Source organism: Nannobrachium achirus (genome assembly GCF_963921795.1).
Source record: "Nannobrachium achirus genome assembly, chromosome: 6".
In the NCBI taxonomy this organism is placed as follows: Eukaryota; Metazoa; Chordata; class Actinopteri; order Myctophiformes; family Myctophidae; genus Nannobrachium; species Nannobrachium achirus.
Window position 1 is genome coordinate 30,701,466 of NC_137815.1, and position 72,089 is coordinate 30,773,554.

Genomic DNA, 72,089 nt, shown 5'->3' on the forward strand with positions numbered 1-72,089 from the left:
ACCAAGAGCATCTGGGGTTACGTCTACAACGTCACAGTTAGGGTCAGGAACAGTGGGAGGAACAGTCTTCCGACGGGAAACATCAGAATCAGCCTTACGACTCTGACCAGCTTTTCACAGAAAAAAGAAAAAAAAATCATATTAACATAATAATCATTATTGTCCTTGTCCCCGAAAGGAAAGTTTTCTTCACAAGTGCGTAAAAAAAAAAGACCGATCAGCAGGTCCCCACTATGCACAGAAAACCATCCTAGCGACAGGGGCGGGGTAGTTTAGTGCAGCGATGGCTGAGGAGACAAAACTCCTGCTACACCGAACCTTGTGCCTACTTCAAGGTTCTGTATCTTCACCCCAATGGCATGAGGTGGAAGTAGCGATACAGAGGATGATGAGTGTCATTTGTTATTGAGAGTGCTAAGCGTGTGATGGCCTTATATTGTTCATATCAGACAGTGTGTGTGTGGGAATTCTGAAGCAATACGGGTAATACTGTAAAGTTTGTTTTTGTTAGGCATGGACAGTAAATTAAGAAACATGCTGAGCAATACAACAGAACAGGCTGAATAATGCTTTAGTATATTAATAACATAAGATGGTGGGCAACAGATAGTGAACTTAGGGATTACATGAAGTCTAGAAATTGTTTATGGATAGATGTAATGTAACCCAGGGGGAGCTGGGGACTTTGAACCGGTAAACTTTGGATTCCCCAGCGGCTGCTCAACCTCCTGAGCCTCTGTCATCCCAGCGCACAATGATGAATGATGAATAGGGTGTAACAGCGCTATAACTAACAGTGTTACGTAGCGCCGTTAGGTTTAGTGGTAACGGAGTAACCTAACGAGTTAGTTTTGACATTTGTAGTTTCGTTATAGTTACATTTTCCAAAACAATGGCTTTACTTAGTTACATTTAAGACCTATATTTCCCTGTTCTTTCCGTTGCCACAAAGGGAAAATAATCCACTTGACATATTTGTGCCGTTTCCTGAATGGATAGGCTCCTCTCTGTCAAAGGAGACATGCACAGGTCCCACTCACCACTGACTGTTAAAAAAGGTGACCGACCAGAGATGTGTTGCAGTCTGTGGAGGTCTACAGTTTTATATAGGTTTCCACTTTTGGTGTAGGTTGCATGGCCATCTATTGGCGACAAAGGAGAACTTATCTGTGCTTTTGTATTGTTTACATTAATTTTCAGTCGCGCATGGCAGGGCTTGAGAGACAGAGAAATTGCCTTTTAGTAAGGCTGTGTAAGTATTCACACTATTTTTGGATTTACTGGTGACAGGAGGTTCAACGTCAATGCAAATCACCATGGTGAAGTTCAGCATAGCTCCACCACACTCTGGTAGACTGTTTTATGTTTACCAAACGTCCTTGCAGGTGGGTTTTAATTGTCGGTAATGAAAAAGTAAACTAACAAGTTACTAATTAAATAATCAAGATCTCCAAATGCATTCAATGTAATAACAATACTGACCCTGATTTGGCTGTTTCCTGCTGGATCTGGGCCTTGCATAGATGACGTTTCCATCTCTGTCTTGGTTTACCCACGTCACTGTCGACCGAGGAGCCTTGGCCTTCTTCGCTGGTGGGGGTGACTCCGGAGGAATCAAGTCAGCGATATCTTTTACAAGGTCCTTAATGTCCTTCTGTTCAAGTTGATCAACAAACTCATCCAGATCCGTGAGCGGGTTTTTGTAGTCACTCATGGTGATGAGTAAAAACACAGACAATATAGACAAGACAAACAAATGTAGACACACACACACACACACACACACACACACACACACACACACACACACACACACACACACAGACAGACAGACAGACAGACAGACAGACAGACAGACAGACAGACAGACAGACAGACAGACAGACAGAGAGAGATAGATAGATAGATAATTGATAGATATAGAGAGAGCAGAGAGAGACAATAAACGTGGCTCTTAAAAGTGCCTTTGGGTTCGTTTAATTAGTGTGGACTATAGGGTGGTTTGTTTGGGTAGGTAGGTGGGTTTGTAGAAGGATCTGCAAGAGAAATCACACTATTAGGAATGCAACACCCTATATCTGTGGTTCTCAAACCTTTTTGGCTGCAGAACCCCTTTATTCTGAAGCTAGCCGCAAATTGACTTTCTGTCAAGAAATTCAGTTCGGGTTATTATTTTTGTGTGCTGGAGTTTGGAAGCGCTTGTGGGAAATCACTCAATGGTCCTGTGTACCAGCTGGTTCTAAATGGCACATAGGCTAATGCAGGAGGCAACGGGACATTGCGTTTTGGAAGACAAGCGCTTCCAAAGTTCGACAAAAAAAAAAAAAAAAAAACATGTCTGCTCGGAATTATTCAGTGGATTTTTCTGAAACAAACAGTTTGCAGAGAATAGTTCCATAGAGCAGCAATATTGGTGAGATTGACGTTTTTTTAATACAAACAAATAGCAAAAAAGAAAACGTTTTGATGCATTGAATCCCAATGGGAGGTATTGCAAATTTGCAACCCTAGATTCATCAGATTAAAAAAAAATAAAAGAAATCTAATGTTGCAATTTGCTGCTATTCTGAAGCCAGATACCCCCTTCCCCTGACTACAGCATTTTGCTTATCAAAAGTCTAGTTCAAAAGTCAACATGTAAAAAATAAACCAGCATAAAGGCAAATAAACATGTATTTCTCTTCAATAACAGTTGTACTAATTATTGATGTAATTTGGCTTTACAATTTCGAGATTTGCAGTTTCAAATGTTTTGTCATTACCCACAACAGTAAAACACATATTCCCATTTTCTCCTGTACCCCCTGAAGTACACGTATCCCCAGTTGAGAAACACTGCCCTACATTGTACAACAGTAAACAGCCCTCATCCAGACATGCTAAATCCTACACTGGTTATATTTCACTAAAATAGCAGACATACAAGCTCACAACAAGTTGCATCACAATGCAGTGTGAGCTTTTAGATCGGCTATTTTCGAATAGCCTTTGATAACACAAAATGCTAAGTCTTAAACGTATACAGACACACCAACTTTCTGGTGTTAATTTTAACACCATGGCCCAGTTCTGTCATTTTGTGGTGGTGCAGATTAAAGATTCATAATTTCTATTTTTAGAAAGCTAAATGATAATTAGTAACCAAATGGGCTCTTATGGATATGTAACTCAGACAGTGTAATACAAATGGAACCAAATGAACCCTTATGGGTCAATTTGGTTCCATTTGTACTCTCTCAGAGTAAATTTAACATTGATTTTACAATATAGGCTACAGACCCCGATTTAATGGCAGTTCTATCTCTGAGACCCCAATTTGTATTGTAAAAGCAGTGTTAATTTAACTCTGAGAGTGTACAAATGGAACCAAATGGACCTCTATAGCTATTAAGCAAATAGCAATGGACAACATTGTGTGTGTGTGTGTGTGTGTGTGTGTGTGTGTGTGTGTGTGTCTTAAACAAAGGGTTTACTGAGACCACACTGTCTGGATACTGAGCCAATACAATACTGTAATGTTACTTCTTGTGTTGAGATATATAATAAAGGTTCTGAGTCTGTCTAGTCGAGCTTGTTGTGCTGGTCTGAGAGCTTGTACACACTCCCGAGTCAAAAACCCCAAGGGTCCATTTGGTTCCTAACCTTCATTTATCTGGGGACCCCCTGACACTTCCCCAATGATCCATGGGGGTCCCCGGAGTCTAGGACCGGCCCGGACCCCACTTTGAGAACCAATGATCCAGGCTGCAGGCTGGATTAGCATGTCGGCTAATATTAGCTTTATTTTTCTACGGTAATAAAGTAGTATGCAGAATACAGAATCACAACGTTCTAACACAACCACCGACGTGTTAACAAGAACGCCATGGCCTAGTCTGTCATGTTGTGGTACAGATAACATATGTATTCTATGGTTATTAATAACATACATGCTGCAGAGAACGTAAACAAACCTCTTACCTCAGAGAAGGGAAGCATTCTGCCTCACAATCTGCGCGCGACATGGCAACACACTGCGTCATGGCAGGAAGTACGTCACTCGATGGGAGGCGTAATCATATAATAATAATTAAAATAAAATAGATAACAACAACGTGATGGACCAACTTCGATAACATTCGATACAAATAATGAAACGCATATTATGGAAACTAAATAAATGTATTATGCACTAAACTAAACGTGTTATAGAGGCGGAAAAGGAAACGGAAACGGAAACTGAATATATCTGGCGGATGTGTGGATCAGTGAGTACTTAGGACGACGCAAATACGTTACAATGGGGCATTATTTGTTCATTGATAAGCGCACAGATATAGATCGGTAGATCAATAGTAGATCAATAGATATATAGATATTATATAGAGTACATGTATATAGATAGACAGGCAGATAGATAGATAGATGGATAGATGATAGTTTATTAAATATTTTTAGCAGAGCTTTATAGAAGACCAGTGGTGGAAAAAGTACTCAGATGTTTTACTCAAGTAAAAGTATCAATACTGCACTGTAGATGTACTCCGTTACAAGTAAATGTCCAGCATTCAAAATGCATTTGAGTAAAAGTAGTGAGGTAGAAGTAAAAGTATTGGAAATACTCTGTAAAGTACAAAAATACCTCAAAACTGTACTTTAGTACAGTATTGAGTAAAAGTACTTCGTTACTTTACACCACTGTTATTGACGCTGATGACGTCAGCGCGTACACAAGGAATGCGGAAGCAATTTGAAAGTAAAATATAACTCCTTCAGAGCTCTTTTTCTCATCCTGTTCAAATCAAACAATGACCAGCCTAGTATGGATCTGCTCAGAATATTTTTCAGTGTTATCTGGGTGGCAAGGTGTGTTATATAATGCAATCAATCATGTATTTAAACTCACGTTGTGTATTGCTATTGTGTCAATGGGAACCCACGGACAGCACGTGACCGCCGTCGGTCGTCCCTTTAGTCAAACGGTGACTGGTGGGGAGTCAGAATGTGACTCAGCGCCGTTCTGCCCATACGTCAAAATATGACTGCCAGGCAGTGAGACTGTGTTGGACTCACACATGTGCGTCACGCATCGAATCTTATCGTCTGAGAATGGCCACTGGGGGCGCCGTACTAATGCATTGTCAATGCAAGGTTGTTTGGTTTTTTGTCTCAAGCTCAACCGCAGCCTGTCTTTTGGCCAAGAGACACGGCAACGACAAAACACCAAACAACCTTCCATTGACAATGCATTAGTACGGCGCTCAGTGGCCATTCTCAGACGATAAGGAGAAGATGTTCACGCATATGTCTGTGGCGCGCCTAAAACGTTTGGGAACCACTGCTCTATACTATGTGCATCATGAAGTACACCAAGCATATAGTCTGTGTGCCACCTAGTGTTCTGCCTTTGTAACAACAAGGTCAACTGACATTTCCCTTTGTGCACACACTGGATAGAACAGGTAGGATAGCAGCTCATTAGGGGCCAAGTACACAGTACCTGAGGATTTTTTTTTTAAATTCATGGTGTCTTCACCAACCCAGTTTTAAAGCTCTGTAAAGAAGCTCCTTTTTAAAGTTAACGCCTTAAATGGTGGTATAAGTACTAGTAAGACGCCTCAGGGCGACTTGCGACCTAATAGCCCTTTGGGGCAATTCTTGGCCATCTGGCCAGTGATGTATATCGGACCACTTACCCATATGGAGATCCATGTACTGTATATAGTACATCCATTTTATGCCCATACATGGAGATCCCTGTCTGAACCAGCCGCACAGATATGGGCTGTCTTCCTCCATATCTTCGTCCAACACTTTGGAACCGAAATAGGGAACCATTAGGAACCGGAACCGATAAGCAGAACTGGAACCGGACTCATAAAAATACCCATTTCCTTCTGTTGCTGTTAGTAGTTGTCATTTCCCACTTGATGTCATGTGGGTGTTCAGAATGCTCCAGACCATAATGAATAACTGATAGCTTGCATAATGTCTTCAGGCTGGGACTTAAATCTAAGATGGGATGATGTCGTTTACTTTGTATCCTCCGTACATGACTATATCTCCCACCATGCAACAGCACATCCCATACATCATTTCATCCCATACAAGGCCTTTTCCCTTGGGCCTAACCTGCTTCCAGGAAAATGTATCTGGACTGAATAATTTCCACAGGTCATTGAAGTACTTTATGTTCTTGCCACCAAATATGTACAGCTCCTCGTTGTATAGGCAAAGGCTGAATGACAACAGCGCATTTCTGGAATAAGGTTTCCAGAAGGCGTGCTCAGCCAGCGGTTGGTGGGTGTTATACTCAAAATGATTTTCTTCTTTTGTAGAAGTATTTGATTTATAAATGTCTGAGGAATATTTGTGCCCGGGTAGCTCAGTCGGTAGAGCTCTTGCCATGGGTTCGATTCCGGGCACCGCCAACTCAGCACCGCCAACTCAGCGTATGAGTAGCACGGCTTGGCAAGTCGTGCGGCAAGTACTGGGAGCTGATGGTAGGTGTGGCGCTCCACCTCAGCAGTCCATCTCCCAGGGGTCTAGCGCATTGTAACGGGGACAGACTCCCGCGTGTTACCGTCTGATACCGACAATAAGCCACTCCCCCGACCTACTTGAATAATGAGAGAGAGAGAGAATAATGAGAGAGAGACCTGAGAGGGATCATTTGTGAAAAGCTATATTAGTTTTTAGTTAGTTTACCTTAACTTGAGTATTTCCAATTTTCAATACTTCTACTTCCACATCTCAGAGGCAAATATTATACTTTGACTATATAATATAATTATTTGAAAACGTTAGTTACTACAGTAGTTACTTTGAAGATTTGTAGAATAATTTCAGAATATTTTAATACATTTATATGATACCCTGTGAGTACTTTTACTTTTGGTATTTATTTTATTTTGATGCCAATACTTGTACTGCACTGATTTGATTACCGGACTTACTTAATTACTACAATATGGATAAAGTGGTTAAAATGGTGATGTTATATTAACCACTTTAGCATGGGGACCCCCTGGACCCCTCCCAAGGACCCCTTGGGGTCACCGGACCCCACTTTGAGAACCACTGATAAAACTAAACATTTGCACATTGTTTTTTATGTTCTCATAATGCTAATTGAGAGTAATGTACTAAATAATCAGACATAAATTTTCCATTGTAAATTTTGTCATTTGTGCTGTAAGAATTAAGTCCAAGTAATACTGTAGCAGCTTATTATCATACTGTGGTGATTTGATGTAGCCTCTCTTATGACAATGGGCCTGTCACTTACTATATGTACAGTACATTGCCCAAAGTATGCTCATGAAGTACACCAAGCATAGCCATTGTGCCACCTACTGTTCAGCATTTGTAACAACAACGTTAATTGAATATTTTCTGTTTGAGTATAGTATACTGGATATGGATGATTTTTTTAATATATTTTTTACTTCACTACTTAATTACGTGTTGCACACTATAGTTATTAATTTCTTTAAATTTCCCTCAGACAGAAACCTCCCTCACAAGAGTGCTTATAGAATGCAGAAAACATGTTGTATTTTACCTTTGCAAGAGTGTCATTGTCTCGTCAAGGGCAACTAAAGAGTACCATACAGATCTACTGATATTTCATAATTTATAATGACTGGAGATGCTGGGGATTGAACCGGCATGGGGCAGGTGCTGATGGTAACAGTTTACTATAGCTAAGCTCTATTGATTTGTTATTACAGTTCAATGCTGCCCCCATATGGTTGCCTGTATAGCTACTGGTGTGATGTGCTGGCCTCAAAGAGACAGTGAGTTACAGCTATTCACGTCTCGCCGGTGTGTGCAAAGCATGTGCTCTACCACTGAGCTACATCCCCTGTGTAGGTGCTGTATTAGAAAACATGGTTTATTTTTGCCTGATATTCCGTTTTATCTTTGTAAACACCTGCTCTTAAAGCAGCACCAAACACAGCAAGTGCAAGCTCATCAGAAAATGTAAGGTTGAATCCTGAAAAGCTTTGGATAATCATGACTAGATGGGCCACAGTAAAATAAGTGGTCTCCCTTGTAGCAGACAATTAACCCGCAATTTACCCCCTTCACCACCTCAACACATCCTAAACTAAATCATTTTAAGTTGTGACTCCTAAAACTCCTGAAGATATGATACTAGTTAAACTCACTAACTAACTAAAAGGCAGTGATGTGCCTGAGCTTTTGAGAGCGGTGAATTGTGACGGTACACAACCAGGCCTGAGATCACAACCAGCAATACAACAGAGCCATTTCAATATCATTAAATGGTAAATGGTGCATTTATATAGTGCCTTTGTCTAATAAGGTGCATTACATTCACCCATTCACACACACATTCATACACCGATGGCAGAGGAAACCATACAAGGCACCAACCAGCTCACCAGGAGCAACTAGGTGTTCAGTGTCTTGCCCAAGGACACTTCGACATGTTGACAGGAGAGGAGCCGCGATTTGAGGCTTCCTCCTGAGCTACAACCGCCCTGTAAATGTACATTAACACACATTTTGTAACATTACTTGATGGCTATTCTATTGCAATTGTATAGTATCACTTGTTGAAACCAAAAAAGTGACACGGCAACATCCTAGAAGTCCTTCAAACTTTTAATTTGGACACAAGAATACAACATCCTTTTAAATACAGAGTATTATCAGGTGCTTACAGTATGCCTCAATAGGTACGCGGTTGGGGAGGTTTAAGTGCAATAAGGTTGTATGCAATTATTGTAGTTTAACCTCCCCAACTGCGTGTCAAATAGAAATAGTATAAGAAAGGTGGAAAACACAGCCATATATTTTGACCTGGTCTTTCTCTGAGAGGAAGAGTGTAAAGAGAGAAATCATTTCTCACAGATCCAGACTCTGCGATATGTACAGAATGTATTATACCAATCTGCTTCTCCATGCCAGTAGTATGCACATTTATAGTTTTCAAACTCCTCAGGCTGTTGAGAACCCCAGTACCTAACAGAATAAACAACACATTTAGTCATTTACATCATACCGCAACGTTCATGGAATCATAATTTAAAAACGATATAATACAGTATAAAATGTCTAACTGTGTTGTCAGCGGTGTTCCGTCCACCCACGTCCACTTGCCCTCGGTCCTGTTCAGTCCAATCCATGACATTTCGGAAAAACTGCACAACCCTCCAACGAATTCCTATTCATTTGTACATGATTGGATTAAAGTTACAGTACGTTATATGTAAGTCAGGTTTTCACGGTAACCAGGGAATTGTGGACAATGGACATACGGTCGCACACACGGTCGCACGCACGCACGCACACGCGCACGCACACACACACACACACACACACACACACACACACACACACACACACACACACACACACACACACACACACACACACACACACACACACACACACACACACAGTAGATGTGTAATAGCAGCTGCCTCCAAACTTCCTCCATCCACTGGGACACGACTTGACTGAAACATCAAACAAGAGGTTTACCGATGATATTTCTGAGCTTCGAGCCCATGTCATTATTCCAAATAGCTGAAGTGGTTAATGTATATTTTGTAATGATGATCAAAATCTACAAAGTAAGTAGTAACTTTAGTTTTCAAATAATTGTAGTGGAGTAAAAGTACAATATCTGTACAACTATCCCTATCCCTATCCCTAACCCTCACTCTAACCTATATCGTTTGTTGGACTATTGAGAAGTCGGAATAACAGGACGTCGGAATAATGCATCACTTTGCATCATTTGAATACTGAGTGTTTTCATGTGACTATAGGTCAGGTCTCAACCTGTATAAGGTATATATAGGCTACCAGGGAACTATCAAAATGACGACAAAGGGATTCTACCGGCACAGGAGCAGAGGAGAATGACACTGGAGCAGCTTGGACAGTTAAAGCCTTTTATTTAGGTGCTAGTACAAAAAAATTATGACTGACGTTTCGATCTTTTGATCTTCTTCAGTCATGCCACAAAATGACGCATTGAGGCTCTTATGTGAGACGCAAGTCTCAGTTTTTTTTAAGTAGGCCTACTGTAAGTGCATGAATGTGACCTTTGAGCAGCTGATACTCACATTGCAGGACCATGTCTGTGGTTCTTAATGTCAATAGTAAACACAGCAGCACCAGACACACTGCAGCTGTTATGATGAGGCCTCTCTGAACAACTGGAGGATATCAGTACAGTACAATACAGTTCAGCTTTGATCGCCTTCGATGTTTCATTTCAAACAATACACACTGGTGAATATAATATATATAACATAATATAGTCAAGTGATTTGGTGCAATGGACTCAAAACCTTTTGATCTATAATGTGTACAGCATGTATTTGGCCGGGACCCTTTTATGGGTCCCAGACACATTTTTATGGGCCCCTTAACTCATACAGTGCCAAACGACTTTCAGATCAACTTTCTAAAAAAAAAGTTTTTTTTTTTTGATTTTTTTTTTTTTTTTTTTTGACCCCATTAAATCTAGTAAACATGATTTCAATCGCGATTTTGCATGTTCCACCCCCCATACAACCCCATCTTTCATACAGGGCAGCCATCTTTGCTTACATAATGTAAAACATAATGGCTATTATCTCAAGAATGCCTGAACGGATTTCCAATCTTTTTTTTTTGTTTGAAAGCTGTGAACAGCCTGCACAAACATGGTGCATGATCTGTGCATGGGCGTGCATGATCTGTGCACTATAAATTACATGGAAGTCTATGGAGATTTTCTGGCAATAATGCCACTCGAGGGCATATTTAATTGGCAGTAACTGAGTTAACCCTGCAAGACCCGAATTAATTTCTACTGGCCAAAAAAAAAAAAAACAATCAGATGGTGTTGTAGGAGTCCTAATCACAGGAAAATGTAATTTTAAAAAAATAATAATGTTTTTGTAAGGTTTTATAGCCATAAATAATAAATTATGCTCTAATTTGCATTTTGGGGATATTTTTCCACAATATTAACATATGCATGTGTTCTAGACATTCTAATGATCACGAAAAAAAATATTACAGGCATTTTACTTATGTTTTAGTGAGAAATAGCTTCAGTTAAAAAGTGAGATGTTGTTCGTCCAGACGCTGGAATTTCAACTTCTCTGGGAGGTGTGAATGTCAGTCTCTGTGGGGGGTATTTATATGTAAATATCGTGGCCAGTGGCACTGTAATACTAAACAATAGGATTTAATGGTGATGTTAATGTGAAAAAAGAACAGGAAAACTAATTATAACATTTTTAAAAAAATGATTTAATTTTTTTTGCCAAAAAGCAACGCTGGGCCTTGCAGGGTTAAAATGTTGTTTCCTACATTTTGTTTTTAATTATTATTATTTCAAAACAGGAGGAGTAGGGTGAATTAAAGATGGGGTGCCATGATTTTCACCCCTATAAAACATGATTATCTACTATTATGATTATACTAGGAGGAAGAATTTTTCCAAAAAAGTGTGCAGAAAGAGTTAAAAATGTTTTTATGTGTTGATTCTATGATGTAATAAGTATGGGTGTTTTTGGAACGGCACGTCTGACCCAGCAGGTGCATCCTCCAGCTAAAAACCCAAATAAAAAGAGAATGCATAATTGCTCATAACAACCACACCAGGGGGTCTAATGAAGTACTGTCAACCTCCTAGACACATGAAAACCAGAAAAAGTACAAAACTATGGCACCACCTCTTTAAGGCTCTACAACGTCCTCCCGGTGGGGGCTCCTCACTGGCAGGTGAGCCAATAGGATACAATAGCAGTGACAAATCAATTGGCATAATGACTAGATTGGGAGAACAAAAGGGGTAAAAAGCAAAGAATATGTGTGTACCATTACCTCCTGTAGCCTCCTGTGAGCCTTGGCGTGCCAGACTGTGTGACTCCATATTCACCTCCTGTCTCTCCTCTCGGACTCGTCTTCCGGCCAACCTCAGTGTGTCTGGCTTGACAGAATGCTGAGTTTACATCTAGGCCTATATGAATAACAAAGAAGTGACTACTAGTTAGTAGGCTAACGTAACGCACGTCATCTCCGTTATCATTTCTTTCAGATTCCAAACTTGTACAGTACAGCAAGGGTCTTCAACAGCCCCTGGGGCTCCTCAGAGTTACTACAGGGGGTCCTCCAAATCTTTGTGTGATAGAAACTTTTTTTCCCCCTTCTTTATATTAACCATTTGAACCCAAGCGTCCATATTCTGAGAACTTTAGCCAAAAATAGCAGATTGTGAGCTTGTAGATCGGCTATTTCGGCAAAGAGGTTGGGGGTAGAGGGGAAAAAGAACAACTTAAATACAGAGTGAAAGGTTAAGTTTATTAACTCATACAGTGCCCCGGGCCACAAGTGGCCGCTAGAGTGCCAGAAATATCTCTATAGGCATTAGGCATTCGCTCTAGCTTCCGTCGACACTGCCCCAAGTGCCTTGGGATTTCACTCCAGCCACTGTTATGTATGACGAGAGGAGGAAGTTAGCTTACACTTAGCCATTCACTGCTAACCCCTTTAGAAGCCCGATCTAAAGCTATTTCAGTCGCAAAAAAACGTTCTCTTTGGTCTGGGAACACAATTCAGAGAAAATCCTCTCTAAAGATGTGACTTATTATTGGAGTGGGCGGCGCGATGCGGCCGTTTGCGCGAATACGGCCCGTGGATGGCCGAGTGTCGGCCCCGGGCATGGATGGAAATTTAGACCGGGGCTTCGTTGAGGCCTCCGATTAAATAATTCATTTTATTAAATATCCCGGACTAGTTCGGGATAGGCACCCTGGAATACGTTGCGCCGCCGACAGTATAGATTGAGGTTTTTTTGGGGGGCTCTAAACTTTATTTTAAACCATTTTCAATGGAATAAATCGTCGGACCATCTAGCGTCTCTCGTTGGTAAGCGCTGGACGAGCCAGGACCACCCACGTTGTCCCAAGCAGCTCAGGGTAAGTAAAATAGCAAATAAAATATTGTATTGGATTGAAAATATCCCAAACTTGTTCGGGATAGGCACAAATAGGATTAAGTATTGACGTTTCAAGTTTTAAATATCTGAAAACACAAATTGACTTGGATCCAAAATACACTGATGATTGTGCTGTCAAACAATGAAACTATATTATGGAATCTATCAATCTAAGAAAAGATTGTGGGGGTCCCTGATTCATCTCTCTCTCAACTAAGGGGTGCTTGGCCTCAATGGCCTGAAAACGTTGAAGACCCCTGGCCTGCAGTACAGTGTGCCATTGTGTAACCATTGATCTGCACAGGAAGTTTACGTTTATTTAATCAGTTGGACAGGATGAGACGAGACATCATTTTATTTTGTATTTATTAATTAATGTATTTATTCACAAAAAAAAAGTATAGTTTGGGTCATGGGGGGATCGAATGTCTCCAAGGGAACCACTGACATACATTATCTTTCCAACATTGAAAGTACATGTCAGGAAGAGTCAACACCCGTGTCAAGAGATTGGGTACTTTTCCACCAAAACCTTTGCATAGACAACAATTATTATTTTGTGAATTAGATATATAATATGAGATCACTGTCTCTCTATACATCATTATAAGATCATCATCGCTATTATAAGATCAGTATGTCTCTCTATACATATTTTAAGAGGTTCTTATGGTTACTCACTGTGTTCTGTTGATGCTCCGTAACACAAGGAGAGATGAGCAGCCTGTCTGTTCTCTGTTAGAAACATCTGGTGATTTGATCATATACTTACAGTAGGTGTGTGCGTGCTAGGGTGGTAGACACGCCCGTGCTTTACAGCAGATCAGGCCATTTGACAGAAAATGTTAAATCTTATGGAGAAGTGAAAGTATGTGGGGAATGTGAAAGTACCGTTGTTGTCTATTGAGCCTGGCACATTTCCTGCTGCAAGCTGCCCAGATCACACATGTCACATGTGTCTTCTTATTTGTTCACTCTCAAAAAGCGCCTGCAATGTAGTGCATTTGAAACTACATTGCAGTGCACATCATGGGGTGATCACTGCTTGCCTCCTGTGAATTGTTTTATTTTTATTTTTGTTTATTTTCTATTTATTTCGTTGCTGAGTGAGGTCGGCAGACAAAGTGACGTGAGTGAGATGCAGCAGTGGCCCTGGCCTTAATGGCCCCCTAGGCAAAAATGTTACCGTAACCTTCCAGCTGCAAACAACTTTATTCGAGACGGCCAGAAAGCATGCAAAGTTCTATGTACAGCAACATTTCTGGTGGGAAGTGGCACGATCGAGGTACACCCACAAAAAGACCACAAAAATCGGTGCACACGCTATGCGTGCAGAAGTGCCCTTTGTGAGGCCTGCCCACTTCAGTGCTCTCTGCACGTCCCTGCTCAACCACCAACCCTGTTGGTAGGCTACTGTAATACAGTAGGTACTGTAAAGTCATCTATATCTATGCCACAGGTGACTTGTTTTTATGACAGAGAGCACTGCCATGTTGCTGAGAGAACACCCAACACACTTAAATATAGCAGGAAACATGCTGCGGTTTCAACAAACTTAAGTGTAAATGTGACAGGAAAACACACTATCACGCTGCAAGAAACACACTCAGCAGGCTTAAATAAGAAGTACAACACCATGTCACTTTAAAGACATTTAAGCAGAGAATTGGAATATTTTATACACTTTATAAAAAAGAAGTAAAAGAATCTTAACATTTTGCAGAAGTAGTTAAGAAAGAAACATAGGTGAGCAGATATTGCTAATGCAGCACATGTTCTTTTTAATTTGGCTACTATCATACAACTAAAGTATATAGGGCTTAGGTGGATCAAATAAATTGAGTTCAGGGTACTCCATGAAGTGACCCTACATAGTATGACTATAATAATCGGACCATGTCTGAAGGACTTCATAAGAAAATGTTGAAGCTCATTATTACGTATCTGTTTTTTGATGTTTGCAGACTTATTAATCTCTTTTTTCAGTTTTGTTTCAGTTTTGGCATTTGAGGCCACTATTTTAGGATTTTGTTTTTATTTTTCCAATTAAACTATTGACCTATTCACAGCAGTGGTCACACCATCTCCAATGCTTGACTGCTTGTGTATGTAACTAACTATGTATGAAACTATGTAGCTTCTATGTAACTACTGTATGTTTGGCAACGAAAGAGTTTCAGCAATTTCTGCTTAATGTCTTTGTCCATGAATGCATAGAGAAACGGGTTCATGCAACTTTTTGCACTTGCGATAGTCACTGATATATTTATTCCTGTTAAAATTATGTTGTTAATGTGTTTAATATGTAGTAAAATGAAGATGTGATATGGAAGCCAAGAAATGACAAATGTGACAATCAGGGCAGTCATGACTGTTAAATTAATTAATTAAGTGAAATAAATATGGAATATGGATAAAATCCATAACCAAAATAAGACAGAGACCAAAGGATGTATATCTTAGATTGCTGTATTTGAGAGGAGTCAGACAGAGGAGACAAACAGTGAGCTACCATTGCGGTAGCTTTCTAAATCTCTCTCTCCCAAAATGGAAGTTTAACATGTATATAAAGAGTACAGTTATGACAGTATAAGATCGTGGGACTCATTGATTCGTTCCCAGATCATAACAAGGAAGACAGTGACACGTAGTGTTGGTAATTTTCCACTAGTGACATACAGTATATCATGATTTCGTAGTCAGGGCAACCAAAGTTACTATGACCTGTAATCTATTAGCCTGAGCTTAGAGTATCCGACCAAAATGTGGTCTCTATACTGTAAGTTCAGTTCATAATATAACTTATATGGTCATATGAGCTTCATACACAAATCACAGAATTATGTATCATAATTCCTTATCAATGACTTTCAAGGGCTTTGTGGACTTGACCATCTTGTTGTTCTGTAGCCTCACAATGATAATAGTATAACACACAGTTATGATTACAAGTGGCAGTACAAAGCCTAGAACAAAGCGAATGACAGGAATAATGTTTTTGCTGTTGGGTAGAATTGCAAAGTTGTTGTAGCACTGAATAACCTGCTCATTATCAGATGTAACATCACGAACCACAAAGGAGGGAATGCTCAGGATCACGGAAAAGACCCAGGCAACAACAACTGCAATTCCCCAGAATCCCTAGCAGGAAGATGATCACATTGATCACAATCAGGATGACTTCGCACGGTGAAGGCTTATCGTCAATGCCAAATGGATCTGGACCATCAGTGTAGTCTAGATAATTGTAGTCATCATTGGTAGGTAGCAGTGATGGCACATATGTCATGGTAGGTAATGGTGATGGCACAGTCATGGTGCACTCCTATAGAAAAGGAAACATTAATTTGTTCAAGTTAAGTACATTATTCTATTGTAACTAGAGGTTCGGGCCGCTACACATCCTTCACACCTACAGTACGTCGCACCGCCCATCTGACCAATATGTCTGAGTCGTAGTGTCAGGGCTTTTTTTTACCAGTCTGTCCTTGTCCCTTTTATGCCCAAATATGGAGATTCCTGAAATCATCATATGCCCATATATTGGCACGCCCATATACGGGCATATCAATTGTTCAGTGATTCTGGACAACTGGATATCCATATATACGTACATATAGACATATCGGTCGGAGCAGCGGTTCTGGACAAGATATTCAGGTTTTTCGGGGCTTTAGTTTCCGACATTTACAACATATATGTTTTACAGTAATATTCAACACTACAGAGCATTTATTAGACACTATTTAAAAATTATTTGAACACAACTTTGAGGGTACATATTTAATGAAAACAAAGTGTAATGTAAATGCATTTTGCAATAAAAAAGTATAATAATCACAACTTAAAGTGGAAATATTGCATACTGTAAAATAACACAGTATTAAAACATAAAGACAAGTGCATAAAGTGAAAAGTGCATTAGAGTATGCTGAAATACTGTGCAAGTGCAAAATCAATGAGAGACCAGGATATTGAGTTCTATGTTTTAGCAATTGTGAAAAGCTGAGATTATTTTTGAATAGGACTATTTTTAAATCAAAAAAGGCTTAATGAGATCAAATAAAATGCAAAAATGTAATTACATGAAAAGTGCAATCAAGAGTATGTTAACTCACCTCACACAAGACAGGTCTGAGAACAGGTCTGGACTCTGGGTGTGCAATAGTTCAGTCTTTTCTACTTCTTAAATGCAGCCAACAAGGAGTGGGGTGGGAAAAGGGTGCGGCCTATGGGAGTTGTGACATGTTGTGAAAAATGTGAAATGTGAAAAACGTTGATTGTAGGCCCTGCAGTTCAAGAGTTATAGGTCAAAATGATTAGGACAAAAAATTCCTTACTGAGGCTATTTACTGCATCCTACCCCGCTCAGTCCAGCAGTGCCCTATAGGCCTATAGCTGCGTACAGTCAGATGGACAGACGGACTGTTGGACAGACAGAATCACGAGGGTGAAAACATAATCCCCCAAAAGAGCTACTGTTGAGTCAAAGCCTGCTTTCTTACATTTATCAGAATTGTAGTTAAGAATGAAGGAAGAAACAAGCAGATTTGCTAATGCAGCATATTCTTTTTGTCTTTTTTTTTCTTTCATTTGGCTATATACAACTAAGTATATGGCTTAGGTGGATCAAATGAATCGAGGTCAGGGTACTTCATGAAGAGGTCCTACAGTATGATGATATGACCACTATATATAGTCTACCTTACCATGTCTGAGGAAGGACTTCATAAGAAAATGTTGAACATCATTATTTATCTGTTTTTGTTTTGATGTTTGCTGTATTAATCTCCTTGTTGAGATTTGTTTCAGTTTTGGCAGTTGAGGCCTCTTAGTTTTGGTTTTTTTTATTCTACATAAAGATCCAAAAAGTCTTTGTTGGAACAGAATAAAGAAGGTGGAGGACTTTAAGTACTTGGGGTCAACATTCCAGAGCAATGGAGAGTGTGGAAAAGCGGTTAAGAAACGAGAGCAAGCAGGTTGGAACGGGTGGAGAAAAGTGTCACAGGTGATGTGTGATAGGAAAGTATCAGCAAGAATGAAAGGGTGTGCAAGACGGTGGTGAGACCAGCTATGTTGTACGGTTTATAGATGGGGAAATCTCGCTCTTTCGAACGACCGTCATTTCGACAAAGGAGCGTCGGGAGGGTTAGCGACTCACCCCACGGAGGTTAGGGTTAGGGTAAGGGTTTGGGTTGGGTGTCGAAAAGATGACACGTAGTAATGGCGAAGCGCTCCCTTATAGACAGTCGCCTCAGAGAAAAGGACAGCAGAGCCGGAGGTAGCAGAGAATAAAATGCTTACGTTTTACTTTTTACCTATTGACCTATTCAATTATCTATTTTCATGAGAGATTTAAAGGTATTCCAATACTGGAGCCAAACGTTCATGTCACAATGGGACACTCTGTCTGCCTGCCTTGACCTGCCTTTGACCTAAGTGTCATCTAGAGAAGCTTTAAGAGAAGGTCAGGTCAGAGCTTAACTACAACTGTGCAACAGTTGTGCTGGTCAAGCCAAGGCAAGCAGCAAATACCTGGCCTTAAGACAAGTTTCAACAACTGCTTATGGGAGAGCCGGGATTATAGCATAGTATAATTGAGTTCATTTAAATGTTCGCATCTCAGAATGTAATTCTTTGACAACCTCTAGTGTTCTTCCCATCATGTTTGATGACTTTGCTTGTATTGAATGAAGCTAGAGCATGACTACATCGTATCTTTTGTTATTGCTTTATTAAAGCTATACCGAAGATTACCATATACCTATGACCATTCCATTTTACAGTATATATATATATATATATATATATATATATGTAACGGAGGTGAATCGGACCTCCCCACCCGGGCTTCGAACCCGGACCTCCCACGCGAACCATCGCTCCAAAGGGATATCCCTATGGAACAAGGGAGATACTAGCCCAGTCTAGTATATATATATTATATATATATATATATATATATATATATATATATATATATATATATATATATATATATATATATATATATATATATATATATATATATGAACAAGGGAGATACTAGCCCAGTCTATATATATATATATAGTCGCAGCCCCAGTCGCAGCCCCAGCCTTGAAGCCTCAAAAGTCTAGTATCTGCTCTCGTTCCATAGGGATATCCCTTTGGAGTGATGGTTAAGATATTGGACTTTCACGCGGGAGACCCGGGTTCGAAGCCGGGTGGGGAGGTTCAGATCACCTCCGTTACATTGGTGCCGTGACTCGGATCTGGGCTTCCCCGTAGGAGGAGGTCAAAGGGGGGTGAGTGTGGCGGAGATAGTCACAGCCCCAGCATGAAGCCTCAAAAGTCTAGTATCTGCTCCCTTTGGAGTGATGGTTAAGATATTGGACTTTCACGTGGGAGACCCGGGTTCGAAGCCGGTTGGGGAGGTTCACCTCCGTTACATATATATATATATATATATAAATACATACATACCTGGTGTGTGTGTGTGTGTGTATATATACTGTACATACATACATACCTGGTGTGTGCGTGCGTGCGCGTCCGTGTCCGTGTCCATGCCTGCCTGTCTGCTGTTCAGCTGCAACTAGAAGCAGTGCTCTTCCGAGCACAGGTCTCCACCAGGCCGTGCGTCCTGGTGGTGCTACTGTATAATAGGCCAATGTAAAAAGGGTGGCATATTATGTTCTTCACCTTAGATCTTTCATGGCAATCGGACGCTGCATGCATGATTTGAAGCATTGTGTTCCAAAAATGTGTTTTGCTAAAGTCTACCTGCTGGTGGCAGGCCAATGTGAAAAATGAAGTATTTGTTCCTTGACCTAGTGGGAAAATGTGTGGCAAATTTCACGGTAATCGCAAGATGCGTTGATGATTTGAGGCATTTTGTTCAAAAAACAGAGCAATCCTGCAAACTTTGGAAGCTAATATTAGCCAATCAGGATGGAATATGAAATATCAGACGGATCGGACTTGATCACATGACTATAGAGATGCTGTGTACCGATTTGCGTGATTTTTGGATAAAATCTCAAGGAGTAATATCCAAAAATGTGTTTTACATAAGTCGGCCCAAAGGTGGCGCTATAAAAGGCTGATGTTAAAAATGCAGGGCAAAGGTTTATCCTTTGCCTCTAGGGAGTGCGCTTACAAAGTTTGAAACTGATCGGTGGAGTTATAGGTAAAACCACAAATCAGCCTGTTATAGCGCCACCATGAGGCTGATTTAAAAAAAATAAGTTGCATTTCTTCCTCTGCCTAGTGGGAACGTGTGTGTGCGATTTCATGATAATTGCACTTTGCGTTTGTGATTTGAGGCATTTTGTTGAAAACGGCTCAATCCTACAAACTTTGGAAGCCAATCTTAGCCAATCAGGATGGAATATGCAAAATCGGACAGATCCGTGTCGATCACATGACTGTCAAGATACTGCCTACCGATTTGTAGGATTTTTGGACAAAATCTGTAAGAGTAGTGCACTGAAATGTGTTTTGCGAACATCGGCCACTAGGTGGCGCTAGAAAAGGCCCATATGAAAAATTTAGGGCAGAGGTTCTAGATTGGCATCCAGGGAATGTGTGTGCTCACTTTGGCAGCGACCGGGCCAACGGCGACTGAGATTAGGTGCTCACAAACTGCGAGGACGCACGGACGGACGGACGCACGCACGGACGGACACACGGACGGAGGGGAAAACATACTCTCCCTCAGCCTTCGGCTGGTGGAGACAACTACGAGAGTGGAATCTGCCAATGCATTTCAATGGGAATGGAGCGTTTCTTGTGTTTAGTTTTTTGCCGAAATCCGCAAATGCCAGCAAACTGCTCCATTCCCATTTAATTGAAATGCATTGGCAGAATCCACCCTCATAATGTAGATAGAATAAAAGTGTGGCGTGAAGAGATTTGACAGGATTCTCTGTTTCCGTCCCTGTAGTGAGAGTGAAACAGGATCTTCTTTGCGGAACAGAAGGCAGAAGAACATCCTGTTGTTCACTCTTTCATCTTAAGATTCCTTAAATTGCACTTCACTGTCATCTGTGGGGACTCCTCAAAATCATGAAACGATTTGTTTTAAAACATTTTAAAAAGTGTATCACTTATTTTTGGCTCCACCAGGCCGAAGGCATGGGGAGACTATGTTTTGCACCATGACAGTCCGTCCATGCGTGCGTGCGTGCGTGCGTGCGTGCGTGCGTGCGAGCGTGCGTCCGTCCGTCTGTCCGTCCGTCCGTCTGTTACCAGCTAATCTCCGGCGCCGTTGGCCCGGTCGCTGCCAAACTGTGCACACACACTCCCTGGATGCCAATTCAGAACCTTAAATATTGAACACAGCGTGCAATTTTCTTGATATTGGGCACTCACATTCCCAATAAGGAAGTGCCACTTTAAAAAAATCAAATCAGTCTCATGGTGGCGCTATAACTGGCCGATTCCTGTTTTTACCTATAACTCCACTGATGAGGAGGCCAACATATTTGTGGATATTACTCCTTCAGATTTTATCCAAATGTCACACAAATCAGTAGGCCTACTCACCATATCTCTATAGTCATGTGATCAAGACAGATCTGTCCAATATTTCATATTCCATCCTGATTGGCTAACATTGGCTTCGGAAGTTGCAGGATTGGTCCGTCTTGAAAAAAATGCCTCAAATCGTATAATGATTATAGCGCCACCAGCAGGTTGACTTTTGCCAAATACATTTTTGTAACAAAATCATGCATGCAGGTCTCATTGCCCTAAAAGGCTGAAAAAGACATGGCACCCTTTTCACATTGGCCTATTATAGCGCCACCAGGAGGCCACAATAGCCTTCCTGACCTGGCGGAGACCTGTGCTCGGAAGAGCACTGCTTCTATTTTTTTTATAGCCCCATTTAACCCCATACTTTCACTTCCACTTGTGCCAACTGCCAAGACACCCACCCACAAAAGTGCATGCACACGCACGCCTCAAAAAGTACAATATCTCCCCAATTTTATCCATTGGTCTGGTGGTTAAGATGTTGGATTTTCATGCAGGAGACCTCGGTTTGAATCCCTTTTTCTTCTGCTTCTTTTTTTTCATGCATTCCTAAGCCAATAAGTTGATGACCTGCAGTGGTTCTGTATGCAGACACAAAGTCTGCTTTGTTCCCTATGGAGACAAAGAGAGTCTCCTCAAATTAAATTAATTTAAGAATAAAACAAAAACAAAAAAAAGGGTTAGGGTTGTTTAGCAGAAATCAGACTCATGGTGGCACTAGAACAGACCCATGTGAAAAATGTGGAGCAGAGGTTCTGAATTGGCATCCAAGGAGTGTGTGTGCACGAGTTTGTCTGCGACTGGGCCAACGGCACCGGAGATTAGCTGGTAACAGACAGATGAATGGACAGGGTGCAAAACATGGTCTCCCCGTGCCTTCGGGCTGGCGGAGAAAAAAATATCCATGAATTCAAGTCTCCATGGGGTGAGTAATTGATAGAAAAATGTAATTTTCGGGGTGAACTCTTCTTTAGCTCTTCATGCATGTGTTTGTCTACTCATGTTGTATGTCTGTAGAAAAAATAGAAGATGACCTCTGCTCCAGTCCTTTACAACTCAAGCAAGAAAATTAAAAAGCTCTCACTTCGTGCTGGCCTAGCTTTCCCAGTGCATACCACATGAGCTCTGATGCCTGACAGGGTGCTGATATGTTGGCTCACTGGAAACTGCTACACCACTAACACCAGTGGGTCTCAATGTGTTGTCCAGGTAGGAGTAGGGACGGGTGATTATGAGATCCACATCAGTTCCATTTTCCAGATTTACCCCCAGTGATTTACGGATAGGGACCCAAATGCATTTGGGTCTCCATCCGTAATCATTGGGGGTAAATTTATTATAATCAAATTTTTGCCTTAGGAAAGCGACAAATACAAAAAAGTATTCCTTGGCGTGGGTAAAAAAAGTCATTTTCGGGGTGAACTACTCCTTTAAAGACAAGAAGAGCAGGTGTGGTAGGCAAGAGTGAGTTTATAGGAAACCACAGAGCAGCTATACCCAGTCGTAGAGGAGGCTTGAGGAGGCTTCTGAAGTTGAACCATTTCCGTTATGTGAAACCTGTCATCTGCACTGAAACAAAAGAGGTTTAGTAGTGCTATATCAGAGTTGATTGTGGTAAGTTAACACCGTGTGTTTGTTATTGTCACTATGATACAGACAAAGAATAATACATTTAAACTTGTCCGACTGTGATCTCTGGTGAAATAGCTTCTCTGTTAACTCTTAATGTAAGTTCTTTGGTTGTTGCTCCTAAGGAAACACACAGGCCATTGAGGCCAAGCCCCACTGTGCACTGTGCAGCCAGCGTTGTTTTACACAGCAACAAGACACAGATCACACAGCTTCCATACATGCAAGGTGTGACAATTCTATCTTGCACCTTTGTCTCTCTGTATGAGTCATTCGAACAACAAACATCGACCCTCTGAGTTTCCTGTGGAGGGTAGAATGCTTGACTGTCAGATCTAGCCTTGTGTTGCCAGATATCCGCTGAGGGCAAGGGGGGGGGGGGGGGGGGGGGGGTTTGCACCGGCTGATTTGTGTCTGGCAAAGCGAGGCTATGTCAGATCGCTGACAGTCAAACTGTTAGTCTCTTCTGTATCATAATTCTGCTATGGTGTTAGTAAGCCTTGCCACAGTGGCATAGACAGGCCTTTTTCCCGCATATGTGTTTTAAGATCAAAAGGGCCCTTATAAAAATAAAATCCCTCTGTACTGTTATGACGAGGGCCCCTTAGATTTGGAGATTAGAGGTCCCCTAAAATATTGGAAATGGAAAAAAAAAATATATATACAAAATTGCCTATGAATTTATATGTATATGTAGAATTTATATGTAGATAATATCCCTTGTGGTACATAACCCAGGCTTATTTTGGCAACCGGAAGAAGAATAAAGCCTGGGCTGGCCCCCCTATAACTGTGGTTCATGACATTTTATGGCTCTTTGAAGTGAGCTGGATCTCTGAGATCCGTTCCTTTCAAAGAGCCGTTCAAAAAACTGTCTCATTTTAGTTATTTAGTTACTTTAGTTATGTACATCTACATTGCAAGTAAAGAATGTTTGTACTTTTCCCACAACTGTTCATTAGAAAGGAACGGCTCCCTATACTGCCAACCGGATCCCATTGCTCATTTCAAAGAGCCGTTCTAAAGACTCGGTTCGTTCGCGAACGTCCCATCTCTACGGAGGACCCGGTGAGATTTGCCGGGGGCATAGAATGTCCGCGTTAGGTTCATAGACTGTATAAAAGATATGGCCAAAGCAAAGCCATTGGTTTCTATGCAGCGCAAATGACACAATATGGCTCCTTGGCATGGGTGTTGCCATCATTGTAAAGGCACCAGAGGAGGCTATTGGCTGCCAACGGTCACGTGCAACCGCAGAGATACATGGGAGAATGTGGTCGGAGCCTCCCGAAATACACAGCCGGCTGGTATTAGTTTAGTTGGCCACACCCCCCGCAACTTTATCATACATTTTAACATAAATGGGACCTTATTTTCACAAAACGCATATAATCGTGATTGAAAGGCAATTTTTAACTAGCAATAGGAACCATAAAGTATTTATGAAAATGTTAATTAAGGTTAGAAAACAAAAGGGGAAAATGAATGGGGTCCAATGGAGAACAATTCTTTTTGCGATCGGCCCGGGGGGGGGGGGGGACAGCGCAACTAGCGGCCAATCATAGGAAGTTTTAGTTCCGTATTGGAGTCATTTTAAATCGGCGGAACTATGCCCCTGGTTAGACTAGGGTTTACATAACCCAGCAACGCCACTGTCGAGCCACAAGGCCCATAGCGCAGGAGCATATCTCCTGTTTCAGCAAAGTGAGGCAGCTTGATGTACAAGCACACACCCTGGACATGATGTAAGTACACCCCCTTACACACATTCAAAGAAAAAATTATGCACATCCTCCGTTTCCTGTACCTGAGCCAAACTACAAAAACAGTATCTATGAACAAAAGGGGGGGCTCGCAAACTCTTCATGGGGTGAGTAATCGATTGAAAAAAAAAAAAGGCATTTTGGGGTGAACTACTCCTTTAATCCCATACTGCATCATAGACCTGCTCATTTTGTCATTCTTTAAGTAAATTCATATAAAATCCAGAATGAATTGAACTTGGTAAAAAATATTAGGGGTTTTTCTTTACGCTCGTTGGCAACAGACAATTCTTCTACAGATGAGCTTCGGTGTAAAGGTGTGACAATTCCCCTGCACCTCATCTCTGCATGAGTCATGTGACCAACAAACAAGGACCCTCAGTTTCCTGTGCAGGGTAGGAGGGTAGAACTGTTTCTATGTACCATGGGTAGAACAGTAGTAGTCAGATCACCAAAACCAGGTCAGACTGTTCACACACAATGATGCTTCTCTACATCATTGTTGTGCTTCAGCTGCTGTCCCTCACTGGTAAGATTACATGTATTATTATTATCATCATTACATTATAATTACTACTACTACTACTACGCTGTGCCTTTAGAATACAATTTCATTTAGTTTTATTCAAATTTTAGTCATCAGATGTTTTTTTTATAGTTTTAGTCTAGTTTTAGTCGACTAAATAGAAGTATGCTGTTGATTTTCTTTGCCAAAACATGTATTTTGGTAGGCCTTGATGGTGTCGTAATGGCTGATTTTATGCTTGGTTGCATGCTGACAATAGCCGATCTACAAGCTCACTCTCTCTGCTATTTTCAGAGCGCAACACCCGAGCGCAACCAAACATAAAACGTGCTGAGAGAAACCACCGTCCAGATGCGGGCCAGTGCCGAATGCAAAAAAAAGTGGCAAGACTACTTCAACAAAGACCAGATGATATGCACCCACACCAACGGAAAGAGGGCAGGGATCTGTCAGGTAAGGGACAGAAATTTGAAGTTTTTAAATGTATTGTGTTGGAAGAATGATTTATTGAATATTTAATTGGAAAAAAATTAAAGGACAACTCCGCCCTAAATCACTTCTAGGCTAATTTTCCTACTTATGTTGATCCAAAATGACTGTCCATGGGGTCTATTAGGCACAAATGCCCCTGTTGTCCAGTTTCCCCAGCAGAATCCAGCAGCTCTCATAGCATAGAGTGGAGCCTATATAGTCTGGTAGGAGGCTATAGGGCCCACGCACCCGAAAGATATATTTTTCTAACCTACCTTTTTAGAATCCTTAAGGTGTCTGGTTAATGAATTTTGATGTTCCCAGAGCCAATTCGTGTCCGATATATGTTTTTTTTAACCATATGTTGTGTCCGTCCTGGATTTTCGCTGTGAAAAATACAAACTTTAAATCAACATAGCTTGTGAACTATACATCCGACAGAAACCATTCACCCCATTTTATGTTCGTTTTTGCGAGATGAATTGATTGATATGAAGATTTGCCATGGTTCCATCATGTTTAGTGCATTAAAACCCAAATAAACAGAAAAAAAGTTAAAATTCGCCTAAAATGGATCACAACAACTCCTCCCCCATGCACCCTATTGATATATTTTTTCAAACATTTGCATTTTTACAATCTTCAAGATGTGTAGTAAACAAATGTTGATGTTCCCCACTTGAAATATTGACACATGTATGTTTATTCTGGCATAGTGTTTGCTATAGTGAATTTTCGAAAATGCAAAAAAGAGAATGTAAAATCTACATAAGGTCTTAACTATACATTATTCTGAGACAAATGTCCAATTTGTCTGTTTCATTTTGGCATGAGGCATTGAGGGAGATGATTGGTGACATAATATGTATATTTATGGATCATCAATACTCAAATAAATGCTAAAATGCAGGCAATTCAATAGGCAGAATGGGGCCAGAGGACATTTACCAATACAAATGAAGTTTATTTTTTATTTTATTTTATTCAAATTGTTAATACTAGAAGCTCGGCCGCCCGAGCCAACTCGGGAACAATGTAAATAGGGAATGAATGCCCGCCCTTTAATGCAAACCCCATTATACCTGTTGTCATAGGATCTGTTTTGACCATCTGTTTGCGTGTGTCCATTTATGCCCATATATGGAGATATCTGTCTGTCTACGTCCATTTTATGCCCATACTGTATATGGAGATCTCTGTAGGACCCGTTTTGACCATCTATTTGCCTGTGTCCATTTATGCCCATATATGGAGTTATCTGTCTGTGTGTGTGTCCATTTTATGCCCATATATGGAGATCTCTGTAGGGCCTGTATTGACCATATGTTTGCCTGTGTCCATTTATGCTCATATATGGAGATATCTGTATCTTTCTGTCTGCATCCATTTTATGCCCATATATGGAGATCTCTGTATCGGTTTGTCTGTGTCCCTTTATGCCCATTATGGAGATCTCTATATCTGGAGGAGACGCCGGACATGCAAGCACAGCGCCAAGCTGCAGATAACGCACAAACCAAACGTGCACGCCTGGAGGAGACGCCGGACATGCAAGGACAGCGCCAAGCTGCTTATGCCCATTCTGTCTCTAAGCGTCCATTTTATGCCCATATATGGAGATCTCTGTATCTGTCTGTCTGCATCCATTTTATGCCCATATATGGAGATCTCTGTATCTGTCTGTCTGCATCCATTTTATGCCCATATATGGATATCTCTATATCTGTTTGTCTGTGTCCCTTTATGGAGATCTCTGTATCTGTCTGTGCCTCCGACTGTGTTGCAGACACAGTGCCGGTTCCCCCTTTAATTCAAACCCCATTATACCTGTTGTCATAAATGGACACAGGCCATATGTTTGCATACGTGATTATGTCAACAATCAGCCCCGTTTTGACCATCTGTTTGCCTGTGTCCATTTATGCCCATATATGGAGTTATCTGTCTCTAATCGTCCATTTTATGCCCATATAATGCCTTATATGGATATCTCTATATCTGTTTGTCTGTGTCCCTTTATTCCTGTGTCCATTTATGCCCATATATGGAGTTATCTGTCTCTAAGCGTCCATTTTATGCCCATATAATGCCATATATGGATCTCTCTATATCTGTTTGTCTGTGTCCCTTTATTCCCCATTATGGAGATCTCTGTATCTGTCTGTGCCTCCGTTTGCGTACGTGATTATGTCAACAATCAGCCCCGTTTTGACCATCTGTTTGCCTGTGTCCATTTATGCCCATATATGGAGTTATCTGTCTCTAAGCGTCCATTTTATGCCCATATAATGCCATATATGGTCCTTTATTCCCCATTATGGAGATCTCTGTATCTGTCTGTGCCTCCGACTGTGTTGCAGACACCTGTTTGTGTGTGTATAATGGACACAGGCCATATGTTTGCCTGTGTCCATTTAAGCCCATATATGAACATCAGAACACGTCTATATGCGTCCATTTTTTGTTGACTCATGTGGCGTACGTGATGTCAGAGCCTTTTATGAAGTGATGTCACAATGAATCAGCGCTTGCGCCGATTTCCTCCGGAACAGCCTGATGTCAACAATCAGCTCCGCATAAGGAGATTCCGAACGTTTCGCGCCGGTTTCGGAAAACCGCGAGTCGGGTCGGGTCGAGGCCTGGCACTGCACTCCGTGCCGCGGCGGGGAACGCGCGTGCCGAATCTGAAGCCGGTGGGACGAACGGTTCTCGAGATACGCGGATTACAGACAGACAGACAGACACACACGCAGAGACTTCTCGCATTTATAGATAGATGATTGCTTTGGGTGCTTGATACACACATCCCATCCAAATTCAAAACATAGTCCCAGGTTTTAATTTTGCCTACAGTTTTGGATATCTGCAAACAATTTCAAATATACATGACGTCTTCATTAAATTATATGCATAGACAAATGATCCTATTTTGTTTTATTTTGACATGACATGTCATGCCAAAATACCATTTCATGCCAAGATTTTATTCTAGACAACCTCAAGTTTCCAATGGAACCAACCTTGTCATGCTACCTTGTCGGGCAGGGGGGTAAACGCCTAATGATTCAAATGCGTGAAAGCCTCCCCTGTACAGACATGCCAAATTTAGGACAATCTCAAGAACCATTTAGTTTTTATTACTGTCTTTATAGGGGCGGCATAGCTGAATGGTTAGGGAGCCCGCCTGGAGAACCAAAGCCCCAGGTTTGATTCTCTAGGCAAGGGTTCCTCTGTCTGTCTGTCTGTCTGTCTGTCTGTCTGTCTATCTAGACCACTGCATCTCGACTCAACACAATTACCGGTAAAAGCACATTTCTAAAGCACATTTAACATGACCAGGTCACCCAAAGTGTTGTACAGTTAAAATAGAAAACAACATAACAATGCAATATATAAAGACATTTACAATAAAATACCAATGAATACCAAAATAAACAAAAGCTAAACATTAGCATCAGTAAAGGAAAATCATGGACTGCCAGTCTCAGCTAAAGACCAGGCAAGTCTTTAATAAAGTCATGAAATATCAGTCGACTGGGCAGCTCTTGATGTATAGGGGCAAGCTGTTGCAGAGCCTGGGCTGTCCTGCATAGACCACAGTAGTGCATCTGTTGACCACTGTACAACATCTGTAGACCACTGTTGTCCACCTGTAGACCATTCTAGTACATCTGTAGAGCACTGTATTGCATCTGCAGACACTATAGTGTATATGTAGGCCACTGTACGACATATATAGACCACTGTAGTACATCTGTAGACCACTGTTGTGATCTGTAGACCATTCTAGTGCATATATGTGGGCCACTGTTGTGTTCTGTTGACCACTCTAAGGCATCTTCAGACCACTGTACTACATCTATAGAACACTGTAATGCATCTGTACAGTACAGCACTTTGGATGACCTGGTCATGTTAACGTGCTTTAGAAATGTGCTTTTAATTGTGTTGAGTTGAGATGCAGATTGATAGATACCTATTTTCCTCCACACACATGGACATTGGAACCCTTGCCTGGAATCTAACCTGGGTCAACGAGGGGCTCTGGTTCCCCAGGCGGGCTCCCTAACCATTCAGCTATGCTGCCCCTATACAGACAGTAAAAAAAGCTACATGGTTCTTACCCAACACTGCATGAGATTGTCCTAAATTTGGCATGTCTGTACAGGGGGAGGCTTTCACGCATTTACATTCACATAAATCAAGGTGAAAGCTCAAGGGTCCATTTGAAAATTGGTGATGGCCATTTATCTCCAGGTGGATCCTCACATGATCCTCTGGATAATGGACTTCCTCCTTAAAAGGGAGCAGTTTGTTAAGGTCAACAACTCCTCGTCTTCTGTCCTGATTACATCTACTGGTGCCCCCCAGGGGACAGTGATTTCCCCAGTCCTGTTCTCCCTCTATACCAACAACCTGAGGGGCTCAGACCGTGTGAGCATGGCTGTGAAGTTTGAGGACGATACTGCTCTGGTGGACACCTCAAACTGCCCTGCTCACTTTGAAGAGGAAGCAGAGAAGCTCCACCAGTGGTGTGAGGAGCACTACCTCCAGCTGGGACCACTATTGACAGTGGGTTGACTTTTAATGACAGCACACAGGCCATCTTTGCAAAGTGTCAGCAGCGGACCTACCTCCTACGGAGGCTGAGATATATGGATGTTGCCCCCCCCCCCCCGATCCTTCGCAGCTTTTACATCTGCCATATAGAGAGCCTCCTTACCTTCTCCTTCCTGGCCTGGTACGGGGGTCTCTCAGAGGCCAACCTCAGTGAGGTCTAAGCTATGTGGGATGCAGTGCTCTGCCCTTCAGCATCTCTATGACCAGAGGACAGTGAAAAAAGCAGCAAAGATCGCAAGAGACCCAATTCATAATCTCAGCACCTGCTTCAAGATCCTGCCCTCTGGTAGGAGAGGGCAAAGGCCGCCTCTACACTCAAGAGGGCAAAGGCCAGTGCCAGTTTCATCCCCTCTGCCATTAGGCTCCTCAATAAACACAACCCCCCCAACACCTGATTCACCTCAACTGGACCAGAATACACACACACAGGTGCCCGGATGAACCAGACATGGACGCACGCACTCGTGCACACACACACACACACACACACACACACACACACACACACACACACACACACACACACACACACACACACACACACACACACACACACACACACACACACACACACACACACACGCAAGTGTTCCACAGTGTGGATGGAGGACTTTGCTTTCTTTTAAATACCTTTTAATATTTAGAATTATTTTATACTTTTTATAGAACTGAAGTACTTTGCTGGGTGTTTTATTGTATTGTATATTTATGTATTGTCTTGATATGCACTGACCCGAGCAAAACAAATTTCCCTTGTGGATAATAAAGATATCTAATCTAATCTAATCCCTTGCCAAAATGTTGTCCATCTTTGAATCATTAGGCATTATACCCCCCTGCCCGACAAGGTGGCATGACAAGGTTGGTTCCATTGGAATGTCTAGAATCAAATCTTGGCATGAAATGGTATTTTGGCATGACATGTCATGCCAAAATATAACCAAATAGGGTAATTTGTCTATGCATATCATTTAATTAAGACGTCATGTATATTTGGGTTAGGGTTAGGGTTACTGTAGGCAAAATTAAACCCTGGCTCTAAAGCACCTAAAGCATTCATATTAACAATTTGAAAATAAATAAATAAAATAAACTTCATTGGTATTGGTAAATGTCCTCTGGCACCATTCTGCCTATTGAATTGCCTGCATTTTAGCATTTATTTGAGTATTGATGATCCATAAATGTACATATTATGTCACTAGCCATCTCCCTCAATGCCTCATGCCAAAATGAAACAGACAAATTGGACATTTGTCTCAGAATAATGTATAGTTAAGACCTTATGTAGATTTTACATTCTCTTTTTTTGCATTTTCGAAAATTCACTATAGCAAACACTATGCCAGAAGAAACATACATGTGTCAATATTTCAAGTGGGGAACATCAACATTTGTTTACTACACATCTTGAAGATTGTAAAAATGCAAATGTTTGAAAAAATATATCAATAGGGTGCATGGGGGAGGAGTTGTTGTGATCCATTTTAGGCGAATTTTAACTTTTTTTCTGTTTATGTGGGTTTTAATGCACTAAACATGATGGAACCCTGGCAAATCTTCATATCAATCAATTCATCTCGCAAAAACGTACATAAAATGGGGTGAATGGTTTCTGTCGGATGTATAGTTCACGAGCTATGTTGATTTAAAGTTTGTATTTTTCACAGCCGAAAATCCAGGACGGACACAACATATGGTTAAAAAAACATATATCGGACACAAATTGGCTCTGGGAACATCAAAATTCATTAACTAGACACCTTAAGGATTCTAAAAAGGTAGGTTAGAAAAATATATCTTTCGGGTGCGTGGGCCCTATAGCCTCCTACCAGACTAATAAGCCTATCGCTTTTACACTATTTGTTGTGGTCAAAAGTGATTTATTTTTTCATGAATGTGTTACTAGTTTTCATTACAAACACATCCATGCCTTGGTTGTCCCGCACAAGCCACCAAAATCTAATGAATCATGTTTTGGGGTGAGCATTCGGCACAACTACTGGCCAATCACAGGGCATCTTTTCCGGGACTTGGCAAAGCACATAAAAGCATATCATCTGTTTAGCAGAGTGTGATGGCTTTTTTGGGACAACGATGACATGGATGTGTTTGTAATGACAATTAGTACCACATTCATGAAAAATAAAAACACTTTTGACCACAACAAATAGTGTAAAAAGCGATAGGCTTATAGGCTCCACTCTATGCTATGAGAGCTGCTGGGTTCTGCTGGGGAAACTGGACAACAGGGGTATTTGTGCCTAATAGACCCCATGGACAGTCATTTTGGATCAATACAAGTAGGAAAATGAGCCTAGAAGTGATTTAGGGCGGAGTTGTCCTTTAAGAACAGTACAAGTACAGTCAAAACAAAAATGTAGTACAACACAAGTACAGTCAAACGCCCTGCCTAAAAGGAACACCCCAAAAAAGCCATTGCGGTCTTATTTCCGTTGGAGGATGTTCATCAACATATAAAATAGCAATAAAAAATAAAATAATAAATATAAAAGTTTAAAACACTATGTATAGACTCAGAGTAAGGGTAAGGTAAGGGGGGGGGGTTGATCACTTCTCGCCTGTCTATGGGAGAAGTGATAACTACCTCTGCCTCTGGCCTCCTGAAAGGTGAATTTTCAGGGCAGTTTTGAAGGAGGCCAGCGATCTACATGTTTTAAGAAATGTTGGCGAAGTCCCCATCAATCCTCTTTATGTTTTTTTTTCCCTTTAGGGAGACTCAGGTGGTCCTCTCATCTGTGGCTGCTGTGACGACACGCTGCATGGTATAACCTCCTTTACATTGCAGCCTGAAGATGGTGGATGTGATGACCCCAAGTACCCACAGGTGTTCACTAAAGTCGCTTTCTTTAGCAAGTGGATCCAAACCGAGATGGACTAGGAGTGAGGATGTGTTAGGGCCATGGACGAGGTTGACAGAATGTTACCACAGTACAACACAGTAAACTGCTCGATCGAAAATAGCCGAGCCACATATAGCCGATACACAAACGAATCAGAATCAGCTTTTATTGTCATCATTAAGTCGTAAATTTAAAATGTAAGACATGTGATTTTTTTGTATCTTTTACATGTGGAAGTTAACCTGACAGATGGTGGCAGCAATGAATATGTATGCTGCACATAGAGCATGCATATACGCAATGCTGCTACCATCTGGCGGAGTCAGGTTATGTGAAAGTTATTCAACCACAATGAAAATCAATTTGCTAATATAGCAAAACTAAAGAATACATTGTGTATATGATTTGATTTGTACTTTATTTGTAACCTTATTAGATCATTTTAAGTAGATCTCTACACTCTTCATCTTTCGTCGTCTTACAACTAAGGCCATACTGATTATGACTCACCATACACTGGACACTTCTGATGATCATTTCCCAAAACATTCCATTCATTTTATGAAAAATGAACATAGGCCCTATAGACATGGAAATTGCTTTTATACTTTTGCTTATTTCTTGGCTTTTAGGAAATTGTATTTTAACATACTGAACTTGGTCGCACTTTTCTTTTTTGTTAGACAAGTTAAGTCTAATCATAAGTTATAAGTTATAGCCTAAGTGTTATACACATTTTAAAATGTGCAATGATTTTAAAAGCACAGCTGAAAACAATCCCCGTAGAGAAGATTCGGATAAAACAAAACTGACAACCTCTTAACCAATGTTGTTTAGCAATCACTGACTCTGTTAATATGGTAACTCATATAATGTTTTAATGACTATGGACATAATGTAAACATGTGCAAAATAAAAAAAATAAAGCCTCAAAGTATTGTCTGTTTATGAACAATATTATGTCCGAAGCAGTGAAGAGAGAATTACATGTATTCATGGTGGCATATCGTACTTTATTTACTGTAGAAACACACTGTATAGTTCACACACTCCCTGTGTCAAGATTTAAATACTTGTTCTTTATACCATCTGCTCCTCTTTGTGAATGAAATGGATTTAACTGTAATCAATAAGAGATAATAGCTGACATCTGCCATGGCATCTTTGTAAATGCCATGAAAAGACAAGATGATTTACATGTACAGCCAGTTTATAATTAGGCCACATGAAATTAAGCTGTGTGTGTGTGTGTGTGTGTGTGTGTGTGTGTGTGTGTGTGTGTGTGTGTGTGTGTGTGTGTGTGTGTGTGTGTGTGTGTGTGTGTGTGTGTGTGTGTTTGTTTGATTGATTGATTGAAGAATTTATTAGAAGTTTGCAATAGAAAAAAGTACAGTTTCATGACAGTACAAATCACTGGTACAAGGTCAACTAAAAGGAGATCCTAGAAAGCCGAGGCTTATTTCCACAGGACCCACACTTTAAGTATCTCATATAACATTGAAAGACAGACGGATAGAACATAGTACTTTATCTAGGATAATATCAGTTTCAAAAGCATAACATCAAATACAAAGGCAGAAAAAGAGGAAAAAAAAGGGGGGGGGGGGCATGGGGGCTTAGTCTATTTACAAGTCACGGGTAGCAGCTGTCTGAAGGTGACTTTTCATACCAATTTTGAAGGAGGCTAGGGATTTGCTCTCCTTTAGGGCTTGTGGAAGGGTGTGTGTGTGTGTGTGTGTGTGTGTGTGTGTGTGTGTGTGTGTGTGTGTGTGTGTGTGTGTGTGTGTGTGTGTGTGTGTGTGTGTGTGTGTCTCTGACCTAATAAAATAATGGTTAAAGCGGTTCAAATCTAACTCAACACAGACAGGTCTTAATGAAGAACAGAGAGTGGGTGAGGTGGGCATAATATAGAAGCAACAATCTCAAGTATGTTGGCTGATCTTAACATGAATAATACTATATAATAATTTTGCAGGCTAGGTACATTTTTACTTTTGAATAGTTACCTCACCTGGTATTGATGGAGTTTTAACAGCATAAAGGCCCATTCCCACTGGGCCAGATAACATAAAAAAAATCTCTTTCTCCAGATAATTTTCCATTCAAGTGGATGGTAGATAGGCCTACAGATAAAAAATATATATATCTGTCACAGTATCTACCATCCACTTGAATGGGAAAATATCTGGAGAAAGAGATTTTGTTGTTATCTGGCCCAGTGGGAATGGGCCTTAAACCTTAAACCCCCCCCCCCCCCCATATTGTTTCTAAAACAACAGCGTGTGTATTTTGTCTTCAGAGAGCCATGACCGCATCCATCACCATTGTCCATTAGTGAATATTTGGTTGGTCGGTCAGCCACTTGTTTTGCACTGCAGCAGACAGTGTTGATTTGTGAACAGGATCGAAATGTATTTTATTCATTAACTATATTTGTATTCACCACTGGAGAATTGTGTTGATGGCTTATAGGCCTATATCATATTAGCAAATAAACTGATGCTCCAACGATTAGTTTACTCAACATAGTTTACAGAAACATACGTTCAGTACACTAAGTTAATATAAAATCTTATGAAACCTAACCAAACATCCATGCCAAGCAAAGTCCTCTCTTTTTCCCCATTTGTGCAGGCTACACTAGTAAAAAGCATATATACTGTACATTCTATACATTCTTCTCCAGACAGTGACTTTGCATGTAACATGGAAGACCAAATATGCCAGCAGTGCCAGCACACACAGTACTTATAATAGTCATTATGATGCGGATCATTATTATAGACAAAAGAGCCACTATACAAAAACACTTGGCACATTTCATGTTTTCAGCACTATGGGGCAGACCGATCAAACACAAATTACCTTTTGAGCCAAGCAGTAAACACTGCGCTACTGAAGATGACACACCTTTACTTACCAAGAAGAAAAGTATTGAATCTCATCTCATAGCTCATATAATACTTCAGTAATACTGATTCTCTGAACCAGAACTAAGTTGCAACAGTTTGGTTACATGTTTTGCATTTGAAATGCTCAGTAGCAGTAGCTAGCAGCTGAAAAGCAATGAACACACATCTATACTATAATTTTCCGAATGTCTGTCTGAGTGAGTGAGTGTCTGTCACAGCGTTTCTCTTCAGTGGCTGGAGCAATTGATCTGAAATCGCATCACCATTAGCATTAACTGTGAAGCCCGTTTGTCACTTTCACAAATCACATGCTGTATATTAGCATTTTTATGGTGTAACTACTATCTATTCTGCATCTAGCATGAGGCATATCTATTCTGCATCTAGCATGGGGCAACATGTTTAACCAGCTCTGTGTGTGTGTGTGTGTGTGTGTGTGTGTGTGTGTGTGTGTGTGTGTGTGTGTGTGTGTGTGTGTGTGTGTGTGTTTGTGTGTGTGTGTGCGCGTGTGTGTGCGTGTGTGTGTGTGTGTGTGTGTGTGGGGGGGGGGGGGGGGGGGGGGTGTTGGCTGGCCCTCTTCGGTACACAGTATCTCTGTAGCCTTAAAACGAAACGGGTCTTTCTTACATTGATGCTCCTACATATTATCATGCAAGCACCAGAAAGTTACTTTCCATCCCTCATATACTGTGTGCACAGTGCACACCCCATAACCCACACACTGCACATCATTTCGGAGCTCATATCTTTGAACGGGTAAGGACTAGTTTAGCAGATGGACTCGATGCAATTGTCAACAATTTGCAATAGCAAGGGCATGAATCAGCTTTAGGCTATATTTGTCTTTAACTCCTAACAAGACCACAAAGAAAGGCCAGACATATTGAATGTCACTTTTTTATTGCAACTTAATCCAACCACAAGAGAATACATTCAAGACAACGCCTTCGCCTTTAGTGTCATCTTTCGCCTGCGAAGAGTGAAGAAGTGCAGAAGCTAATAGGTTATAATGGGATCTTAAATTAGACTCGAAGGAACATTTGTCGCTATACTCAAGAGATTTTTGAAACAATGTTCCCGCTGAACCCCATGAACCCCAAGTATCCCTGGCCTATAGCCGTAATAGGTCAACATGTGGTGAAAATAGCAGATCTCTAAGCTCAGAATGCTGCAATGCAACATGTGAGATTTGGTGGTGTAGGGGTGTAAAGGGAAAGAACGAGGGGACTAATTATAGACCTCTGAGAGAATCCTGTCAACTAAGTATATTACGTGTTTAAAGTAATTAGGCCTACTGTATGCAATGCCTTAGTGTCTTAGAAGTAGACACATGTACAGTATACTTCACCTACAGTATGCACAGCTGTGCCAGAATAGTTATGGTGAAACTTTAATTATTCCATGACATGCCATGTCACTGATGGCATGTTATCAACTCGGTTTGTGTCTTGGGTTTCACTTAATGTTTGTTTCTACTCTGCAGTGGTGACATTAGTCCAGATGATAACATGGGACAGACATCCGTCAGTTGTTAAAGTTCACCCCACGATGTGATGGTGATGACCAAAATGGGAGGGCTGCTCCTCGATCCCGGGTGGCCACAGATCTGTCCATAAAAGAAGCAGTCTCCCAGACTCCTTCAGGAGCTTTGGACTGAGACACTCCGGAGCTTTTGGCTGAGACACAGGTGAGACTTATTACCTTCACTTTGGTATTATTTCATTTTGGAATATGCAATCAACGTCTGAATTTCCGGGCCTCAGAACTACAAATAGGCAAACATATTTTTATCTCTGTACCTTCTTATTATAACTCTATGCTCTGTACAGCCTGTCACCAAACACATTGTGTGGCCTGTTACAGTAGCCTATATTCTGTAGTCTTAATGAGGTGTTTCTACTTCTCTTATGAATTCTGGTTTTCATCAGGTGTCAGCATAAGAGTCAAATCACTCTGAAGTCACCAGAAAAGGCAAATTATACATACAGTACAAGGTTTGAATTGGGGAACTTCCATATTGGAACACATGGATTTAGCTGACTTGCATGACTTTGGTTCGCAGGCTGTGTTGAACAAAATGGCATGACACATTAGATAACTTTCATTCAAGTTTTTTTTTTTCATTCAACTATTACTTATAGAACTTTTGATTGTTTTATATTCACCGTGTTGGCCAAGATCAAACTAGTATCTAGTTTGTGAAATGATTTAATATTAAACAATTTTTACGTTCTTTTTTTTCTTCTTTTTTTATGGGAACAGAGCCATTATGGGTGATTCGGACATGCAATGTTTCGGGGCGGCTGCCCTTTACCTCCGGAAGCCTGAGAAAGAGAGGATAGAGTGCCAGAACCTTCCCTTTGACGCTAAAACAGCTTACTACGTGTCTGAACCTTCTGAGATGTACCTCAAGGGGAAACTCATCAAGAAGGAGGGTGGCAAAGCCACTGTTGAGACTCTGAATGGAAAGGTGAGCATATACTTGTATACTGTAAGATGTTAAAATTATAGGGCTGGGATAAAATAAAATAAAAGCTAATTAATTAAAGGCTTTGTATTAGTTTGTAATTAATTAATCAGCTTCTTCTACCATTGCGTGCACTGGGGTTTGTGCACTGATCGACAGTGTGTTAGACATACTAGATCTAGAGTCCTAGACTTTACATTAACCACTCCAACCCTCCGTATTATATTCCGTAGAAATATCCGAGCTTGTAGATCGGCTATATTCGACAAAGAGGCTTTGGTGTACATGCAGGGAAAAAAAGGGCAGACCTTGTACCGAGCCAAATGTCAAGTATACAAAGTAGCATATTGCGGGTTTTAGTCATTACATTTTTGAAAACACAATCCAATATCTAGTGGGGGTCCCTGCTTCATCTTTCTCTCAGCTAAGGGGTCGCTGTCCTGAAAAAAACATTGAAGACCCCTGTCCTAGAGATTGTGTATTGCTATATTGTTGACCACTGTTGTTTCTTGCCCATCAACAGTGCTGTATATGTGACTATGACTGTTCCTTTGCTTGTCATGGTTATGCAGACCCTCACTGTGAAAGAGGAGGACATCTTCCCTATGAATCCCCCTAAGTACGACAAGATTGAGGACATGGCCATGATGACCCACCTCAGCGAGGCGACGGTGCTGTACAACCTCAAAGAGCGCTATGCAGCATGGATGATCTACGTGAGTTCAACTGTCACCGTAGATGCAGCTTTAGTATTGTTTTTGGTATAGTTGCCACTAACCTTGGGCTTAAAATACATAATTCTCTTCTTCTAACAGACCTACTCTGGGCTCTTCTGTGTCACTGTGAACCCCTACAAGTGGCTCCCAGTATACGATGCTGTGGTTGTTGCAGGATACCGGGGGAAGAAGAGGATTGAAGCTCCCCCACATATCTTCTCTATCTCTGACAACGCCTATCAGTTCATGCTCCAAGGTACAGTATCAAAGAGACTATATGCACCCTGAACTCATATCTAAGATCTAATTCTATCAGTTCACGGTCACTAGTAACTGATTACATTTACTAAATACAAGTACTGTACTTAAGTACAATTTTGAGGTATTTTTACTTTACTGGAGTATTTCCAATTTGCAATACCTTTACTTTTACTCCACTACATCTCAGAGGTAAATATCATACTTTTACTCCACTACAATTATTTGAAAACTTTAGCTACTAGTTACTTTGAGTTTGATTATTATTACAAAACATATATTTACCCCTTCAGCCCTATATACATTTCTGACATTTAAAATAGCCAGTCCAAAAGCTCACAATGCCATGTTGCGATGCGGTTTCGCAATGCTTGTAGATCTGCTATTTTCGAAGGATTTTTATACATTTGCATAATGAGTAGCCTACTTTATACATTTTGATACCAATACATTTGTACCTGTACTCAAGTAATTTTAGAATTCCTGACTTTAACTTTTATTTCTACATTGCAGTATTTGAGTACTTTTTTGACCACTGATGATCACTTGCTTTGTTAACGTGTAATTGATAACAAACTATGATAAATGAGATGCTGTTCTCACACGTGTATGTTTTGTTAACAGATCGGGAGAACCAGTCAATCCTCATTACGTAAGTCTAATATTAAGAGCGTTGAAGTGGACTGATGACAGCTGCAGTTCATTTAAATGGTGACATATGTTTGTAAGTAAATCTGATCCTGGTTGCAGCGGAGAATCTGGTGCAGGGAAGACTGTGAACACCAAGCGTGTCATCCAGTACTTCGCCACAATCGCAGTGTCTGGAGGGAAGAAAGCTGAGCCGGCAGCTGCTGGAAAAATGCAGGTACAAGCCAAGGATATAATGGCTGTTTTCTAAAATGTTTTAAACAAGATACTTAAGGATTAGTTTACCCCCAAAATGACTTTTTTTCTGTTGATCAAATTTTTGTCTTAGGAATGCGAAAAATACAAACAAATATTATTGAACTCAAGTCTCTATGGCATGAGTAATCAATAGAGAAAAAGTCATTTTGGGGGTGAACTACTACTTCAAACATTAGCTACGTAGGCTACTACTTCTATACATGTATGTACAGTACACACACACACACAGCGTGTGCGCGCGCGCGCACACACACACACACACACACACACACACACACACACACACACACACACACACACACACACACACACACACACACACACACACAGATTAAATTACTGCATATTGTAACACCATTTTAAGGGGTCACTGGAGGATCAAATCATCGCAGCCAACCCCCTGCTGGAGGCTTATGGTAATGCCAAGACTGTGAGGAACGACAACTCCTCCCGTTTTGTAAGTTTTTACCTGATATAAGATCCTGCTATATAAAAATAAACTTTCTTTTGATTACCCTAAAATGTTGATTTACGAATTAATTGTCATGTAGGGTAAATTCATCAGAATCCATTTTGGATCAACTGGAAAGCTGGCTTCAGCTGATATTGAAACGTGTAAGTATCTTGCATGTCTGTTTCATTAGTTTAATGGTAATGATTGTGTAAACCACACACATTTAATGCATTGTTTTCTAGATCTACTGGAGAAGTCTAGAGTGACATTCCAGCTGTCTGCTGAGAGAAGCTACCACATATTCTATCAGCTCATGACTGGACACAAACCTGAGCTTTTAGGTGGGAGAGTTTTGTTCGTTTGTTTAGTTAGTTTTTACGTTCAACCTTTGCTAAACCTGTAGTCATACTGTATGTTGTACATCCATTAACCTTTTTCAGAGTCTCTCCTGATCACCAAGAACCCTTATGACTACCACATGGTCAGTCAGGGTGAGATCGCCGTCAAGAGTATCGATGATGTTGAAGAATTCATCGCCACTGATGTAAGTAGAACTCATTTCTACATTTCGGTGAATAAAATCTAATCGAATGTCAAAAGAATCAGTAGCCTATGTGCTATTTATGTGTCCCATGAAACTTGGCCAATGTGACCCTTGGCGTGCAACAAACTTTGAGTACTTTGTGCAAGATTTAGGCCAAATGTAGGCCACGCTTCAGAGCCCGGAAATGTATAGTAAGTCTAAGACATGCCCAAAATAGGGATGCCAGGTTGAAAGTGAATATACCAATGATTTTGTGATTTTGTTTTAATTTTTAATCCATGTTACTAGACTGCCATTGATATCCTGGGCTTCACTGCGGATGAGAAGATCGGCATCTACAAGCTGACCGGTGCAGTGATGCATCATGGGAACATGAAGTTCAAGCAGAAGCAACGTGAAGAGCAGGCGGAGCCAGACGGCACTGAGGGTAAACAGCACTGGTTCTCAATGGGTTAGGAGGAACCAAATGGGACCTCACAGGTCTGCTACGGGTCCATTTGGTTATGTACCAGGGGGTCATCAAGATGTCCGTATAATGCTGCATTCACACTGAGAGAAGCCAAGCTAATGGTTTGCTTGGCAATTCAATGTATTCTCTATGCAAACCAGCTTTAAAAATTTCTAAGCTTTTTTTCCAGCTTGGAAATTTTTAAAGCTGGTTTGCATAGAGAATACATTGAATTACCAAGCAAACCATTAGCTTGGCTTTTCTGTATGTGAATGAGGCATAAGACTTGGTCTTGTACGTGGCAAATGTTACATTTTGTACCTTTATTTTGAACAGAAATGTCCACCACAAGCCTGCATGGTAATGACCCCTGCTCTGTACGCTATACATTCTTTTGAGTTCACTTCTGGGGGTGGTCTGTGGCCTAATCATTAGGCCACAGACCACCCCCAGAACTCAAGAGAGTGTATACCAAATGTATAGCAAACTGGGGTCATACGGAATGGGCAGGCCAAATATTGTAAATATATCCGTCTCTTTTTTTTATCTTTCTAAAAACATCAATAACACAAGCTAAAGGAAACAACATTTCAATCTTATTTTGCACAAAGAAATAAAAATAAAAACTTTTCTGTTCTAATTTAGAGGCTGATAAAGTCGCATACCTCATGGGCCTGAACTCAGCAGAAATGCTTAAGGCTCTGTGCTACCCGAGGGTCAAGGTTGGCAATGAAATGGTCACCAAAGGTCAAACTGTACCACAGGTAATTTACATTAACATTGAAAAATGTATCGATACATGATAAATACCTTCTGTCCTAGTGTATAACCAGGAACCACCTTTACTATATCTTATCTAATCTACCAGGTACATAATTCAACCATGGCTCTGTGCAAGTCTGTCTATGAGAAGATGTTCTTGTGGATGGTTATAAGAATTAACGAGATGCTGGACACCAAGCAGTCCAGGAGCTTCTTCATCGGTGTGCTGGACATCGCTGGCTTTGAAATCTTTGATGTAAGTTAAAGAAACAACAAAAGCAAATGTTTTAACACACGGGTGACTAACAGGTCATTTTGACCGATTTTGAGATCGGAAAGTGTAATAACTCTCCCCGTGAAGGTCTCAGAAACTTCCCCTTCCGTGACTTTTCCTAAATACTCAAGACATATGTTCTCGTTTTTTCCCCCCTTCTGAAATGTTTCCTAAGTATGAAATAATACCATTATACCACTCTGACTGTTAGTTATCAGTCATAAAGACAGGTCTCACCCATTCCTCCCCCTCCCAGAAGCAAGGAGAGAATTTCACACCTTTTTTTCCCCATTTGAGAGGTCAATTGAAATGCTAATTCACATTTGGAAGACAATAGAACCCCCGCTGGCAGCAGGGGAGGAGGTGTTGCTCTCCTGGGCCAAAAGAGAGAGAATGTACCTGTCAATTTGACTGATAAATGCAGTCAGAGTGGAAGTGATTTTTTCAGTCACCCGAGTGTTAATCTACTCATAGTGAACACGCTTAGCAGGAGAAATGCACAGCACAACATCTAGTTTTTCTGTTTTTTTTCCCCACACCTCCAGTTCAACAGCATGGAGCAGCTGTGCATCAACTTCACCAATGAGAAGCTGCAGCAGTTCTTCAACCACCACATGTTTGTCCTGGAACAGGACGAGTACAAGAAAGAGGGGATTGAATGGGAGTTCATTGACTTCGGCATGGATCTGGCTGCTTGCATCGAACTCATTGAAAAGGTGGGTCATGGATCTGGCTGCTTGCATCGAACTCATTGAAAAGGTGGGTCATGGATCTGGGTGCTTGCATCGAACGCATTGAAAAGGTGGTCATGGATCTGGCTGCTTGCATCGAACGCATTGAAAAGGTGGTCATGGATCTGGCTGCCTGCATCAAACTCATTGAAAAGGTGGTCATGGATCTGGCTGCCTGCATCAAACTCATTGAAAAGGTAGCCTGAGATCAGTACCATTTTTGGGTTTCTGATCCAGTCGGGAGAGTAAATAACTTTACAGCATGTTGTAGTACTCGGAACCACTGTCCGGAACCACCGGTCCTGCGCACCTCCAAAATGTAAAGAAATTGTTTAAAATGGTATAATAGTTTAGTTTCTTCTGAGGCCAATTCTACAAAAGCCTTCTAAATCAGTAGTTCTTTATTTGTGCCAAGCACCCCCAAAATGTATTTAGCCGCAGATCCCCTCCATCTGAAAAGGTTTTGTGCCAGGGACCGCCAGAAGAGAAGATTTGTGTTAAAAATAAATATATTTTTAAAAAGAAATAATAGTAAAAGATGTAAAAAAAAAAATAGCAGATGTACAAGCTCGCAGCACAGCACTAAGTCACACGCAATGAGAAACTCTTAGTATTTATATAACATCATTACACATACTGTATATCTAAAATGACACTTTCCCAGTTTTGAGGGGAAACCCATGTGTATCAACGCAGCGACTTTCATTTAAATACTTTTACTTTTGTTGTGCAGCCAATGGGCATATTCTCCATCCTGGAAGAGGAGTGCATGTTCCCCAAGGCTTCGGACACCACCTTCAAGAACAAGCTCAACGACCAGCACCTGGGCAAAACCAAGGCCTTCCAGAAGCCTAAGCCCGGGAAGGGCAAGGCCGAGGCCCACTTCTCCCTGGTCCACTACGCCGGCACTGTGGATTACAACATCACAGGCTGGCTGGACAAGAACAAGGACCCGCTCAACGACTCTGTGATTCAGCTCTACCAGAAGTCTCCCATGAAACTGTTGGCCATGCTCTATGCGTCTCATGCTGGTACAGGAGAAGGTATTAGCCCGGCCGTCTTCCTGCATTCTATTTGAGCGCTCAAGAACCCCCAAGTTCTATCTATGTATTTGGCCCGCGGACCACCATTTGAAACGATGTTGTGCCAGGGATCCCAGGATATTTATGTTACATATTTTCTCAATATTTTTCATGAAGTGGTTAAAATTATTGTGATGCTGTATTAACACATTTTGCTGGGGACCCCCTGGAACCCAACCAACCAAGGACCCCCGGAGGTTCCCCTGACCCCACTTTGAGAACCACTGTTCCAAAAGATGGAAAGGAATGGTTTTGATTTTTTTTATTTAAAATTACATAAAATGTTTTAAGGATGAAGAGATATCCCTAGTGTTATAATATTCATCTAAATAAATATTATGTAAAAACTGTGCTTGAAAACAACCATTCAAATAACTATGAATATTCAAATGAATATTTTGCAGACTCGACAGCAAAGAAGGGGGGGAAGAAGAAGGGTGGCTCCTTCCAGACGGTTTCAGCGGTTTTCAGGGTAACTTTATTTTGTTTTACATTAACTAATAGCAAACATTGTAGGGGTTTATTCAGTGCAGAATTAACAGCTTTTCACCATCCATAACACACAGATCGTCTTATGGTGTTTGACTAAATTAATTCATTTTTTCATTCATTCGAGTAATATATAAATATAATAATAAGTAAAAGAAGAAATCTGTCTAAAAATAAATAAACCTAATTAAATTTGAGCTTGTGTCCACAAGAACAATAATACTGTACTAATAATACTGGCCTATGTGACCCGTACAACAAACGTTGACCAAGGCCAGATGATGGAGCTTAGCTCCTTCCATGAAGCACCGCTCAAAAATAAATGTTCATTTAATTAACGTGGGTGGTGGAAGAAATTAGATCATAATATGGATGTTTCAGAAATCCCATAATTATGTTCTATAACCAGCAGCAGCTCTGATGTAATTCGACCATTCCATGGACATTCTCATATCACACTTGTGTATCTGACAGGAAAACCTGGGGAAGCTGATGACCAACTTAAGAAGCACTCATCCACATTTTGTGCGCTGTTTGATTCCCAATGAATCAAAAACACCAGGTATGTGCTGTATAATTAATGAACAAAAATGTGATACACAGTAAATTCTACAGCGTTAATTTAACTTTGAGGGCTTAAAACATTTACCCCCATGTAATACAATCTGAAGTATATCATAGCTTATCTTATCTTCATATTCTTTGTGCATCTTAGCAGTGTTTATTTAGTCGACTACCTTTTCTCCCTGACGAAAACTAAAGCTATGATGATTAAAACTAAGACTAAATATTCAACTAATTCTGGCTATTTTCAGCACATTTTCAGCATTTTCAACCCGCCAAAATATATTTTGTTGACAAAATCAACTTAAAATTTTAGTCCACTAAAGTCTTAGGATATTTAGTTGACTAAAACTAAACTATGGCTAAACTAAATCAAAATTTGCTGTCAAAATGAACACTGTTTGAGGTTCATGTCATTTTAATGCTGCTGCCGTTGCATTATTTCAGGGCTCATGGAGAACTTCCTGGTTATTCATCAGCTGAGGTGTAATGGTGTCTTGGAAGGCATCAGAATATGCAGGAAGGGTTTTCCAAGCAGAATCCTCTATGGAGACTTCAAGCAGAGGTGAAGGTCTAATTCTAAGGGCACAGTCACACCGCACCTTTATTCTACCTGTGAGGGTGGATCCTGCCAATGCATTTCAATGGGAATGGAGTGGATTTCTTCCGCCCTGTTCCCATTGAAAAGCATTTGCAGAATTCGCCACAGGCAGCGCCACAGTTAACGTTCAACCAAGAGCCAAGTCAAACAAAGGGTCAAACTTGTTCTCCTGCTATACCGCCAAAATGTGGAAGAAGTGTAGATCCCTAACATCCTTTAAAATCGCCCTGAAAAACCACTTACAGGCGGCAGCAGCTCGTAACTGGTAAAAACAAACCTAGCCCAGCCTTACCCTCCTCCTGACCCTTCTTTGTAAATATCTACTGTATATGTTTTTTGCACTGTTATTTTGTTTTCGCAATATTACAATATTCTTAGATTTCTTTCCATAGCATGTTTTCATAATCACTATTGCACGCGCTTAATGCTCCCTGACGAAGGCCACAGAGCCGAAACGTTGTATTATTATGATTTTTTTTACCGCTGCATAAATACATTTAGATTTTTCTGGGAGTATTAAGACGGTGTGCAGACCTTCTCTCTCTCTATTAGTTATTCGGATCTAGCACCCGTTGAAATAGACAACTTACCAAGGTGCATGAACCTCTTGACAGCTGTTCATAATCACTATTGCCACAATTCTTCCAGATACAAAGTATTGAACGCCAGTGTCATCCCAGAGGGACAGTTCATTGACAACAAGAAGGCTGCGGAGAAACTACTGGAATCAATAGATATTGACAAATCCCAGTACAGATTTGGACACACCAAGGTAATAAAGATTGATATCCACTTAAAAACAATCGAAGAATCACTAGTAACATAGAAGGAATTAATTTTGTCACGCCCAGGGGTGTCACAGGGTGGGGGGGGGAGTGGGACTGAGTTACTAGGGCCCAAGGTGTAGGGGCCTTAATTATTGTATACTTTATCTTTTGAAAAATAGCAGATATACAAGCTCACAGCGCGACACCGAGTGCCACGCTGCTTGTAGATGTGCAGCTTGTAGATCTGCTATTTTTGAAAAGCTTCTGGGGGGTTCCTAGAACTAAATATTTTGAGATGGGAAGCAGGTTTTTCAAAGAAATAGCAGATCTGAGTGCCGCGCTTTGAGGTTGTATATCTGGTATTTTTCAATAGTTAAAGCACACAATAATGAGTAATAATGAGTTCCCAGTCTAAACGGGCCCCCCTATGAAGAACATTCATGGGGGGCCCGCAGTGAATCCTTGTCCCATGCTGGGCCCAGAATTTGGTCCGCCAAAATATATCGCCAAAACCCTTCCAACAGGTATTTTTCAAAGCTGGTCTCCTGGGTGTGCTGGAGGAGATGAGGGATGAGAAACTGGTTCAACTGGTGATCATGACCCAGTCCATCTGCCGAGGATTCATCATGAGACGAGAGTTTGTCAGGATGACGGAACGGAGGTAGGAGCTTGATTAGAGAGGTATTATTAATAATAAGAACATTAGTAAAAGTGCACGAGAGTATGCACGCACACACACACGCACACATTTAATATTTTTATTTGTGCTCACATTGAACATAAACCGTAGTAGATGCACAAGGTTAATGAATTGTTATTTTTTTTCTTATTTATATAGATTTTGTATTTATGAATTGAATCTATTTTTGTACTTTTGTACCCTAACCCTAACCCTAACCCGTGTTGTCTGTTTATATGTATGTTCTATGTATGTTTTAAGAGCTGCACTAAAACAAATTCCAATCAACTCTGTTGACATGGCAATAAAGTATTGAATCAGAATCAAAACTTGGGAAACTCAACAAGTCTTTCAAGTTACAGATCATGGATCATCTCCTCCATTACTGTCAATTATCACAGACACTGAACAGAATTTAGCCAATGCCTAGATATGCTAACCATTAGCAATAGATACTTCTAAATGAATCTGTTGTCTTCTTCGTCCTACCGTATATAAACAGGGAAGCTATTTACTCGATCCAATACAACATCCGCTCATTCATGAATGTAAAACATTGGCCATGGATGAAGCTGTTCTTTAGAATAAAGCCTCTTCTGAAGAGTGCCGAGACTGAAAAGGAGATGGCCCAAATGAAGGAAGAGTTTGAAAAAACAAAGGAGGAACTTGCAAAGGCCCTGGCCAAGAAGAAAGACCTGGAAGAGAAGATGGTTTCCCTCGTACAAGAGAATAATGATTTGCACCTTCAAATTCAATCGGTGAGTCAAACTGAGGGAGGAACTTCTTACCTCCATATTTGAACTTTTTGTGTTTTTTTGTAAGTTAACACCCTACTTGATAGTACAGCGTCACATAAAAGCATCTAAAGTAGAAGATCGAGCTTGTCGATCTGCTACTTTTACTAAATTAGAATCCTGAAAATCTGACATCACAGGTGACGTCACAGTGATGTTAGATACTCAGAGCAGGGATCTCCATATATGGGGATAAAATGGATCTCCATATATGGGCATAAAAGGGATTGTATGTAGGATTTCAGACAACAGAATCCATATATGGCCAAGACAGATGGCGCAGGCGAGGTTGCATATTGTCATTAATTTGAAATGATGTTGAACCCCACCTTTATTGACTTCCAGGAAGGAGATACTCTTGCTGATTCAGAAGAAAGGTGTGAGGGTCTCATTAAATCAAAGATCCAGCTCGAGGCGAAGCTCAAAGAGGTGTCTGAGAGACTGGAAGATGAGGAGGAGGTGAACGCTGATCTGACTGCCAAGAAGAGAAAACTGGAGGATGAGACTTCTGAGCTGAAGAATGACATCGATGACTTGGAGGTCACCTTGGCCAAGGTGGAGAAGGAGAGACATGCTACTGAGAACAAGGTCAACTATTTGCATTTAGTTGTAAATCAGCTTCTAGCATAATATACTTCAAGAAGAGAACAATTATACTTGCATGACATTCACATGAGAATGTAAATTGACAATTACTTTTAGGTAAAGAACTTGGTTGAGGAAATGTCTTCTCAAGATGAGACCATTGCCAAGCTCAGCAAGGAGAAGAAGGCTCTCCAAGAGGCTCATCAAATGACACTTGATGACCTCCAGACAGAGGAGGACAAGGTCAACAACCTGACCAAGGCCAAAGTCAAGCTGGAACAGCAAGTTGATGACGTAAGAACGACCATTCATTCTGTGAAGTGAATTCAATGTCCTGAAAAGGGAACGACATAAGAAAACAATGATCTTTCTCTGTTATAATAACAGCTGGAGGGTTCCTTGGAACAAGAGAAGAAGCTTAGAATGGACCTGGAGAGATCCAAGAGGAAGCTTGAAGGAGATCTGAAACTGGCCCAGGAAACCATCATGGACCTGGAGAATGACAAGCTGCAGTCTGAGGAAAAGATCAAAAAGTGTGTATAAGATTAAGATGGCATTATTTAGATTTTGTTTTTATAATCCTTATTTGCAGTGTACACATGTAACACTCTTGATTATAATTTGGAATCAAAAGGAAGGACTTTGAGACTAGCCAGCTCCTCAGCAAGATTGAAGATGAACAATTACTTGGGTCTCAGCTTCAGAAGAGAATCAAGGAACTGCAGGTGACGTGACTACAGTGTGACACTATGAGAAAAGTAGCTTGGTGGCCAGAAATTGTGATAAAATATGCTGTTTATTTTTGCTCAAAGATTGTGTCAGTAACTGAAGATTGCCATTCGGCAGCAAAAATGCATGCAAGTAATAATACTACCAATGGGGAGGTCCACCATATTCAAGTAGGCCTATCAAACTTCATCTTCATCAAACATTTGTATGCAAAGATATGCAGACATATTACAGTTTGGAGACAAATGCATTGTAAGCTTATGTATATTGCAGCAATTGGTTGAATTTGTGCAATATATTCATTGGCATCATCCTTGAATGACTGTTCATCCTAATTATTTATGATGATGACTGGATTATAATTCATGGATGTGGCATAAAGCTCAATGGTAGTCTTTAAAATACAAGGATGCAGCCACACACTGGTAGTCAAAGTACCAATATTTTATTTAAGGACACAGAGTGTAAAGCTAACATGACCACATATTATTATTTCACAGGCTCGCATCGAGGAGCTAGAGGAGGAGATTGAGGCTGAGCGTGCGGCTCGGGCCAAGGTGGAGAAGCAGAGGTCAGACCTGTCCAGAGAACTGGAGGAGATCAGCGAGAGGCTGGAGGAGGCCGGCGGGGCGACATCCGCTCAGATTGAGATGAGCAAGAAGCGCGAGGGCGAGTTGCAGAAGTTGCGTCGGGACCTGGAAGAGTCCACCCTGCAGCACGAGGCCACCTCCGCTGCACTGCGTAAGAAACAGGCGGACAGCGTGGCCGAACTGGGAGAGCAGATCGACAACCTGCAGCGTGTCAGGCAGAAACTAGAGAAGGAGAAGAATGAACTCAAGATGGAGGTTGACGATCTTTCCAGCAACATGGAGGCTGTGGCCAAATCTAAGGTACAGTATAGGTTGATTTGTTTAGTTTCTCACCCAAATGAATTAAAGGACAAGTCCGGACTAAAATAACATTATGGTGTTTGTTCCTACATATTGATCCCAAATGACTGGCCATAGACTGGGGTCTATTTGCAGAATTGCCAAGTTGTCGTCAGTTTCCCCATCAGTCCCCAGCATTTTAGTCCAGACTTGTCCTTTAACCCAACCTTTGGTCTCAACATTACTGCACCATGGGAAACCGCGGGCTGCTCCAGCTGCCCCAGGACGCCTGTGTAATGCTCGACCACTTGAGAGCCCTACAGTCTACACAGTGTACACACACTTTTGAAAGTGGACTAAAAACGCAGCATTTTCTTTATTTGTCTTTGAATTAAATTTGTTTTAATGTACCTTTTACCCCAAGTAGGTAGAAACTACAGTAGTAAGACGTTACTTTTACAAGTATATGTTGTTTTCGTTGTTTTTCTGCTTTTGCTAAAAAATAATTATGCAATTTTTTTAAAAACACTGTAGCACTTTGAGATTTGTAAAATTGTGGAGAGCATTACAAATACAATAATAATTATTATTAATTAGTACTAAATACCTTTTTTATTTTTGTTGACAGCTTAACCTGGAGAAAATGTGCCGTTCACTTGAAGATCAGCTAAGTGAAGTAAAGGCCAAGAATGATGAGAATGTACGTCAACTGAACGACATTAATGTTCAGAGAGCAAGGCTGATGACTGAAAATGGTGAGTTTGTACTGGACACAGGGGACATTAGCGTATCAGACATTGACAGTTTTTCAGAAAACACGTTTTTCCTCCATCCAATTAGGGGAATTTGGCCGCCAGTTGGAGGAAAGGGAAGCGCTCGTTTCCCAGCTGGCGAGGGGTAAAACCTCATTCATTCAGCAGATTGAGGAGCTCAAGAGGCAACTTGACGAGGAAGTTAAGGTATGACATCATCATCTCATTCTGGCTCAAGTTTATAGTTTATTTGTTAAAGTTATACTATGTAACTTTTTTTATAAAACAAATCTTAAAGTTGTCCTAACTATTAAATGGCTAAAGTTTTAGAACACCCACTCTGTTAATTTCAGCCCCTAAAGCCTTCTGTAAATATGTTTTCTATGATCCTGGCCGGGGACCGGATTTCGCGGCAAAATTACGTCATCAGCATCATCTGTATACGTTGTGTATACGTTGGCCAATCACATCGCGGATCATACACACATGATACACTACCGGCCAATCACAGCGTGTCTTGCCATCTCTTCAGGAAGTAGCCTCCCTCAGCAACAGTGTTTACGATGGTGAAGGATTCTTGCCTCTTACTCCCCAAATCCTGGTCAGAAAATTACGTTCTACCCCTCTACGGATTCGTATCGGTTGCGGTGGTTTGCGGTCCCGCTCCGGTGGTCCGCGGCGACACCGAGCGAAAAACGGACGGAAAAAGCAATACCGCTACTGACGACTAGTTTAGCAACTTACACAGTATAGCTTTAAGTGCCAAGAATATTATCGATTTTCCTTTTCTTTTTTCCCCACCCCATTGTTTCAATGTCATTATCATCAGGCAAAGCAAGCCCTGGCCCACTCTGTCCAGTCCTCTCGTCATGACATTGATCTGCTCAGAGAGCAGTATGAAGAGGAACAGGAGGCCAAATGTGAGCTGCAGCGCGCCATGTCCAAGGCCAACAGCGAGGTGGCTCAGTGGAGGAGTAAATATGAGACTGATGCTATCCAACGCACAGAGGAGCTCGAGGAAGCAAAGTATAACGACTGACGCAAACATTTCACGTAATGCAGTGGTTTTCAAACAGTGGTCCCTGAGGGGGTTCCAGGTGGTCCCCAGCTAAATGATGGAGAGTTGGTAACCAAATGGACTCCTATAGATCTTAAATTAGAGAGTGTAAAATGAAACCTAATGTCTTACGTGTCCATTTGGTTTCATTTTACTCTCTCAAGAGTTAAATTATTGTAACACATTATTGTAATTTTAATCAACGTTGCCCTGTTATCTCTCCTATGGTACCAACATCAATACAGCATGAAATTGTGGACAAAATCTTATCCAAAGATAACACACAATATTCTACATTTTGGGTCTGAGAGGCTATATCTCATCATATGGTGGTCCGCGGCTAAAATGCAGAATAAATAATGGACCTTGATAAGAAAAGGGTTGAAAACCACTGAATTTTAGTTAATCCAAAGTAAAACCAGTGTTTCGACATAAAACCTTTTTTGTCTTTACAGGAAAAAGCTTGCTCAGCGTCTTCAGGATGCAGAGGAGTCTGCGGAGGCTGTGAATGCAAAGTGTGCCTCTCTGGAAAAGACCAAACAGAGGCTGCAGGCTGAGGTGGAGGACCTCATGATTGATGTGGAGAGATCCAATGCTCTGGCTGCGAGCCTTGACAAGAAGCAGAGGAACTTTGACAAGGTTAGCTAAATACACGTTATTCCACAAAGTCCAATGACACTTACCTCTGCAGGTCTATGCTGATCTTCTAATTTCTCTCCAATTTGCTTGTTTTCCAGGTTCTCGCTGAATGGAAGCAGAAGTACGAGGAGAGCCAGGCTGAGCTAGAGGGATCTCTGAAAGAGGCTCGTTCTCTCAGCACCGAGGTCTTCAAGATGAAGAACTCCTATGAAGAAGCTCTGGACCACCTTGAGACCCTGAAGAGAGAGAACAAGAACCTGCAACGTAAATTTGTCCTCACGCTATATATTTGATTATTTTATATTTGTATATTTTATGTTAGACTGTGCAATGTGATTCTTGCTTGTCATCAGCCCTGTCAGACTGTGCAAATTGAAGGGCTCATTTTGTCAAGTAAGTAGAACACACGGTTCCCAAGCCATGTGTCTCCTGTTTCATTAGCATGAGGCAGCTTGATGTACAAGTGCACCCCCTGGACATGACTAGTATGTCACAGGAACTTAACCCCAATCCAACTCTTGATGCTGAGTGGGAGGTATTGGGTACGATTCTTTTTCCTTCTTTGGTATGAAAAAACCTCCCAATCTCAGGGCAGACACTCAAATTACGTGGCCACTGAGCTGATGTGATTGGTTGAACAATGCTCAAGGCATGCTTTGTTAGCCAATGGTACGCCAACCGAGCCCACCTAACAGATAGTATTGTTATGTGAATATACTGTCCCCATTTTACTGATTCGTCCAAAAATCTATACTGTTTTATTTCTCTCAACAGAGGAAATCTCTGATCTGACGGAACTTATTGGTGAATCAGGAAAGACAATTCATGAACTGGAAAAGGGGAAGAAGGCGGTGGAGGCAGACAAGGCAGAAATACACACAGCGCTAGAGGAGGCTGAGGTAAAAATGAAAAGCGGTACTATTCATTGAAAAGTACAATTACTATTTGATTACTCTGTTTTCTGTATATAGTCTTTCTGTTAACAAGGGAAATGAAAACAGTGTTTGGCATTCAGCCTCGTTACAATAGTTTTGAATCACGTTGTGGATCAACTAATATCCAGATGGTTTTCCTCAAATGTAGGGGATTTGAGACGGTTGTCAAATAATGACACCATGATAACGCTTGCCTTGTAGGCCACGCTGGAGCACGAAGAATCCAAGATTCTCCGCGTTCAGCTGGAGCTGGCGCAGCTGAAAGGTGAAGTGGACAGGAAGGTGGCTGAGAAGGACGAGGAGATCGACCAGATCAAGAGGAACAGCCAGAGAGTGATGGAGACGCTGCAGAGCGCTCTGGACGCTGAGGTCAGGAGCAGGAACGATGCCCTGAGAGTCAAGAAGAAGATGGAGGCCGACCTCAACGAGATGGAGATCCAGCTGAGCCACGGCAACCGAGTGGCCGTGGAAGCTCAGAAACAGCTGAGAAATATCCAGGGGCAGCTGAAGGTACAGGTGGAATCTCCTAAAACAGCGGTTTTCAACCTTTTTCATGTCAAGGTCCATTATTTATTCAGCATTTGAGCCACGGATCACCGTTTGATGAGTTTTAGCCTCTCAGACCCAAAACGTTGATATTTTGTTGTCATCTGATAAGATTTTTTTCCACAATTCCATGCTGTATTGATGCACAGATGTGCCATTTCAAAACTTCACACGTCCCGCCATTGGCAAGACAGTAGATTTTCAGTGGATTTGCAGAACATTGAGCGTATAGATCAGCTATTTTTGCTATTTGTATGAACTACTTTTACTTAGAAGTTTAAATCTACCTATGAAGGTGAAGGCAACCCAGGTAAAGAAACCTTTGAAAAAAAAATGCATTTGCAGGAAAAGAGCCCTTACGGGTCCATTTGGTTTCATTTTACACTCTCAAGAGTTAAAGATCTATAAGGGTCCATTTGTTTACTGGGGTCTACCTGGAACCCCCTCAGGGACCACTGGCGGTCCCCGGACCACTGGTTGAAAACCACTGTCCTAAAACACAAATCCACAATCAGAAGGGGATCAAAAACATACTTTTTACAAACACCATGTGGTATTGTCATGAACGTAGGATGCCCATCTGCACCTTGACGACGCCTTGAGAGGACAGGCAGACATGAAGGAACAGGTCGCCATCATGGAACGCAGGAACAGCCTGATGCTGGCTGAGATGGAGGAGCTGAGAGTTGCTCTGGAGCAGACCGATAGAAGCCGCAAGGTGGCAGAACAGGAGCTGCTTGATGCCAGTGAGCGTGTGGGGCTGCTGCACTCACAGGTAATGTCACAGCGTTTTTCTTTTTTTACTTGAGTAATGTACTGCAGTTTTTCAGTTCTTCACTACTGGTGTTGCATAATTCCACACCGTTGTAATACAGTAAAGCTTTGAATTTGTTCTTACTAAATGTCTTAAACATTCCTCTTAATTCATATTTACTTTCCCTCAATATGGCATAGCAGTTGGTTTACTTATTTCATCACTATCAAACAAGTGTGTGTTATCAATGACTATTACTGTGTAGTGTGCTGTAAATAAACACCTTCGCTGTACCTTTTTTAAAGAACGTAAACCTCATCAACACTAAGAAGAAGTTGGAGGGTGACCTTGTCCAGGTCCAAGGTGAAGCTGAAGATGCCACCCAGGAGGCGAGAAACGCTGAGGAGAAGGCCAAGAAAGCCATTACCGATGTGAGACTGACTTTACCGTCTACGATATCATTCAAATCACTTCTTACATTTAAAACCTAACAAACTTTACCGTCTATCTATATTATCGCTCACCTTTTTTTTTTTATAAATTAGTATAATCAGCCTCAGTTTACATTTGAGTTTTACATTTCCAACATAAATGCTTGGCGTGGATGGGGCTGCTGTTACATTTAGCTTCAATAGTCACAGTTAACCAGATAAAGTTGCTTCACTGTAACTGTTAACCAACGCAGGCCGCCATGATGGCAGAGGAGCTGAAGAAGGAGCAGGACACCGGCTCTCACCTGGAGAGGATGAAGAAGAACCTGGAGGTCACCGTCAAGGACCTGCAGCACCGTCTGGACGAGGCTGAGAACCTGGCCATGAAGGGAGGCAAGAAACAGCTCCAGAAACTGGAGACTAGGGTATGTGTGAAGAACTGCGCACAATGTAGAAATGTTGCATTATATTACACACATCTTTAGATCTCTGGCAGCACTGTGCTGTTGTTACAATCTGGAATTCTCATTGTCAAGATCCGTGAGTTGGAAGCTGAAGTCGATGCTGAGCAAAGACGTGGTGCTGAGGCCGTGAAAGGTGTCCGCAAATATGAACGGAGAGTGAAAGAACTCTGCTACCAGGTACGAACTGAATGATGGTAACACAAAAGTAACATAAATCATCACTTTTCAGTTAAGTGAATAATGACCGGACCAGTCATGGTCACAAATGTCATAAATTTCCCCAAAAATATTTAAACAGGACAGATTGAAGACAATGATATTTTGAATGTGAACGCTAGGCCCTAGAGGGCATAATGTCACTATGGAGTGACAGACAGACTCATTGTAATCCTTGGAATGGTGACAGCTGTCATGTGCCTTTCAATGTACAGTATTTATTTGGGAAGTGTAGGCTACTCTACTTTACCTCAAAGACACGTTCTGCAATTGGAAAATTAACCATATACACTACAGTATTCCATTCATGACATGCATGCACAGATTGCACACCAACCGATACGGAGAGATCACAGAGGGACCAATCATTATCACAAATGTCATACTTTCCCCCACAGATATTTGAATGGACTGAAGACTGATTGAAGACAATATATTGAATGTGACCTCTAGAGGACATAATGTCACCATGGAGTGACAGACAGACTGATCTGTAGACACACTGAAGACATGAACAAACATTGTCATTGTGACTATGATTAGAGAGGGAGAGAGGCACAAGTGATGTGTGAATTATACTTTTTACTGTGTTGAAATAAGTAGGAACTCTTGAGAGTGTACAGCTGCTCTGAGGGTGCAAAATTCGACCACCTGAGCAAACATATCACATCAAATTAGGATATCTTACTTCTTTATAGTTTGTGTCATAAAGACTGTACTGTCCACAGGCCGAGGAGGACAAGAAGAATGTCACTAGACTTCAAGATCTGGTGAACAAGCTGCAGCTGAAAATGAAGTCCTACAAGAGACAATCTGAGGAGGCTGTGAGTGTTTTCCATGCCACTATCATCGTATTTAAGCATTGTTCGTGTTCAATCAGATCAATCAATCAATCAATCTTTATTTGTCACATACAGGTAGTATGAGTGAGTGGCAGACCCATCATTGCAGTGAAAAATATAGAGAATAAGATCATAAAGGGAAGGAGAGCAGGAAGAGGAGAGACACATTAAGTGCATGATATGTAACTAATCGGCATAATGAGTTAAGGATATATCTAAAGTCCATAGTAAAATAAGAGACATGTATAGGTACAGTATGTGGGCAGAGAGACCATTTATTATAACACAGTTCATCAGTCTGTGAAGTCCTGTTGCCAACAGGCTTAGCTCTTTTCTCTTATTCAGCAGTCAAATCGCTGCTAGATAAAAAATAAAAAACGTTCAGAAGTTTGGTGGTGGTACTGCTCCAGATGATCTGTATCGTTTGCCTGGTCAGGATGTAAGGCAAAGCATTAGAATATTGTTACAGTTGCTACACTGTATGAGATATGTATTAACCCTAACACTTCCGGACAGGAGGAGCAGGCCAACACTCACCTGTCCAGGTACAGGAAGGTGCAGCATGAGCTGGAGGAGGCTCAGGAGCGAGCAGACATCGCTGAGTCCCAGGTCAACAAGCTGAGGGCCAAGAGTCGTGATGTGGGAATGGTATTATTGAACATTTTCTTAATATTTTCCAGGGTTGATAATAATAATAATAATAATGGATTGCATTTGCATAGCGCTTTTCTAAGCAAGTTGCGAACTCAAAGCACTTCACAATGGTCCATTCATTCATACATTGGGAAGTGCAGCGGCGAACAGTCAACGCCAGCGTCCTCACTTCCCACATTCACACACCAATGGAGGCAACTGGCGAGCTACAGTAACACCATTGGAGGCAGTGCAGGGTTCAGTGTCTTGCCCAAGGACACTTCGACATGTAGACAGGAGCCAGGATTTGAACCGCCGACCAATGGATCATTGTCTTTTTAGCCTGGTATCTGTGTATCATGTTCACAGTATGAATGCAGCATAATCCAATTGTCTTGCAATACAGCATATTTCTTGAGAACAACTAAGCAAATGGCCGCACCAGGAATGACTGGTTGAGGATTATAATACAACTCATGCATATTTTCAACCACTGATTTGTGACTCCTTTGTGTTTATTTAAAGGGAAAGGAGGCTGAAGAGTGAGCTTTGAAGTCTGGACGACACCCGATATCAAGAAATCATACAATATGATTTTCTTTATTGAATTGTCTTCTAGTGTGCAAAGAAATACATTCACAAAACAATTTTGATCTCAAGTCTGTTATTTTCCAATAGAAAAAAACAATAGGCCTATCTGTGCTAAGTATGTAGACGTGAGCCATCAAGCTTACCACTCGCTTATATTCCACCAAATGGCAGTACTGTAATTGTGACTTTACACAATAGATCTATTATGGCATCATGCCCAGAATAGGGGTGCTAGGGTTCAAGTGGTTACAATGTATGCATTAATATTGTTCTGTCTTTTTTGATTGTTTAAGAAAAGCCTAAATTAAATGTGAGACATCATGAAATAGTTCTGAGCAAATTACTGTCGCGAGGTATCATCATTTCCACAAGACCAACAACTGTTGGCCAATTTTACTCCTTTGTCAGACAAAAGACTTGCAAGGCTTCTGCAACAGAATGCCAATGACATTTGAGAGCTTCTCCACAGTTAAACCCATGGGATCTTCTGCATTGCCAAGGTTCTTTAAGAGATTATGGTCTAAACATTGTCTGAACTTTAGTAACTGATATGCCTTCCAGAACAACATTTACAGAAATGCTACGTAACTGCTGTCTATGTATAGCCACTGCCATTCACTCTCCAGTTTTATGATTTGAGTTAATAGCCATTGTTTCAGGCATGGGCTTTATCCACTGTATTTTACTTCCCATACAGTACAATGCCTTCTATTTAAGACAAATAAATACAATGTAGTTTCTTACTGAGTAATTAAAAAAGCACATTCTGTAGGTGCATTAGTTAACTTTAAGATGGCTTAACTTGGTTGGTTGTAGGTACAGGTATAGTATATGATATGAATTGTGATACAAAATAAAACAACTAATTAGTATAAATATTTATATTTGTTAAGTCAGACTTAACATAACCATACTCCCTGTACCCCTTAGGTTTGCGTGTCTTAGTCTTAGTCCTATGTCCAAAACCACATTAAACATTTCCAAGGAGCAAGGATCACTAAATTGGGAGTTAAAGACAATACTGGCCAGGTAACCATGCCGCAGAGGATAACCAACATCAAAGATTGGCCATATCTGTTACACAACTATAGAACCAGGCTAGACATATTTGCCTGTATCTGATATGCCAAGTACCTGACCTCTGATTTAGCTCAACACAGAATTTTGATAGTCAAAATCTTAGATGAGTCTGATTATTCAGATAATTGAGAACATCTACAGTATTAATTCAGCCACGACAATACAAAACCACGCACATGGAAGAATATTTAACGACAGACTCCGTCAGAGTTCCATCTCTTGAAACATTTCCGATGTGTCATGCAGGCTGCAAAGCTTGGAGCTGGGTAGTTAAAGACCAGGCCCATATGCGAAGTAACGGTGCATTCAAAGCACCTGGGACGGTCCAAGTTATGGTTCTGATTAGCCTTTTTCTCATCGTCGTCAATCTACCTTTGAGTGTTGATGAATTCTAAAAAGATCCCAACAGTACAAAGAAGTTGTTTATTTCAGTAGAACACATCATCATACATATTCCCAAGTACTGTACACATCATCATACAGTATGGAAAGCCATCAAGGTGGGAGACATTACAGTGTACACAATACATAATTTAGAACGGTTAAAAGGTAGTTAAAATAGTATCAAAACACCACCATGATATCATAAGCAGCGAGTGCAGTGTCTTACACCCTTTGGCTGTGTAAGCTAAAGCTATTGAAATTATAAAAAGGAGTTATAGGATACATTTCACTGATAAAATAAAGTGCTCCGATTCCATTTGTGTTGATATCACACTGCTTGTAAACAATAAAATCAAAATTCTAAAAATAAATCAAAATGTGAAGGACACAAAGACATCAACATATAAAACTTACTTACTAACTTACTAATATACAAAATATTTTCTATCAAAGAAATGTCACATGTTCACACGTATACAAACACACACACACACACACAGCACATCAAAGATGTGTGTTAGCGATGACTACTGCGTCAGGTTGTGGTGGACTGAACGTGCTCATCCCGTGTTGTTGACCGTGTTCAGAGTATCGCTCACCACGGTGGACATCCAGTAAGGGATGCCAGTCCTTAGACGGAGCGCTCAAACACTTCACACGCTGCGGGAAGAGGACAGAGAACCAATTCTTGGTCAAATAAACCATTTCCAAAATACTTTAATACATTTTGAAAACTGGGACATTATGCACAAGTACAAGTAGGTCGGGAGTGGCTTATTGTCAGTATTGCCGGTAACACACGGGAGTCTGTCCCCGTTACAATGTGCTAAACCACTGGGAGATGTATTGCTGAGGTGGAGCGCCACACCTACCATCAGCTCCCACCAGTACTTGCCGCAAGACTTGGCACACCCAAGCCGTGCTGCTACCCATACGCTGAGTTGGCGGTGCCCAGAATCGAACCCATGACCTTATCCTTGTGGTCCAAAGGCGAGAGCTCTACCGACTGAGCTAACCGGGCAGTAACAGTGTTTCTACATTGTGGTACTACTTAGAAAATTGGACTTCTTCCATATTGACAGCAGACACACACACACACACACACGCACGCACACACACACACTCACCTTCCACAGGCTGCCCTCTGCATTAATGAGCTTCCACACAGCGACCAGAGGAATCCAGAGGATGCAGAAGACAGCCATGCACCAGCCCAGAGCAAGGCCCCAGCCTGGGAACTCCACCTCTCCATAGGTAGGAGCAACGAACGGAGACAGAGACCAGATCAGGATCACCTGAGCACAGAACAGTTATATAGCGCTTTTCTGCAAATGCAAATTAAGTCACTACTCAACACACAATACACAATGAAACAAATATGAAATTCAATTTGAGAAAATAAACAGAAAAAAAGAACAAACAAAAAACTATTTTCAGTGTTAAATAAACTTTAAGATTGCTTTTAAAAGTGAATTTACTGTAAATACAGCAGAGGTTTCGAGGCAGGTTATTCCACAGAGTCACTAAAAAATAAAAGATCTCCTTAAAGCATTGTTTTTGGAGTCTGTAATTCCAAGCTTCCCATTACTGGAACCTCCAGTGTAATAATTATGCATAGTATTACTAAAAACTATCTGTTTATGTTTATGTATGAACAGCACAAGTGTATTACATGTCAACCAATTTTCAACAGTAAGTCAGGAGAGGCAGCCATGCATACAGCTCACATTAGACCTCAGTGAGCAGCTCAGGACCACAGTTCTGGAGCTTCCTGAGGTCACCACTGGCAGCAAATGACCACACCATTTAGCTGGGGAAAGCAATATGGAAGAGGCGTTTGATACTGTACTCACTAGGATGATGCCAGGGGTGAGGACAAACCAGCAAGCTCTCCACCACAGCCAGAACCAGAAGCTCTTCTTCCCAATCATCATTTCAATGTCTTCAATGAAACGGTTACCACCTGGACAGCATATTAAAGACACACGCATATATATTCATATGATACAATAATCAAAAGGAGTGCAACATGGACATCTCCACACCTGTTCACATTTACAGTACCATATATGTAGAAGAAGCCGATGATCTCCAAGAAACCAGCTATTAGCAGAACCCAGCTAGCAACAAAGGTGTCCATGAGAGTCACCCAGTATATTCCTGCCTGTCACACACACACACACACACACACACACACACACACACACACACACACACACACACACACACACACACACACACACACACACACACACACACACACACACACACACACACACACACACACACACACACACACACACACACACACACACACAGTAAACGGCACATACAGCACTGGATGGTGTTCGGTAAAATGACAATATGTCTCGGTGACATGGAGTGGCACTTAGGAAGCCAACGTACCCTTGTGACGCAGGGCAGGCCAAGGAAGAAGAGAAGGGCACAGGTTACCACAGTTATCAGGGGCCGCCTAGATTTGAAGAATTCTGGGTAGGCATCTATCAGGCAGGTGCTGATGGTTTCTAATGACAGGAAGGAATTCATAATGACCCTGTGCACACGACAATAACATCTTCAAGCGGAAACAATCATAGTTGGAAGGGAAGCATTTAAAAATAAATGTAGTGGATGAATATTCAGCAGTCACATACTGTACTTTAATGCTTAATTGTTGTCTAGGTGAATGATAATAGCTGTTTAGGTTAGGTTAGGTTTTATAGGGCTAAATTGTCTTTGCGGTTAGGCATGGGTTTAGTGTGGTTGAGGATCAGTGCCTTCTGATGACAGAATGTCCATTGGCAGTCATTGGCAAATACATCTGAAACTCACCAATCCCAGCAAACTGGGAGTCCAGACCCAGAGTTACCAACATGAAGAAGAAGAGAATGGACCACAGGGGAGATACGGGCAACTTCACCAAAGCTTCTGGATATGCAATGAACGCCAGACCAAATCCTGCACACAAAAACAGGTAGAAATGAGATTGTCAAACAGAATTGGTGGTGCAACTGTTAAGCAAACTAATTGGATCCCCCGCAATGCATCTGGCTTCGTCGAGTGTCTATATACGACCACAATTGACCATGTTAGGGGGGAAGGGAAGCCGGACCCGGAGGGTGATCTTTGTCACTGAACATAATATGGACTGGGGGTAGCAGGGAATGTTGCGTGGGAGGAGTAGGACAGATGTGCCGAGTCCTCCTGGTGGGGGCTCCTCCTCACTGGCAGGCGAGTTCAACAGCAGTGGTAAAACACATAAAACACAGACATACGTGTGTGTGTGTGTGGGGGGGGGGGGGGGGGGGATTAATTGGCATAATAACTAAATTGGGGAGGAACAGAGGTGAACATAATGGCAACTCCATATGGATTATGAACTTGTATCACCCATGTTTTATATGTATACTATACCTTATTAATCGACAAATCGAACAATCACAAAGAAAATAAATAATAGATACGTTTTTTGCATCTTCTAGAGTGTTCTCTCTCACCTGCTTTGGCAACCTCAGAAACAGGCTTCCCCGAGACGTGAGCCATGTGGCCCAAAATGGAGAAGATGGCAAAGCCAGCAAACACACTGGTTCCTTGGAGCAGATGAGACAAAAACAATCAGGGATTATATCGTTACCTTGTTGGTGTCCAAAACGTACTTTGTGTATCAATGTGTACCATTGTGTGTATTGGCTTGAGGAAGCCCATTCTGGGAGTCTGCAGATTCGAAAGTATAACTCCTCCTTAAGCCCTTTGCACACAGGCGCGTTTATCCGCACGGATAAAACGGACAATTTCATTTTTTTAAAAGAAAACAATGATTCTCTACGTCCTCATGCACACCGGATCCGAATTAGCCGTGCGACAAGTGGCTGCGTCCGTGCGTTTTTTTCTCGATCGAACCCAGTTCGATTTGTGCGTATTGTCGCATGCGGTAAAAAACTCATCACTCCTTTTATGACTCCTTTTGGGATCTGCAGCGCCAATTCCGCACAGCATTGCACACCAAATCCAATGCGTTTTATTCATGCAGCAAACGAAAAAAACGCAACTGTCCTGTGTGCAAAGGGCTTTACTCTCCTTCAAAACTGTCATAAAAGACAACTTGTCTGCAATTTGTACGATGGTCCTAGAAAAGCCCTATGAATATACTGAATAATGTAGGTTCATTGCTACTAGTGTCGATTGTGTCTTGTATATTAATCCATGTCTTTAAATGTCTTCATGCATTGAATACACAGGACCACAATGGAAAGAAGCCACTAAGGCTTTTTGTGTTACCCTTTTGATAATCATTGTAAACCATACCTCTGTACAAATTGCAAACTGTTAATAAAGTATTAGTGTGTTGGGGTTATTCTGCATTCTGCTCATATTGCTAGTGTACATGTCATGTCATGCTCTTTATTTAATACTGCATAGTGCTCACCACAGTTAGTGAGTGTATGCTGTATACTAGCGCTTACCACAGTTAGTGAGTGTGACAACGATGGTGTCCTGGAACAAGTTGTTGTGAAACTTATTGTAGGAGGACAGGGTGGCGACTCCACCCCACGCAACAGACAGAGAATAGAAGATCTGAGTCGCTGCATCTTTCCAGACCTAAATTACAGAGCAAATCGAAGACATTAAGGAACGGTAGGCAATATTACACATACTAGGAAATGGGAATCATGACAGGTGAACTGAATCATGACATGAACTGAATTAAGATAGATGAATTGCACATTGATTGCACTGGTTTTAGTTAATTTCAGAATACAAAGTACTTGTTTATTTTACTTGTCTTTTTAAAGAGTATTGTATGTTGTTCTTCCTGTCATGTCCGTGCTTCCCATCTTTTTAAATGCTTACCCTGGGAGGTGAGCTTTCATGCAAATGGAAATAGTCTATTCTATACTAGTCTCTAGTCTCAAGTAGCCAGACATATTCCACAATCTCCGAATGCATGACTGGAAGCATGTGAGAATTGTGGGAGGCAGCAGTCTGGCCACGCAAGATGAATTATATTGTAAATGGTTGTGTCTAAATTACCTCTGCTTCACGAAGTTTAGTCATATTGGACTGAGAACCAATGTAGTACTCGATCCCAAGGCCAGCGCCCTCTAGTGTCACACCTCTGATCAGCAAGATGAGCAGCACTAGATAAGGGAATATGGCTGTGAAGTACACCACCTGGTGGAGAAGAAGGGAAGCACAATCATACACTGGCTACAATAGACATGGACAGAGGCTCCAAACTCACTTTGAAGAATCTGTGGTCCACTGCCTGGCAAAACTAACTGCCACAAAATATTGACTGTATATTAAATCCTTATCCTTTTTAAATATTATTGTTTATTTATAGCAAACATTTATAGATCACTTCCAAAAAAAGAAAGAAAGAAAGACACTACATTTCCTTGACAAAAGGCAAACAAACACATTATATATTATTAATGTCAAGTTACTTGCAATGAGTAAGAAGTGGGTGAAGGAAATCTAGTACTCTAGTTAGGGAAAACAAATGCTGTACTTTGCCTGATGACTTGATGCCTTTGAAGAGGGCTGCTGCGATCAGGATCCAGCCTAGCAGCAGACACAGAGCAAGGTGCCAGACCACCGGCCCGGTGTCTTCGAGACCGCTGGATCGTTGTAGTGCCACGCGACTGCATGGGGAGAGAGATGGTTCATTTAACTGTATACATAACACCAGTAAGACTCCCTAATCGGGAGATAAGCGACCGTTGGTCGCTTATCTCCACAAATAGTGTACACAAACCTTTGTGTACGTTGCTGTGGCAACAGTCTGTTGTTGCTGGTCTGTTTGTGTACGTTAGCAACCACCTTAGCAACCATGGTTTTACCCTAGCAACCAACTGTTTACCATAGCAACCATTGTTTTACCTTAGCAACCAACTGTTTACCATAGCAACCATGTTTTTTTACCTTAGCAACCAACTGTTTACCATAGCAACCATGGTTTTTTACCCTAGCAACCAACTGTTTACCCTATTAACCAACTGTTTACCATAGCAACCATGTTTTTTACCTTAGCAACCAACTGTTTACCCTAGCAACCAACTGTTTACCACAGCAACCATGTTTTTTTACCCTAGCAACCAACTGTTTACCCTAGCAACCAATTGTTTACCATAGCAACCATGTTTTCTTACCCTAGCAACCAACTGTTTACCCTAGCAACCAACTGTTTACCATAGCAACCATGTTTTTTACCTTAGCAACCAACTGGTTACCATAGCAACCACTGTTTTAGACCACCGTTTCTTGCCGGTCTTATATAAGGGTCATTTGTGTACGGTGTGATGTCATACTGATGTCAGCAGTGTGATGTCATACTGATGCGGAGATATGAGCAGGGCAAAGGTGTGACGTGTGACGGACGGACGGACGGACGGACGGACGGCCGGTGGAGGTTTTGATACCAGTAAGACTCCCTAATCGGGAGATAAGCGACCGTTGGTCGCTTATCTCCTGTCACACTGCTGACATCAGTATGACATCACACCGTACACAAATGACCCTTATATAAGACCGGCATTATCTACCGACAGATTAGTAACAAGATGTGAAAATCGTTGAAGGTTGAATCTCCAGATATGGAGATAACCAACACATCCCTCCATATATGGAGATAACCGACGAATCTCACTAAGTCTGACCTCACAAGCCCCATATTTGGACACGAACAACATATAACTCCATATATAGAGACATAGCTGCTGACATCAGTATGACATCACACTGCTGACATCAGTATGACATCACACCGTACACAAATGACCCTTATATAAGACCGGCATTATCTACCGACAGATTAGATGCAAGCAGGATCTCGACTCTGACACAACTCATCGGCTCATAAGCTGGTTCTCCCTCCATATATGGAGATAACCGACGAATCTCACTAAGTCTGACCTCACAAGCCCCATATTTGGACACGAACAACATATAACTCCATATATAGAGACATAGCTGCTGACATCAGTATGACATCACACTGCTGACATCAGTATGACATCACACCGTACACAAATGACCCTGACGGCACACACCAAGCAGTGTGATGTCATACTGATGCGGAGATATGAGCAGGGCAAAGGTGTTACCAATTATTACACTCTTAGCAACCAACTGTTTACCATAGCAACCATGGTTTTTTACCCTAGCAACCAACTGTTTACCCTACTAACCAACTGTTTACCATAGCAACCATGTTTTTTACCTTAGCAACCAACTGTTTACCCTAGCAACCAACTGTTTACCACAGCAACCAACTGTTTACCCTAGCAACCAATTGTTTACCATAGCAACCATGTTTTCTTACCCTAGCAACCAACTGTTTACCCTAGCAACCAACTGTTTACCATAGCAACCATGTTTTTTACCTTAGCAACCAACTGGTTACCATAGCAACCACTGTTTTAGACCACTGTTTCTTGCCGGTCTTATATAAGGGTCATTTGTGTACGGTGTGATGTCATACTGATGTCAGCGGTGTGATGTCATACTGATGCGGAGATATGAGCAGGGCAAAGGTGTGACGTGTGACCGACGGACGGACGGCCGGTGGAGGTTTTGATACTAAACTGCGACCTAACGGCCGCAACTAAACTGCAACCTAACGGTCGCAATTAATTAATGCTGCGTTCACACCGGCAGATAACATACAAAGACACAAAGCTACACATAGCATATCTGTCGCTTTGTAGCTTTGTGTCTGAAGTTGAAACCAGTTCAATTTATTTGTAGCTTTGCAGCTGTTGTGCTACAAAAGTAGGGTGTATCTTTGCATTTTCAGGTCTCTGCAGGCTTCCATTGAAAAGGAATGGTAGAATGTATCTGTGTAGCTAGTGAACACAGCATGACAGTTACCAGTGGTGTAAAGCACATCCAAGTAAATGTTGAGGTATTTTACTTTACTGTAATATTTCCAATGTTCTGTATTGTTACTTTAGCCCGACACTCAGCCTGAATTGACATTTCGTTAAAAACAAAAAATGTAAAGGGGTGTGGCTAGCGATTCAGGGTCTGAAACTAGGCTATTGTTACTTCAACTCCTCAGAGGTAAATATTATACTTTTACTCCACTACAATTATTTGTGAACTTTAGTTACTAGTTATTTGTAGATTTTAATTATTATTACAAGACACGCATTAACCACTTCAACCCTATAGGCCTACTTAGGCCATTTGAAAATAGCCAATCTTTGCAAGCTTGTAGATATGCTATTTTCAAAAAATATTACATGGCAAACTTGTGAAATGGAACATAATGCATAACGAGTACTGTACTTTACACCTTTGGTAAAAAATAAATAAATAAAATAAAAACTTTTTGTACTCTTACTCAAGTACAGGTTTGAACACCTGACTTTTACTTGTAACAATTCAATTCAAATGAACAACAACAGTGTTTCTACATTGAAGTATTTCAAGTAAAAAAAAATAAGTAAAAGATGTAGTCCTTTTTCCAGCACTGACAGTTACTCTGTGCATGTATGTACTCTTGCAAGTGTTATTTGCTGTGCGTAGCTGTAGCCTATAACGTTTTCAGGCCAAGGACCCCTTAGTTGAGAGAGAGATGAAGCAGGGACCCCCATGACCTTATCATAGATTCCATATAGTTTCATCATTTGACAGCACAATCATCAGTGCATTTTTGATTCATGTCAATTTGTGTTTTCAGATATTTAACCACTTGAACCGTCAATACTTAATAAACTTGACCTTTCACTCTGTGCTTAGTCTGCTCTTTTCCCCCTCTACACCAAACCTCTTTGCCGAAAATAGCCGATCTACAAGCTCACAATGCCTTGTGAGCTTGTAGATCTGCTATTTTTGGCTTAAGTTCTCAGAATATGGACACAAGGGTTCAAGTGGTTACTATAAAAAGGAGAAAAAAACGTTCTCTCTCTCAAAGATTTGGAGGACCCCCTGTTGTAACTCTGAGGACCCCCTAGGGGTCCCGGACCCCCTGTTGAAGACCCATGTGTTAAGTGTTTCTCTTACTCCCAGTATTGCTCGCTGGGGCTCTGTACTGGGACGGTGAAAACATTCTGCGCTGGACATGTGTTGTTCTCCAGAGTCTGGTTGGTCACCTCCAGGCCAGTCAGATTGCACACCGCTAGAAAGAAAAGAGACCCAGTGCAGCCAAGTTACAGACAATTATGATAGTGTAGAACAAATATTTTTTTTTACCAAAAGTCCAAACCAAGTTTGTATGTTTTTTTTTTTCTTTTTTTAGTTCTTGTGAAGCCATAATTTCTGCAGAATATATTTGGCACAGTGCTGAAAGCATATTGTACAACTGAGTTGTAACCCAGTCCTTATAGCCAAAATAAAAAAAACTAAACAATTTGGGGGTCGTTGATATGACATTGGTTGGCTATTAAAAAATAGCAGATATAAAAGCTCATATACCGCATCACTTCATGCCGCACTTTGAGCTTATAGATCTGCTATTTTTGAAAAAAATTGAAAATTTGTGACAAATCTTTGAATAAAAATAATAATAATGAGAACCACCAACGGTCGTTTTTCAGAAAACGTACGATTTAGAAGACATTTTGTAGAATCGCCCTCAGGTCTTAATGGGTCAAAATGATACAGAGTGGAATCGAACCTAGAGCTGTGGTACCGCAGGAAGCATCAGCCCAGCTGCCGCACTGGCTCCATGGAAGAGGGGACTGGAAGGAGGCAAACATGTAGTACAGGCTGTAGGCGATGATCACATTGTAATAGATGGACACTATGGTGGTCACCAGCACCATGGCAACTCCAACACCTGGAGCAGAGAAGGAAAAAATGTATACGTTACAGTTAGATTGGGTAACTCAGTTAAATCATGGTAAGACCACTTGTTTTGTCGTTCACCACACACCAATCACCACCAGATGGCGACAACAGCCATTCACTAGTGTAGGCGCTGACGTCACTCGTTTGCGACTCTCTTTCGTTTATTTACTAGCCTAGCTCGGCAGTGTTTAGCCATTAGCTTACTATGCCTTGCTCTAACCCTAACCCTAACCTTAACCTCAGTAAAACTATGCCTAACCCTAACCCTAACCTCCGTGGGGTGAGGCGCTATCATTCCTGCCGACGCTACGTTGTTGTGGCTCAAAGCGACCGCTTGTTCCGTCCCGCACCGCACGACGAGTGCTCCGTTTCTCGATCTAACAGTTTCTCTATCTAACCGTGACATATATATTCTGTGCGACTAGCCTAGCTCGGCAGTGTTTAGCCATTAGCTTACTATGCCTTACTCTAACCCTAACCCTAACCTTAACCTCTAAACTATGCCTAACCCTAACCCTAACCTCCGTGGGGTGAGGCGCTATCATTCCTGCCGACGCTACGTTGTTGTGGCTCAAAGCGATCGCTTGTTCCGCCCCGCGCCGCACGACGAGCGCTCCGTTTCTCGATCTAACAGTTTCTCTATCTAACCGTGACATATATATTCTGTGCATGTAGGGATGGGACAATATGAACATTTCATATCATGATTATTGTGATAAAAGAAATCGCGATTTCAAATATTATCGCAATAATAAAAATCTGTTATCCTGGGGTGGAACATTTGCCAAAAAATAGCAGATCTACAAGCTCACAACACCTCGTGTTGCGACGCGTTGTGAGCTTGTAGATCTGCTTTTTTTTGGCAAAAACATTTGATAGAGAGTGAAAAAAAGACTATTAAGTACATATTATAAGTACCTTTTACCAACTATAGAGGGTTTAAGTGGTATGCAGCTCTGCAAATAAAAGGTGAATTGAACCCAGTGCATGACGGAGGACGATATCACGATAAATTAAATCTCCACGATACAATTATTGAGTGTTTTTTATCACGATAAACGATAATCTTGCATATCGTCCCATCCCTATGTGCATGCGCTTTTATCCAAAGCACTTTACATAGATTCATTCACACACACATTCATACACCGATGGCTGAGGAAACCGTGCAAGGCATGTGTGAATGGTACATTTATACAGTATAGTGCTTTTATCTAAAGCACTTTACACAGATTTTCACACACATTCACCCACACATTGATACAATGGCGGAGGAAACCATGAATGGCACCAACCTGCTCATCGGGAGCAACTAGGGGTTCAGCGTCTTACTCAAGGACACTTCGACACTAACTCAACCTTACGGTTCCCATCTGGCTGTTCTACTGCCACTCTACCCCTGAGCTAGCCCTGAATACAGGACGGTCATATGACCGTCCTGGTGCCGCCTCAACTTGAGGAGCAGTGGGCAATCGAGCCCTTAACGGTTTGAGCTAGGAACGTCAGATTTCATCTCCGGTTGATCATTGTAGTGAATGGAGATGATGCGATGACGCGACTGTCCACTAGAGGCGGAAGTCCTATGTTAAAGGGGTTATGCCACCTTAAGGGTTACTGTCACCTTAATAAATTATATTAAAAACAAGTTAATATTTGTTTGATGTCATTGTGGGAATGCACGATAAGCCAATCAAATTAATTAATTGACTGTTACTTACTGTATGTCTGCACAATGTACATTTTCTTCCCATCGCCCGCAGGCTCGCTCTCACAGTCACAGCCCTCACAACTTCTCTGCTCCCACAGGGCTAGCTAGATGGGCTAGCACTAAAGCTAACCAGCTAAAGACACACATTTATATATGAATCTGTGGCTATAAAAATTATATTTCCGGTGGTTACTGGTTGTTACTTCCCCATTGTTCATGGGAATATGCTTGTTTATGTTTATTCATTGAAATGGAAAACACGTTGTTTTTACTGAGTTGGGCA

The 72,089-nt window shown here is 41.2% G+C and overlaps 2 protein-coding genes across 2 annotated transcripts in view; one reads left to right on the plus strand and one right to left on the minus strand.

Annotated features, from left to right (window-relative positions):
• Positions 1-38,529: 38,529 nt before the first annotated feature.
• LOC308286998 (myosin heavy chain, fast skeletal muscle-like) lies at positions 38,530-58,794 on the plus strand (the record flags this gene model as incomplete). Its single annotated transcript, XM_080728119.1, has 39 exons — positions 38,530-38,730; positions 39,300-39,443; positions 39,543-39,699; positions 40,326-40,353; positions 40,452-40,566; positions 40,972-41,064; positions 41,159-41,222; positions 41,304-41,402; positions 41,502-41,605; positions 41,894-42,032; positions 42,699-42,817; positions 42,922-43,071; positions 43,635-43,805; positions 44,554-44,863; positions 45,307-45,374; positions 45,866-45,953; positions 46,403-46,520; positions 47,205-47,328; positions 47,848-47,984; positions 48,505-48,760; positions 49,142-49,384; positions 49,499-49,675; positions 49,769-49,914; positions 50,016-50,106; positions 50,611-51,000; positions 51,608-51,734; positions 51,820-51,938; positions 52,561-52,757; positions 53,244-53,427; positions 53,526-53,691; positions 54,202-54,326; positions 54,564-54,872; positions 55,480-55,683; positions 55,968-56,093; positions 56,348-56,518; positions 56,630-56,734; positions 57,502-57,597; positions 58,132-58,263; positions 58,774-58,794. 39 exons carry the CDS (start codon positions 38,530-38,532, stop codon positions 58,792-58,794), a joined length of 5,814 nt encoding a protein of 1,937 aa, XP_080584245.1.
• Positions 58,795-60,807: 2,013 nt separating this feature from the next.
• Positions 60,808-72,089, minus strand: part of slc6a14 (solute carrier family 6 member 14) — a gene marked incomplete at both ends in the record, with an annotated part of 18,369 nt that continues 7,087 nt past the window's right edge. Inside the window, 12 exons of the mRNA XM_080728120.1 lie at positions 60,808-60,963; positions 61,431-61,598; positions 62,157-62,266; positions 62,368-62,467; positions 62,710-62,828; positions 63,136-63,261; positions 63,801-63,893; positions 64,767-64,902; positions 65,335-65,475; positions 65,816-65,948; positions 69,313-69,427; positions 69,911-70,087. Coding sequence (XP_080584246.1) covers positions 60,808-60,963; positions 61,431-61,598; positions 62,157-62,266; positions 62,368-62,467; positions 62,710-62,828; positions 63,136-63,261; positions 63,801-63,893; positions 64,767-64,902; positions 65,335-65,475; positions 65,816-65,948; positions 69,313-69,427; positions 69,911-70,087 — 1,574 coding nt within the window. The remainder of the gene's footprint in view (positions 60,964-61,430; positions 61,599-62,156; positions 62,267-62,367; positions 62,468-62,709; positions 62,829-63,135; positions 63,262-63,800; positions 63,894-64,766; positions 64,903-65,334; positions 65,476-65,815; positions 65,949-69,312; positions 69,428-69,910; positions 70,088-72,089) is intronic.